Source organism: Helianthus annuus, chromosome 14 (genome assembly GCF_002127325.2).
Source record: "Helianthus annuus cultivar XRQ/B chromosome 14, HanXRQr2.0-SUNRISE, whole genome shotgun sequence".
In the NCBI taxonomy this organism is placed as follows: domain Eukaryota; kingdom Viridiplantae; phylum Streptophyta; class Magnoliopsida; order Asterales; family Asteraceae; genus Helianthus; species Helianthus annuus.
Genome location: NC_035446.2, coordinates 167,457,309 through 167,529,397, shown reverse-complemented (window position 1 = coordinate 167,529,397; position 72,089 = coordinate 167,457,309). Strand labels below are relative to the sequence as shown.

General features: G+C 33.9%; 2 protein-coding genes, 2 long non-coding RNA genes and 1 other non-coding gene across 10 annotated transcripts; 4 read left to right on the top strand and 1 right to left on the bottom strand.

The window, feature by feature from the left end:
* Window positions 1-16,272: 16,272 nt before the first annotated feature.
* Window positions 16,273-18,990, bottom strand: LOC110904899 (CTD nuclear envelope phosphatase 1 homolog). Its single transcript, XM_022150764.2, has 6 exons — window positions 18,515-18,990; window positions 17,652-17,780; window positions 17,424-17,544; window positions 17,256-17,337; window positions 16,956-17,109; window positions 16,273-16,858 (listed from the first exon to the last, which is right to left on the bottom strand). The coding sequence occupies exons 1-6, from the start codon at window positions 18,887-18,889 to the stop codon at window positions 16,724-16,726; spliced, it is 996 nt and encodes a 331-aa protein (XP_022006456.1). The 5' UTR covers window positions 18,890-18,990; the 3' UTR covers window positions 16,273-16,723.
* Window positions 18,991-28,629: 9,639 nt separating this feature from the next.
* Window positions 28,630-30,770, top strand: LOC110904898. 6 transcript variants are annotated; one of them, XR_004879859.1, is made up of 6 exons: window positions 28,630-29,069; window positions 29,210-29,254; window positions 29,486-29,595; window positions 29,682-30,066; window positions 30,154-30,243; window positions 30,317-30,770. It is a non-coding gene; the product is annotated as an uncharacterized LOC110904898 (long non-coding RNA). The 6 variants fall into 6 exon arrangements; XR_002572838.2 differs by having other exon boundaries at window positions 29,682-29,749; window positions 30,002-30,770; XR_002572839.2 differs by having other exon boundaries at window positions 29,682-29,749; window positions 29,961-30,770.
* LOC118487080 lies at window positions 30,180-30,254 on the top strand. Its single transcript, XR_004880246.1, has one exon. It is a non-coding gene; the product is annotated as a small nucleolar RNA snoR14 (small nucleolar RNA).
* A 16,732-nt stretch (window positions 30,771-47,502) lies between the features above and the next one.
* LOC110907825 lies at window positions 47,503-53,514 on the top strand. The gene is made up of 6 exons (XM_022152750.2): window positions 47,503-47,693; window positions 51,216-51,503; window positions 52,108-52,181; window positions 52,291-52,415; window positions 52,553-52,649; window positions 53,191-53,514. The coding sequence occupies exons 1-6, from the start codon at window positions 47,503-47,505 to the stop codon at window positions 53,223-53,225; spliced, it is 810 nt and encodes a 269-aa protein (XP_022008442.1). The 3' UTR covers window positions 53,226-53,514.
* Window positions 53,515-56,487: 2,973 nt separating this feature from the next.
* Window positions 56,488-58,109, top strand: LOC110906261. Its single transcript, XR_002573784.2, has 3 exons — window positions 56,488-56,639; window positions 57,201-57,284; window positions 57,922-58,109. It is a non-coding gene; the product is annotated as an uncharacterized LOC110906261 (long non-coding RNA).
* Window positions 58,110-72,089: the final 13,980 nt, after the last annotated feature.

The window sequence follows — 72,089 nt, the reverse complement described above, 5'->3', positions numbered from 1 at the left end:
ATACGAGGCTTTCACATTTCTACTAATCAGGCAAAGTTTGCACCCATACCAGCTGAGATGGCACCCTATAATGCCCCACAAACTATAGTCGAAAAAATTATATGTTCTCTGATGAGTGCACATGCTCATTTGACAATTGCAAACAATTAACACATTGAAAAAGCATGTTTGTTAGGTTACCAATTAGCTCATGACCTACTAGTATTTTACCAACGTATCCTTTGTCTTTATCCTAACGTCTCAATAATCAGTATAAACAAAAGCTAACATACTTCTAGTAGTCTATCATTTGTTGACGAAGAAGTAATTTTATACTTTAATCATAAACTCAAGAATATATGAAAACATAAACTTCAAAAAAAATTGAAATCAAAATTTGAACTTTTATTGAAATAAAACCCTAACATTAATAATTAACTATATATTCACCTAGATTTTTTATTTTCATCCTTATATTTTGGAGTTAGGTATGTCTAGAAACGTGTTTGGTTGAGAAAAGAAAGAAAGAAAGAATTTGAAATTTATTTTAAAATGAATTCTCTCAAGTCAGTAGAATTTAACTTTCAACATGTTAGTGATGGGACTTAAAACATTCTACTAATGGAGTATTTAAACATCATTAACATTACCTTTTCAAAACACCAAGATCCGGAAAACTCTGTCCTATAGTTCTCCAATCATCACAGAAGCCAACAACAATCCAACCCCTTATTCGTAGGGCTAGTATATCGTTTCAGACACGACATGATGATCTGAGAGGTTAAACACGAACACGACACGATAATTTATCGTGTTATTTTTTTCCCAAACACGAACCTGTTTATAACAGGTTAACACCATAAGCCACGAACCTTTTGATTGAGGGCCGTGAATGTGATTGTGAGATGCGGGCATGCGGCTAAGAGAGACGGAAAAAGGAAGAATATGAGATGTGATTTCGGTTTTTCAATAGTAATGTTGCGTGTGTCTGTATAACCCCCATCCCACATCCCATCCCACATCCCACATCCTAAGTGTCTGTCTGCCTGGGTGGGCATGCGCACCCCTTGAAAAAAAAATTTCGTGTATTTTTTAGCCAAAATACCTGACCGTGCCTTTTAAAAATATGCTTCAACCACTCATCCGCACCTCCCAGCAAGTAAATCGTAGGTCCGCCACTGTTAACATGTTAACAACTCTTTAATCTGTTTAGACACAAAATTTAACAGGTCTTATCGTGTTGACCTGTTTAAGACACGAAACTTGTTAACATCAAACACAAAACCTGTTATGGTCATGTCAGTTCGTGTCGTGTTATCATGTTCGTGTCTGAAATTGCCAGCCCGACTTATTCGTGGCACAATCCAAAATAAGAAAAACAATCAATAAGAAATCTTATTAACAAATATGTAAAAAACCAGCACTAATAGTGAAAGATCATTGCTTTAAACGACCTAAAACATATAAACTGGACTTTATTAAAGAATAACAGAACAAAAAGTCGTGCAAGAACAATGTTTGCAACCACAGGAGAAGAATAAACATATGTGTGTATAATGTGGAAAAAATGGATGGGCGTGAAAAAAATAATGTGTCCACAGTAGCATAGTCAAAGACGAGGAAAATTCATTACCAATATCACTACCACTACCAGTGTCACACCTACCACTTTGATCTCTTTCAATCATAATATATCTTAGTCTCAGGTGAAACTTTTTTTAACACACAAACGAAAAATGAAACCTTTAGACTAAATAAACAAAATGATCCAAACAACAAGTACTAAAATGGCATTTAACTCAGAAGAAAAAAATATATGAAGAATTGAACGTTTTTATGGTTTTCGGTGGATTTTAATTTTGCTAGGCCTCATTTCAATAATAATGCTTTGAATCTTTAGATTGTCGTATATGTTTATTTTCATAGGTGCTCATAATTTTATATATTTGAAAAAAAGTAAATAAAAAGAAAATCCAAAACAATATTATCACAATATCACAGGGTATAAAACCTAACATGCCATGTGACACTATCATATCAAGCATGTAGCACGCATGTGTCAGGGTGACTAGCACATGTCAAAGATTGTGTATACAAAGTGTTTGTTTTCACAAATCTTGATTCGGGTCGGTTAATACTTGACCCTATACTTTTTTTAAGGAATGCAAAAGCTAAGGTGTAGAATCATGCCTTTGTTTGAATTAAAAAGTGTCTTTTGTTGATTATATTATAAGCGATCCAGTAAGCAATATACATAGCACAAGACTTATCAACTAGCAATCAAGGTCATAGATGCTTTTAAAATGGGGACACCTATCAAAGCATATTTTCATAATAAGATAATGCTTGTTGAATTAAATACCACCCTATAATTATATCTGTCGTTGATATAGTAATTGGTAAGTTGTCATTTCCAACTCATTGTATTTGAAGAGAATTGGTACAATCTATTGTGATTGAATGTGTTAGCATACATTGATAGTTGCATTGCTAACAACTTGATGTGTATGTGTTAATATGCATAATGCACATGCAACGATTTGTGTTAATGTAGTTACAACGTAATATTACTAAGCTATTGGGACAGATAACCTTCTAATGATTTGTGATATGCAATGCAATAACGGTAATTTCTTTTCATGTTGTATATATGTATATGACACTCGAGTGACATTATATGTATACGCACAGACAATTACACCTATGATGACACTAAGATGCATTGAGATGATTTTAATTTTGAAGAGAAAAATAAACTTGTGTATCAACTTTATTGTTACACTCATAATGTGAAATAAGTTATAAGTTTATACGTGAAGTTGTTTGCGCAATTGGATTGATAAAGATAATGATTTACAAATGATCGTTCTATTGTAATAAGATAAAAGATGAGAACTCGTAAAAACCAATCATTGAATGTAACTTAATTTCACTAACTTGACTAGTAAAAGTTAATAGACATCTAGAGATAAAAAAACACGTATAAATTTTGTTTAAAAATAAAATGAAAAGGAAATATATAGACTTTTTAGATCGCAGTACTAAATGGCCAGTTTTTCTTTACCTATGTATGATATCACACAAATTTCTTCATATATGAATTAACTAGGTTATAACCCGTGGTACCCACGGGTCGCTCTATTTTAAGGATAAATAAACGTATTATTTTATTTATTTTTTTGCTGCGGGTTACAATAGAAAAGTAATAACAATATAACAAAATTCAAAAGATCATAATTATTCTTAATGGTGAGACAACTTATTAATACTAAATAGATCGTAGTACTAAATGGCCAGTTTTTCTTTACCTATGTATGATATCACACAAATTTCTTCATATATGAATTAAAACGTTAACATGTGAAGAAATATGATACATAGCATTAATTTGAGTTTGACTTATTTAGGTTGAAGTACAACTACATCCCAACCAAATTCTCCTAAATATTCTACACCCTGGACTATGTTGGTATCTGCTTTATAATATGTAATTGTGACAACTTTATGATAATATATAAAAATGAAACTAATCGGTGATGAATAATTAGCCAAAATCGTGTCATTCCAATGATGTGGCAAGATAGTGCATATAAGAGCATTCACGATGCAACCTTACTGGCAAGATCCGGATTTTTGGACTATGAGGTGGTGGACTACCTTGCGATGTGGGTGGAGTCCGGCCACTGGTCCGTGTGGAATTGTGGATTGATGTATGGAATGCCATGGATGGAAAGTCAACCTGGAAGGTTGGAGTGGCCCCCCACACATCTCATCTTCTCACACAAATGTTTATACATATATTAAATTATATTATTTTTGATATTTTTAATGGAGGTACGATGTTGTGAAGAATAATGGATTGAAATACGATGTGGCTGAGGCAAAGGTTTATAGAATATAGGATTATATATGAATGCTCTAAAATTTTGTAACTATTAAAACATATTTCAATATTGAAAATACATATTCGAGGCCAGACATGATCCTTTAGGATGAACCGGACTCCACTTGAACGGACATCTCAGATATGTCCGTTCCCCCATAACTCCGAGGACGAACCTCCATTCAAGTACAAAGACAAGTACGATTTTCTGAACCTTCGTCCTTATTTTCTCTCTCTACTTTCTCTCTCTACCAATACTTATCCTCACGCCGGAGGGTGGTCGCAGAGGGGCCCTCCCATCTCTGCGGCGAGCCTAACGGTTTTCTGTTTTGCAGGATCATTCTCCAGTTCATTTACAAGATCCAAAACCTCGATAACAGGCTCCGGCCTAGACTCGATTCTTTGGTTCTTCAATTGGCGCCATCCGTGGGTCATTAAAATTTCCCACCGAAGCAGGAAGCAGGAGTAGCGACTCTTCACTCTGAATCAACAATACACGTAGCTGAAGTACGATAAAGCGAAGGTAACATACAACCCCCACCCCTCCTTACAGAGGAGTGGGCTATACATCCACATTTTCCAGAACAAAAAATTGCCGTTGGGGCCCAGCTCCCTGAACGTACCAAAAAATGGTTATGGAAGCTTCTGTCTAGTTCCCTTGATGTATTTGCGTGGCAAACTTCTGACATGATCGGAGTCCCTCGGTGTTTGGCCGAACACAAGCTGAAAGTATCACATTCAGCGAAGCCAGTCGCTCAAAGAAAAAGAAACATGGCTCCAGCCCGTCACAAAGCCATCTCCGAAGACGTACGGAAACTACTAAGCGTTGGGATCATCAGGGAAGTGTGGTATCAAACATGGGTCTCCAATCCGGTGATGGTAACAAAGAAAGACAAAACTTGGAGAATGTGCGTTGATTTTTCTAATCTAAACAATGCATGTCCGAAGGATTGTTATCCTCTACCGGAGATTGATTTGAAAATTGATTCTCTGTCCAGCTTTCGCCTTAAATGCTTCTTAGATGCATATAAAGGTTACCACCAAATACAGATGGCTTTGGAAGATGAGGATAAGACAACGTTCATAACCAACGAAGGTCTTTTTTGTTATATCAAAATGCCGTTTGGATTAAAAAACTCCGGAGCGACGTACCAAAGGTTGATGGATAAAGCGTTCAAGGATCAGATCGGACGGAATTTAGAGATATACGTGGACGATCTGGTCATCAAAAAGCCAAGACAAAGATAATACGATCGATGACATACTCGAAACCTTTACTAGGCTTCGGAGTATCAACCTCAACCTTAATCCTAAAAAATGTTCTTTCGGCTTTGAAGAAGGGAAGTTTCTTGGCGTATGGATAACTCAATCCGGAATCCAGGCACATCCGGATAAGATTAAAGTGGTAATTTCCATGCAACCTCCTAAAACGGTCAAGGAAATTCAATCACTGAACGATAAGTTGGTAGCTCTCCAAACCGGAAAAACAAACCGGAAAGGGTCAGATAGAATGGACGACGGAGGCCGATTCAGCATTCCAGGAGCTAAAAATTTGTCTCGGGTCTTTACCCACTCTGACTGCTCTAATTACCGGAGAAACTATCACTGTTTATCTCTCCGCTTCACATTTTGCTATCAGTGCGGTACTTGTGGTACACCGAAATCAAGCACAAATACCGGTTTACTACGTAAGCCGTATTCTGAAAGATTATGAAACTCGATACCCGATGATAGAGAAATTGGCCCTTGCGTTGGTGCATGCATCTAGACGTCTCCGAAGGTATTTTCAAGCTTTCGATATAGAAGTGCAGACTGACCTCCAGATCCAGCAGATTCTCAGAAAGCCAGAAGTTTCCGGACGTCTTACCAAATGGACGATCGAGCTTAGCGCTTTCGATATTACCTACCGAACTAGAGGTCCGGTAATAGGACAAGCTGTGGCAGATTTTCTTACAGAGGTACCAACCGGAGAAAGCACCAAAGAAAAAACCGCTCTCCCAAAAGTATGAAACTTATATACAGACGGAGCCTCCAGTAAAGAAGGGTCAGGGGCCGGTTTAATCTTGATAGATCCGGAAGGAATAGAGTATACTTATGCCCTATGTTTTGAGTTTAAAACTTCAAACAATGAAGCAGAGTATGAAGCCCTTCTCACGGGACTCCAAACCGCAGCCAAGGCTGGTGCAACCTCCGTACTTGCTCATGTCGATTCATTACTAGTTGCCACTCAGGTCAACCGAGAGTACGAAGCACGGGAAGAAAAGATGATCCGGTATCTAAGCCAAGTTAACAGTTTAATCTTCTCGTTCGACTCTTGCAAGGTAGTTCACATACCACGAAGCAAGAACAAAAAGGCAGACGCTTTAAGAAAGCTTGCCTCTGTAGCATTTTGTCACTTATCCAAAGAAGTATTGGTCGAAACTCTGCAAGCTCCGGCCATCCAGCAGACGGAGTCCGTTATGTCAATCTCCGTGCAGGAAAGATCATGGATGACTCCCATCCTAGAATATTTAAAAGACGTCACGCTCCCAGAGGAAAAAGCTCAAGCTCGGAAGCTAAAAGTTAAGGCATTGCAGTACCAGGTTCACGATGGGAAACTCTATCGAAGGACCTTTCTAGGTCCGCTCCTAAAATGCTTAACCTCGGAGGAAGCCAACTATGTCATAAGAGAAATTCACTGGGGGATATGCGGCATTCACGCCGGGCCGAGGATGGTCGTAGCCAAAGCTATGAACGCCGGATATTTTTGGCCAGGCATGCACCAGAGCGCTGTCAATGAACTGCTAGCTTGTGAAGATTGTCAGCGGCATGCTCCCGTCAGTCACCGAGCTAAAAACAAACTTATCCCGGTAACTTCGGCCTGGCCATTTCAGAAATGGGGGATTGACATCGTCGGTCCCTTCCCAGTTTCCACCGGAGGAGTAAGATTCTTATTGGTGGCCATCGATTACTTCACGAAATGGATTGAAGCGAAACCCCTCCGGACTATCACTAGGGATCAAGTGCTGAGATTCGTCTGGGAGAACATAGTGTGTAGATACAGAATGTTGCTTTGCATTATCAGTAACAATGAGAAGCAGTTTGCAGAAAAACCATTCAAAACATGGTGTGAAAGAATGCACATTGAACAAAACTTCGCTTCAGCTGCCCATCCCCAGGCCAACGGGCAGGTAGAGAGAGCCAACCGCAGTATTGTGGAAGATATAAAAAAGCGTCTGGGAAGGAACGCGTTTCTTGGGCAGACGAACTTCCGCACGTCCTGTGGGCTCACTGGACGATGCCAAAAACAAGCACAAGGGAAACTCCTTTTAGTTTAACATACGGTACGGAGGCAGTTATCCCCGCCGAAGTTGGCATACCCCCCCCCCCCCCCCCCCGCATGCAGCAAAATCAAGAAGTGAATGAACAAGAACTCCGGCTGAATCTTGACCTAGCCGAAGAAAGAAGGGAACTAGCGGCCATCCGGGAAGCAAAATACAAAAAAGAGTTGGAAAAACACTACAACTCAAAAGTAAAAGAGGTCCGGTTCAAGGTCGGAGACTATGTCATGCGGAGCAATGAGGCAAGTCTAGCCGAGGGTACAGGGAAAATGGCTCCGAAATGGGAAGGCCCTTATCAAATTAAGACTGCTGGGAAAGACGGCGCTTACACACTCAGCAGGATGGACGGAACCCCTCGTCCCCCGTACCTGGAATGGAGCACACCTCAAGAAATGTTTCCTGTGAAAAACTTCATAATGTTTCGAAATAAATTTGTAATACGGAGGCTACGACCTCCGTCATCTTTACTTTACTTTCCATGTAATGCGGATGATTTTACCCGCACAAAACAATCTTCTATTTCCAAGAACTGCGGAGGGTTTTACCCGCAGATTATTTTAAATGTTTTTACCATGTGTTAACCGGAGAAATATACTCCGGGTAGATTAAATAGAATGCTAAAAATTTCTATCATTAACAAAGTTGCAACGCATAAGTAATCATCGGCCGAACCAGGGATACTAACCCTAAAAGACAGGAACGAACTGGCATCATTCGTATTCTATCCTTCATTTAAAAATTATCCTAAAAAGTAAAACAAATCGGATCCGTACCTTAAAAATAACGTTCTAAAGCAGGAAAATGTAAACACAAAAGCATGGACGCATGCACATCAAAGTGATTACGTCAAAATTAACCGAACTAATATAACCGGAAATTACAAAAACCATTCACATATTAAAAGGATAATTGTCACGAACACAAGTACGGTAAAGACATCATTACATGCGTACTGAAACAAAATAAGGTGCATATCCCAAGCAGCCGAATATGTCCACCTTCTAAAAACAACAGTTTGACAAGCTAAAACCTACCAAGGTGCATGCCCCATGAAGCCAGGCATGTCCACCTCATTCTTCCGGAGAAAAGGCGCCCGCAAAATAAAGGGCATCCTTGATCTTAGACAACGGTTCATTCACCAGCTTCGGAAGATCTTCAATCACCAGAAAAGTGAGAGAATCAAAGCAAGCAACTGCCGCATTTAGCTCTTCCGCCGCATTACGATTCAGCATCGGAACCTCTGCATAAGGAGTCTTTTTCTTCAAGGCATGAAGGTAGCCGTTATGAAGACCGGAGTTGACACCCACGGTGCTCATCGCGTTATTAACAGCGGCCACAACAGCGGTTATCTCCGGACCTTTATGAATATTCTTGGCAAGAAGCCTTGCTCCCTCCGAAAGCAGCCAAGTCTTGGTCGCCTGAAGATCCTCCACTTTAGCCTGTAAAGCTGCATTCTCCGCCTTTGCCTCTTCTTCATGCCCTTTCATTTCTTTGATCTGGGCTTTGAAGTCGGCCTCCCCTGGTTTAAGCATATCCCGCTCTGACCAAAGTGTTAGAAAGAAATAGTAAAACAAAAGAGTTATTAAGTCAAAAAAGGTACGTACTAGCCATCATGTTCGCATAAGCCAAACGTGCGTTCGTAAAAGACTCCTCCATTTTCGCCAAAACCGATTTGTGCTCTTCATCTTTCTGCTTCATGGATTCGGAAAAACTTTTTAACTTAGCCGATATCCTGTCGCGGTCTTCCGCCGGAGAGGCCGCCGTTACCTGGGATGATTGATTCTGGGTCGTCAGAGACTTAATCTTCTCCTATTGGGATTGGAGGTCTTGGGTAAGCTGAGCAATCTTCTTCTCCGTATCCAGAGCCTTCAGAACCTTGCGCTTCAAAGAGCGGGTCTCCTTTTCCAAATTTTCCCTTACCGACTCTGCCTCTACCCACCTCCGGTAGAGCTCCGTCACAAAAACGTTCGACTGAGCTTGATTAGTTAGAACCGCGGTACCTAGATCTTGGTTTTTCATTCTTCGGCTCCAGGCATGGTCTAGCGGAGTACTAATGTTAAAAAGAAGAGTCCTGGCAACCAGCTCATCCATTACCGAATCTTTATTCCGGATATCCCAATCCGGAACAAACTTCTCCTCGGTTGTTGCCGGGTCGATCTCCATATCGTCCGAAAACACATCTGCATATCGAAAAAAGGACATCTACTCAGGTCCGAACCAAGATGGAGGAAGAGAGGACACTTGGTCTTCCTCGTCATCAAGAAAACGGTTCGGACCCAAAGACGAGTCCAAAATCGTACCTGAGAAAGTCACCGCCTTCGGTCCATCATGAGTTTTCTCCTTCTCGTTGCTCCTAGTTTCAGGGATCTCCGTCTCCATACTCTCCACTTCACTAATAGGAAGAAAACCACCTGAAAAGGTAGGGGTTGGTTCAGATCGAGCTCGTGCAGCTTCTTCCCTAGAAAACTTGCCACCAGTAAGGTGTTCATCTAATTCAACCATCACATCCCCACCGGAGTGAGAGGAACCTTTTTTAATCTTCTTTATCCTCGGCATTGGAAGAGGGACAGAAGAACGGATCTGAGCAGATTCAGTTTTTCTCTTACGGACGAGAGCTTGTGGATCTACCTCATGCATAATGCCCTTACTTTTCAAAGAGCCAGAGGAAGGACGGTACTGAAGAGCTTCGTCTAAACTGCGTACTTCCGGGTCGCTGTCCACGTCATCTAGAATTGACTTTTTACCAGCCTGAGACCCGGAGGAACCAGCAACACCCTTTGTGGGCGTTGGAATAGAAGAGGTAGCTTCTGCAGCGGCCGGTTTTGGTGAGTCTGAAGGGATTACAGGCCAGATCTCCTGAGCCGAAGGAGCCACTTGCATCATTAGAGAGACCTCACCTTCACCTTGGTCATCCAGATCAAAATCAAGAACATCGAAGCTCGAAACCTTCAGAGCATCCCGGAGAGACATTATGACACCTGCATTTTTTAAAGAATAAAAAAGAAGTTAGTAAAATAGCAAAAAGAATGGTGCCGAAGGGGAGGTAAAGGGCCGGAACTTATGATCACGCTTTCTGCTAATAACCGGCCAATTCCTATCCCCTTGGCTCCAAGAAAAACAAAGTCAACCCAGTAAAAGAAAATGCTCATGAAGGGGACGGATTGGGGACTTATGCTCAATTAGGGCGCGAGCCAGATCTTTGTCGAAGACGAAGTCTTCGCCCAGATCGAAGGACATAGACTGGTCCTTAAAGCGCCACCTCATATCCTCCGGAAGACAACGATCGTCCAACCAGAAGAAATTATCCTTCCAGTTTTTCAAGCTGGATCGTTCGTCGGAGGAAGAGTAAGGTATGCCTTTCTATGCGCGAAAGTATACCAGTCTCCAGCAGTAATAAACTCATAGAAGTATCGGAAGACATTCAAGTCCGGTCTCCGATCTTGGGCTCTGCAAGAAATTTCAAAGTGACTCACACGACTCAGACCGAACGGGTTCACTTGACTAATATGAACTCGAAAAAACTGAAGTACCCTAATCAAAAACCTAGAGAAAGGGACCCGATAGTTCGCAAAACTACAGACACGGGTATAAAAGGGAAAATTTTCCCTGTCTAAAAGGGTATATAGTTTCGTCCTTATAAGGAAGGGTTGGATGAAGATCCAAAGGAATACGGTAATCTCGAACGAACTTATCCAACTGTCATTCGGTAAGAATACTCACGCTTTCCGACAGGTTGTCCTTACCAGGAGCCATAACAAGTAATCTATAAAAGAGACGCACCTTTGAAGAAGAAGTCGAAGAAACTAAGAGGGTAACAGACGAGGGAAGATAAGAAGAGTAAAAAGGTAAAAATAAAATGAAAAAAAAAGAGTTCTTATAGGGAAAGTAAGTCGGTTTGGGGTGTCAAATCAAAAACCGTCCCATCAAAGGACGATTACGGTTCCCAAAGCAGGGTTTCGCAACCGTTACACATAGGTGACTGACAGTCAAGTAGCTAAAAACACCCACGCCATGTTGGCACCATTCAGACCGCGCCACGACAGTCGACCAGAACCACTCCCATCACGACACGTCATTCAGATGAAATAACTCACATGAACATTTTGTCAAGTCCCTTACGGAACTTAACAAACTGGGGGACTTGAAGATACATATCCGAGGCCGGACATGATCCTTTAGGACGAACCGGACTCCACTTGAACGGACATCTCAGATATGTCTGTTCCCCCATAACTCCGAGGACGAACCTCCATCAAGTGCGTCTAGACGAATGCCGTCATCTCAGTTGACCATTATAAATACCCCATCAAGTACAAAACCAAGTACGATTTTCTGAACCTTCATCCTTATTTTCTCTCTCTACTTTCTCACTCTACCAATACTTATCCTCACGCCGGAGGGTGGTCGCAGAGGGGTCCTCCCATCTCTGCGGCGAGCCTAACAGTTTTCTGTTTTGCAGGATCATTCTCCAGTTCATTTACAAGATCCAAAACCTCGATAACAGGCTCCGGCCTAGACTCGATTCTTTGGTTCTTCAAATATAGACCTGTATTCATTGTTAAAGCATTCGGATTTATTATGTTTTTTTTTTCTGGAACGGCAAAATTTGGATCACTGACGGAACAGTGGAGTATCATTATGCCACCAGCGAAACCATTCGATCATATCCATCTCCACTAGACTATAATGCCTATACACTAGTTCAGGAGGAAAACCCAATAAAATATGGGAAAAACTCTCTTGTGGGAATCGAAGCCAGTACCTATTAATCACAAAGCCTTATCCCACCTCCAAGATACCACTGAGGTTTCACAAACCATGGGTATGTTGATTGATTATGTGTCAACAAACTTCCAATTCCTAAAAAATTCCAATTTTTTATTTACCACAACTATTCAATGGGTAGCCTAAATGATTGAAGCTTTTATTCACGCAATCTTTATATATTTAATCTCTAAATTCAATTATTTTATTCTATGTAGGCCGGTTTTTGTAGTAATCCAAAATGTCAAAGTATCCACGACCAGATGTTTATGGTTTAGGACGAGAGTATATACATTGGTTATATAAAACGTGGTTTTTAGATGCATCATTATAATTTGTACATTTTGTTCATGCATCATGTACGGGCAACTAGGACGCACATGTATGCTAGGCAAGTTATTATTATTAGTTTAAACTTTAAACGCACCATTATAACTAGTTTAAATCTACTGTTATAATTTGACAACGTAGACACACCGTTGTATATAATTTGGACGCACAAATAATCAATAATGCATTAACATCTAAAAAAGCGTCGATTGGAAGAAAAAAAGAACATAACAATACAATAATCATAATAAGTAAAATGAAATTCTTTATTTTATGGTAAACGTTTTTTTTAAAGAAAATGTAATGTAGCATGTAGAAGTTATCTTAGTTTAAAATATTGTTAGAGCTACATCTAAAAAAGAAACAGTCAACATTTACATATTATTTTTGGATCATTTTTTACTTTCTACATCTTCCTAGCACCTATTTTTATCATTGACAAAGTTTGATCAAAAAGTCACCTCTACACTATGATTTTTTTTATTTTGATGCTGATTATGTATGTATATTAATTTTTGTTGTTTCATGAAAGCCAATAAGTCAAGTTATTGAGTTTTGAAAATTGAATATAACTTTGGTTGCTGTAGCCTGTAAAAGATAAGAGGACTGTACCCGAATTCTCATTATGGGCCGGCCCAAAGATCTGGAAACGCAGAAAGGAGACCCAGGAGGATTTTTTTGTTGAGTGTACCTATGGCACACCAATGTGCCTATATGCACACCAAAAAGTGTTTTTTTTGTCCTATATACACACCCTGCAGTGTCGAGCTGTGGCCAAAACGTCACGTTTTGACAACATCTCGACACTGCAAGGTGTGCATATAGGACAAAAAACACTTTTTTAGGGGCTATCTACAGACCAAGTGTGTAGATAGTTTGAGTTTTTTTTTAACAGCAAATTTCTTTATTTTTGTCCTCTGTGAGAAATGAACTCAAGATCTCCCCCTTTTAAATTGTTTAAAGGTTTTTGTCTTTACCAATTGACCATCACCCTATTGATGGTTATCATTGAGCTTCTCCTTTCCTTATCATAGACATGCGTGCACTGACAACAACCAAGTAGATCAGCCAAGTGATTATCCCATTGGAGACCATGTACCTAGTGAAAACAACAACCTACTAAATCTAGTATAAATATAGGTGAGATCACCCTAGTAAGCTAAGTGAAGTCATTCATAACTGGCAAGCACCGGGAAGCACTAGACCAATAAGCTAGATCTTCCTACGAGGCATTGCACGTTTAGCCAAACCACTTCGCTCGTGCTTCTCCTTGCGCCTTGCATTAGAACAGTCTCTCTCTCTCTCTCTCTTAATCACAAAGACCAAGATGCCACTAGGCTATAAAGCCATGCGCATGTGAATTGATTATGTGTCAACAAACTTCCAATTCCTAAAAAAAATCCAAATTTTTATTTACCACAACTATTCAGTGGGTAGCCTAAATGATTGAAGGTTTTTTTCACTCAATCTTTATATATTTCACCTCTAAATTCAATTATTTTATTCTATATAGGCCGGTTTCTGTACTAATCCAAAATGTCGAAGTATCCACAACCAGATGTCTATGGTTTAGGACGAGAGTATATACATTGGTTAAATAAAACATGGTTTTTAGATGTATCGTTATAATGTGTTGAAAGTGATATTATAATTTGTACATTTTGTTCATGCATCAGATACGGGCAACTAGGACGCACATTGTATGTTAGGCAAGTTATTATTATTAGTTTAAACTTTAAACAGACCATTATAACTTACCCCCCCCCCCCCCCCCCTACCCTAATTTCATTAAGTGCAAATACTTGCTTTCTCACCCGCAGTATTTGTTTCTTCAGTTGCCTATCCGCAACTATTAGATAAACTTATTTTAAATTAAAAAGGAATATGTGAATATCTCATTTAACATACCTATAAAAGTTTATAATTAAGTTACAAGAATATAAACATCAGGTAGGATGAATATATTCTGAGATTCACCAAATAAACAAACAAATGTTATCTTCAACTTTAATCGTGTTTTCCTGATTCAAATATTCAAAGAATCATGAAAAGTTGAAAACGTGTATAATATAGATCTACATATGATGGAGAAAGTATAATGTACTTCAAGGCTTAACCTACATTAACATACATGAAAAAAAATATAACGTGCGTTATTATCATAGAACGTGCGTGATTATAGTCCCATGCGTGATTATGTGGTCTCATGCGTGATTATGTGGTCCCATGCGTGATTATGTGGTCCCATGCGTGATTATATGGTCCCATGCGTGATTATACCCCTGATCCAACGGTTACTATTGTCTCCTACGTGATGTATGATAAGGCTTTTTGTATGTTAACCTTACTCCATATGATGATCATGTTTGTTTTTGTTTTTGTTTTTTTTTTCATTCTATTTTAGTTTATCTTCAACCTTGACACATTCATTCTCTTTTAATTTATCTTCAACCTTGACACATTCAGTGGAAAAAAAAATGGGAAGTTGGGAACACTTGACGTTATGTGTTATAAGTGTGTTTGGATTTTAAATATAAGATTATTATTGGTTGAGTTGGATTAAATTCTATCTTTAATGGGTCTAACACAGATCTGAAACTATAAAAAAAATTACAAGTCATAATGGGCTGAAAGAAAAAGATGTGGGGCGTTGAATCATCTACTAGACTACTACTACTATTCTTCTTCTTCTAGAACCATGTTATGGTTTCTTTTGTACTAAGCTTGTTTCAACATGATCCAACACATGGTCGACAATCACAAGATGTTTCGAGTGGGTTTCTTTGCTTCACCACATCTCAATTTTGTTAGGGTGAAGGGAGTGGGGCGGCAAAGGTATCGGCAACACCGCCGCCATCCTTTTTTCCCGCGCGGCAAACTGGTGAACTTGGCAACTGGTCACCGATCGACAAAGAGGGAGGGGGACAAGACCGTTGTAGTGATGTGTGTGTGTATGTTTGACTTTTACACATATATATATTTTTTCCTTTCAAAAAAAAAATATATTTTTTTTAAATGAAAAAAAAAATTACTACTTTCAAGTGTTTAACCAATGCCAACACATTTTCACCAAAGTTTAAACTCTTTAGACGTGTTGACATGGCACCCTCTCATTGGTTGATTTTGAACTTTGCCACTTTCACCTGTTTAACCATTCCCTTCACCCTTAGGCATCTTTTAGAGCATTTCTTGGTGGAGGCCAAGAAGGCGAGAAACAACTGTGTAAGATCGTATAGACTTTCGAAACGTTCAATTGTTTCATCTGTATATTTTGGTATGAAACATACATAACACAAGCAATTAATAAGTAAGAAGTCAATATGTTTGATAAACTCTAAAGGTGTGTTTTACTTCAACTCCTTGCACTCAAACTCTAGTTTTGTTTTACTTCAACTCTTAGCACCCAATGAGGATGCAACATTAGAGCTATGACATGTTGACTAACGATATTCAGCTAAACCCAGTTAAGAGTGTAACAACAAATCTATAAACTGTATTTCTTCAACACACATTTGAGAATGGAATGTTTGAAATATATAGAAGTTAAGGGTGGATCCTTTAAGGTGCTTGAAGGTATGCAGGTGATGGGACTCTAAAGCCAACTCAATTAGAGCTCCAAACAGGCATTTTATCTAACTATGTATGTTTCTAATATTTACCAAAAAGATCTCTAAAAACTAAAACTCAATCTTAGTAAGGGTAGTGAATGTTGCATCATTCTTAAATAAGGTAGTTAAACATGTACAACTATTATGGCATGTAAACCAATACATATGCTTGTACTGGTGAGACGATGAACGGTGTGCTATCAATCTAATTTCTTACATATACACAATGATTATCAATCTATTGTTTATGTTCTTAAAAGGTTGAATTATGAAAACACCAACCACATCACATCAAACCGCCTCAGGCCTATCACATTAGTGGTACATTAAACTCACCGGGTGACATATATATAGATTAATACAATCCACAAAATATAACTCACAGGTAGAGACGAATGACAAGGCAATTATTTCTCGAGTAAAATCTAGTACCAGTATAGCTATTGGACTAACCTTACGTCCTTTATTGATCTACAATAGGTTTACAGAACTCAAACCATAATTAACGAGCCCTACAAGTTCATAACGTTGCAAACTATATATACCAACTTGCAACAAGAATACGAATTTGAACACGCGTTGCAAGTAAACAATAGCTAAAACAATCTTTGAATGAGTCTCCTCCTGTATACGAGATGATATAATATCTACACAAAATGCAGTGCTTTAAGTTATGCTGTCGTGGTACCCTTTTTAGGTGTCCCCGATGAAGAACTAAGGTAGCGTTTGGTTTGATAGCATGATGGAATGGGTATGGGTATCAACACCTTTCCTTTAAACCAAACATACTCAAAAACTCAAAGAAAGCCACACACTCAAACCAAACACCCCCTAAACTTCTACCGTGTAAAGCCAGAGGCAGGGATTCCATGTTTTTGAAACCATTCTGGCATGTGGAATCTTTCATATAACACGGGCCTAACGTCCCTCTGCTCAGAAAGGTGCTTCAAAAGGGGAAGTAGAACCTCGAGAAGCTGTATCATTGTTATTGTATTATATTTATATGCATGAACAAGTTTCCTTGTGAGTAAACAAGCACAAAAGAAATGAACTATTAAAAAAAGTATATACCTGATCATCATGTGGTTGTCCAGCAGAAAACGGTATGCACGGGATGCCGTTTACCGGCTGCAATAAGAAACTGAATGGATTGTTGTCAACAATGACAATTCTGCAAAAATCTTTTGAGACAAACGAAAGGTCCTTCACGTGTTCCCGATATTCCCTGTGCCACGAGATACGAACAGATTTAAGACGAGCTTTATACAATAAAACTGTCATATGAACAAAACCTATTTTATTTCTATAAGAACACTACGAGATATGTAAACAGAGTGACGTGAGGCTGTGAGTTAGATAGAAACTACTTACGTGGAAATTGTCGAGGGCCGATAAAGCCTTCGACTGATTCTGTTTTCAGCATCTATTCTATCAACAAGTGGTTTAGCATATCCTGCAGTTGTACAATATTAGCATATAAAAACATTGATGAAAATCAATAGCAAATATACAAGTAAAAAAGCATAGTGGTAAGTAAACCTTCAAGGCCTGCAGTAAATAGCACAAGATCAGCAAACTTGCTAAGTTGACTAAGAAATTCATGCAATCCAGGACGTTCAAATACCGTCACATAGTTCACCTTGGGTTTCCCATCAGATTCCTTCATACCCAAATTTCCGGTAGCGTATTGAATTAGTTATATATTTCAGTAAAATATATTAGAAAAAAAAAACATTGTAAGTTACTTATGCACATAAACTTGCTCACTTTGTCTGAAGATACACATTCTAACTCAAACCATGTCAATCCAGCCTGTGTAGCTTGTTTGCGAATACTGTCAGGCAAACTAGATGTCTCATAGGCACATACCAGCGTTTCATCCAAATCAAGAACCACCTGCAGCCATTAATGTACTCGTTTGATTCCAAATTTTAGATAATCTAAACTATATACATTCATTTATTTATGCTTTGACCATGAATAAGCTAAATTACACTTAAGCTCATCTTAAATCCCTTCATATTGCACCTAATCATCTTCAATTACACATAACCTAGCCTATACATATTATGTTATTTCTGGTTTAACTAACTATGGGTAAACTAACTTTCACTTGATCAGTTAATCACACCTGGATGATTACACACGATACGGTTCCACCTTTGAAAAATGAAACAACGAAACATGCTATACGTATCGTTCATCCTGAACTGTACATATCTATCTTCTCTGGTTTAGCACCAACTCTGCTATCTTTTATCAGTAACAAATGACAAAAACTATTATAAATTTTGACACAAAAATTCCACATCCAATCATAATATGTATCATCTTAATTCTTCCTCACCTGCACTTAATTCTGAATATTAATATTAATTACTACAAACTATACCATACAATGACAGAATTAAATGCAAAAATACGTAATCACATCAATCCAATCAAATAGCAACACAATTCAAACAAACAATAAAACCTTCACAGTGACAGTTTTTCACTTTTTCCATAACAAAATCAACAATAATAATAATAAAAATAACAAAAACAATAACAATAACGAACAATATTCACCGTGATAACTAACTAACTAACTAACCGAATCTCCAAAATCAAAATTAAACAAAACGTACCGTAAGCTTTTCCAAACGATCATAATCCGCCGGAATATGAACGGAAGCGGTAGCGAGATTTGGCGGTTCCGTTGAAGAATCAGGAAATTCGACGACAGGCAAAGGCTTAAACGACGCCGTGGAAGAATAATTGATCAACACGGAAGGAGTACCTTTAACGATCTGAACGAAGATCTGGAAGAAAAAGGTCAACCAGTTCAACAGTGTTCGCCATACTTGAAACGACGTCGTCGGAGCGTAAACTTCAGTGGATGCTTGTCCAATCTCCGCCATAACTGTCCACAGGAACAACACACAGATGCAGTAACTGATTAATCGCTTCCGATTGAATGGTGTGTGTGTATGTATAGGTTTGTTTTGTGCATTTGTATGCATATAGAAATGGAATAAGGATGGAGATGTGGTCAAGGTGATGAAGGCGAATGAGAATGGGGAGAGTGCGGGTCACGCGCTAGTGTTTGAGAGTGGGGAAATGAGGGAAGGTGACGTGGAGATGGAGATTAGATCGGGGGTTCACTGTTCAGGGATAGAATTGTCTTTTCCGTTTGTTTTTAGTGTTTGTCGGTTTATTGGGTTCGTTTTTAAATTTTAACGCATGAAGATCAGATCTGGCGCACATGGTTTTATAGTTTAGACCATGGAGTGTGGAAGTCGTCCCCTTCCCGTCTCTTCTCGTCATCCTTGTCCCACACCGCCCCCTCCCCCTTGTTGCGGTGCAAACGGCATCACCAGGCCGTTGGAGACGAGCCATTTGATTGGTTTGTTCTCTCTCTCCTTTATTATATATTGGTTTTTATTTATAAGTTTGGTAGTCTTCCACACCCTTGGGTATTCCCAAAGGGATGGTCCTCCACCTAATGTGACGTGGCGTCTACGTGACGGATAGTCCCAAAGGGAACCCAAACCACACCCCATGGTCTTACTAGCATCTTTGCGATCAGACTTTGAAATCAATAGGTCTTGGGTTCGATTTACACAAGGGGACATAGCCGGCTCCATAGGCTTGCCAATCCAGGCACCGGCTGTAAGACCCTCAATTTGTATATAACAATTTGATATAAGTTTCGTATGTAATGGTGTATATACGATATACACATACATTTAAAAATACGAGTTTCATAAAACATCTTGAAATTTAAAACATTTCAACATAATATCGTCGTTTAATCGTGTAACGACGAAACGTAATGCGGAAGCTTAAATTTGATCGTGCCCGGTGCTTCAAGGTATACCTACATTTCATAAGTCATGAAATGCGTTTGTTAAATAGAGTTTATAACATGTCTAATTGAGACCGTAAGACAAATCAATCAAAATAAACATGTTTTGCCAGTTTCGTGGCCTGTCGCGGGGCGCGACAAGATTCGTCTTAGGTCTCGCGGGTCGCGAGAGCCCGTGGCGGGGCGCGACAGCCCCTTTTTCACAGAAAATTGATAGTTGGGAGCTGCATACTCCCAGCTCTACCATTTTTCACAAAAACACTCATAACTTCTTCAATTTTTATCCGTTTTACTTCAAACTTGTTTCTAATTATTCGTAAAACATAAGCCTTCATATTTAACCCAAAATCTTTAACTCGGGATCATAACTTTTATGAATTACGCAGCCATTACCCAAGTTATGCGCATAATTCATTTTGACCCGTTAAGAGAATTTAAGCATTTAAGCTTAAATCTCGCTCCTTCTTTCTCACCTCCTATTTCCACACTAAGGCTTCTTTTATCTTCCACCACAACTGTATTTGTGGTGGATTTGTTATAGTAAAATCATATATCCCAAATTTTACCCCTTCGGTTTGACAATTTACGAAAAGGACTCGTTAAGAGGCATTAGACCAAAAAGGCTAATACCTTTCACTTTTACACATATCAAAAGAATTTACACAATCGAAAAAACTTATTTTCAAACTACCCTTAAGGGTCGTTTGTCCGGTTTATCATTCAAGGGCGTTTTGGTCAACTTTAGCCCATTCTTTTACGACGAAGGTCTTCCGATAGAATCTTTGACCAATATCGCACATTTTGGCCATAATCTTATCTACAATCATTATGTTTCTCAGAACTCAATGACTACAATTTAGATTATTAGATTTACTTACCTTAGGTAAACAAATATTCATTCTTGACTTCGTTTAACTCTCGTAGAACCTTAAGTTCTTAATGAGAGTTTGACCTATTACACATACCTGTCTCGGGTCAAAGTATTGACCCGTTTTAATACCTTGCCTTAATAAATTGCTAATTAATAGCAACACAAATTCCATAAGCTATTCACCCCTGTGAGCATAAGACTCGACAAACAAATATTAGTCGTTATTGTCAAATGGTGTTAACATCACCATTTGACCCGTTTGGCCTAAATGACCAACATTTTGTATTTATAACAGAATGGTATTTATTACCATTATCTCATTTGACCCATTACGAATTTTCACCATATGGTCATATTTCAAATATTACTTTAACGTATTCATAACTCATAAAATAAATAGGTATTCTAAAAAAGGGTGTAAGCTTTACTTACTCGCATCCAAATATGTTTTTCCTTCGTACTTGATCCGTTTGACCCGCTTCTTCCCCAAGCTTCCACCTAGCTTGTCAAGCGTCAAACTATCATTTATAATTCGTAAGATGGTTAGGGGTGTTCAAAAAACTCGTGGCTCGCAGCTCGCTCGAAACTCGCTCGAAAAAAGATCGAAGAAAGCTCGGCTCGAAATTGGCTCGGTTGTAAACGAGCCAGCTCGGCTCGGCTCGATTTGTAAACGAGCCGAGCTCGAGCTTGGCCTGGCTCAGCTCGTGAGCTCGTGAGCTGGCTCGATAAGGTTTACATCTTTCACTTTTTGTCCCACATCGCTTAGAAAACAAAAAGTAAGGGAGTATCTCCCCTATAAAAGTAGGTAAAGACAATGGAGAAAGTGAATTAACTATTTATAATTGCATATTTAGCCATATGGTTAAATTAAATGACAATTATGGCCCTTAGGCTATGAAGAAATTCATTTTTAAGGGCTTTTTAAGTAATAAATTTTGTAGTTCTTTGTTAGTTCGAGCTAGATCGAGCCGAGCCGAGCTAGCTCGAATTCTAATCGAGCCGAGCTCGAGCCTCAAATCTCAGCTCGTTTTGAAATTCGAGCTCGAGTCGAGCCAGCTCGAGTCGAGTTCGAGCCGAGCTCGAGCTGAGTCTAACTCGGCTCGACTCGGCTCGTTTACAGCCCTAAAGATGGTTAGATTAATCATCGTCTAACACGATTATCCCACCTTACGCATTTTCTATCAAAATTATCATTTAACCTTATTATAGGTCAGTTTGACATTTAAAAGTCAATCGCCTACTTACTTATGGGGAGTCTAGTGTTTGTTTTTGATGGATTGAAAGATCAGAATTGTATGTGTGAGATTTGTGTAGCAAAAAATGATTAGAGAAACTGCCGTATGATTGAGATTATGGGGAGTCTAGGGTTTGCATTGTTTTATTATAATTTCAATATTAACCCTAAACACCCTTAACTATACAACTTTTACACAAAGCACATAACATCTTGCAGCTTGCTGTTAAAGCATATAATTCACGTATTTATCATGCAACATATAAGTTTCATATAAACCGTCCATTTATATTAGTTATTCGTGCTAGTCACCAACGTTCGAGAATTAACTTGTATGTGTGTTCTGGTAATTCCTCGAATTACCAATGTAGACTCATTTAATTAACCCTAGTTAAACGCAGTGCTATGAATGTATGTCTAACTAACCGTGGTTAGGTTAAAGTATTAACCTGAAATTATGGGTTATCACATTTTTACTCACTTTTATTACTTTGTGTGCGTTACTTACTGAAAAAAAGTCATGGTGTGAATACATACATCTCAACCCAATGGAAATCACCCCGCAACTTAACTAATGTCCTCATTTTATTTCTTTTATTATACAGGTTTTTTAAAAACTGGACCAATTTATATTTATGTATAAAATATATCAACAATGACTCAATGAGTGTCTAATTTATTTCTTTGGTTAATATATTCTACAAACACTTCTAAAAATAAAAAGTGTATAAAGACACAATGAATCGCACGAGATGACATGTCGAGCAAAATATAAAACGATGTTGAAAAATATAACACAATGTCGAAGAAGAAAGACACAATGACGCAAATATAAAAAAACACAATAATAATAAAAGACATAATGATAATAAACAAAAATTCTAAAATTTATAACCTATAAATCCAAAAGTGAAAACCTAAAATCTCACATAATGCCGTTTAAATGAGGTCAATCAGAGCCTGTTTGATACCGTTTGTACAACTTCTTATTTAGGAGGGTTTGTATTTGATCCTGATACAATCGGTTTTGAAATAACCGAAGAATCTGGTCAGTATAATCTATTTAAATTGTGATCACTTATCTTTTTATGATCATCTATAAAAATTAAGCGGGAAAATCCAATAAGAATCACTCTATAACGTGACAAGTGTTTCCCGTTTGATTTATTTTAGTATTATTATTATTTTATTTTATTTTTTGAACGGACAAATCACTTTATATATAAATATAAAGAGCCAGCAAGAAGCTGAGATACAAGAACAAACAAGAGAACAAAAACAACAAGAAGAAACAGTTAAGTTATGTCTACTACATCAAATAAAAGCCAATTTTCCCATTTCGGTTTCTTGCATCTCGAGCGATAATTTATCCAAAGAAAAGAGTCTTCTTTAATGAGCTCCACCGTCTTCATAATCGGTATGAAGTATCCCTCGAGCACCTTAGAATTTCTTGCACTCCAGATTCTCCAACCTGTAGCTATGACAATTGTGTTAACTAAACGTTTCCAGATTTTTCCACTTGGGCACTCCTTAACATAATTCATAAAGTCAGCCATCGACTCACAATCGTTTGGGAAGCGAATACGGACCCAAGCCAACACATTCCACTATATACTCCTCGACCACAAACAATTAATAAAGATATGATCCGGACTCTACACTTCCAGACCACAACGAGGGCAGCTAATATCGGGAAGCACCACACCCCTGCGATCTAGACATTCCCTCGCAACAATCTTACTTAAAAGGGTTCTCCAAAGCAGGAAATTACCTTTAGGCGGAGCCCAGCTATTCCATTCATACTCCAGATCGTTTGCTGAATCAGCCAGCTTGGCACTTTCTATGTTTTTCGAACCTGTTGAACCGAAAACTGCTCCTCCGATTCATTCCGCCACCGCCAATTACCGTTTTCTTCCACCAGATACTAATGAATATTTATACCTACCTTTTCGAGCTCCGACTCCATATTCCCGATGTTCTTCCACAATCCAGGGATCGATTTTTTTATATAGTATAGAAGATTAGATTTTCACATCATTTAAAAGTTTATGTTCGTATAAAAAGTTACAGGGTGTGGAGTGAAATGCCACTTATTCTTTGATGATTGCAAAATAAACGAATGTCAGAAAAGAAGGATATTACTAAATAATTATTAGATAATGATGAGTAAGCAATATTGCGAAAAAAGAAAAAAAAATAAGATGGAATTGTCATTTATCTCGAAATAACTCGGAACAAATTTTATATGTTCTTAATCAATGTGAAATACAATTTACTATTTTATTTTTGTAAAACATTTACAAAAAATATTTATTAAAGTTTAAATTACATGAAAAATTGAAAACCATGACCCCTAAATATTTAATAATACTCAAAAGGGGGTTGCGGCGCAGCTTTTTGCCCGTTTACCTGCCACTTGTTTGTAATTTGTTACTTTGTCATTTTAATGAAAATTTCATTTCAGTTAAAAAAAATAAAAAAAAAATTAAAGAGTAATTTTCAAATAGTATGTTAGTACTTCATTTTTATTTTTTTAAATTTCGTATTTGATTTCTAAGGGTGTCGGCAGCACCTTCGGTAACCCCATGCGGGGAGTTGTTTACCGTGCGGGAAGGGTGCCGCCAACAGAAGTTTACCGCGCGGGAAGGGTGTAGCTCAGCGTATGTTCACCGATTGAGAGAGAGGAGAGAGGGGGTGATTGGTTGGTAATGTGGGTCCATTATTTTTTCACCAATCATATTTTTTTTTCTTTTTTTTATAAAAAATAATTGTGTGAGTGGAGTGATACCATCAAATTGAGGGTGTGAGGGGAGTTAAGAGGAGAGTTGACATAGCAAGTACTGATTGAGTGTGTGTAAGAGAGGGGACTCCCCTTCTAGGGGAGTGCCCTGCTCACCCTAACAGTTTACTCAACCATCACACTTTTGGTCAATGTAATCGAACTTTTGGTCAATGCAATCGAACGCTAGCTTTATTATTCATATCATTCTCTAAATAAAAAGGTAAAAAAAATCAATTACTCATCCACGCCCTCAACTCTTCCGTCACAATCACCAGTCAACATGATGTTTGGAAATTAGAGCTAATCCTAATTTGAAGTTTTATATTAGTTTAAAAAAATAGAAGATATATATGAAATTAAAATAAGAAATACACATACTCTTATTGAATTCTATATGACATCTAATGACAAAAAACAAGTAAGATTAGCATCTTTAACATATAATTATAATTAACTAAAGTATACTACAAACTATTATTTAAACTATGACACATCTTCATCAAATCCACCAACTTCCATATTTAAAAGAGTTGGTAGGAAACCTTTGGATTCTTAAAAAGAACCCAAGATATATTTAAGAAAACATAATGATAATATGTTGATGAATAGTAACATACTTTTATGTTTTATAGTTTTACGTGTGTGTTTTTTCCTTTTTAACTTTAAGGTTTTTTTTTTTCATTTTTGTTTAAAGAAGTTTTCTTCTTATTTTTCTATAATTTTGTCATAGAAAGTTAAAAAAGGTTAGTTTTTTATTAGTTTTTGTTTTACGTCTTTTTCTGAATTTGATCATATTCGTCTATTTGCTACCTGGCACAGTGTTTGGTGATCACATTTGATCCCTTAGTTTTTTTGTTCGGTTGCTATTTAGCACGGTTTTATGCTCCCGCCCCGCATGCTGGGGGCTTAAGACTAATTAGATAATAAATCGTACTTCAGGGGCTAATTTGTCTTTTCCGGAAATAGAAGGGTAAGAAGACGACTCAGGCTGTTTGTTACACGCGCCCAATCATTTACTACTACTATTTTTGTGCTATAGTTGTTCAGTCAACGTTTACTTCCAATATTTTCACATTTTGTCCCTCAACTTACAAGAAAAGCCTAACTGACATTTAAAACTTCACGTAATCAGTACCAACCAAACAGTTGTACACACTCTACCAAAGTTCACGGGGAATCTAATACAAAAGGCAGAAGTAGATTGAGACCAACTGACAACCCATTGTCACTTAATTCCAACCGTCTATTTTCGTCTAAAATCTTATTTTCACACCCCTACATCCAGTGGCGGATCTAGGATTCATGCCAAGCCGTAACGTTTTATAAATAAGCTGTAACGAAATCGAAAAAACATCAAATTTTTCCAAAATTTACACTAAAAACGTCAAATTTTTCCAAACCAAGCCGTAGCGGAGGTTACCCCCCGGTTAAGGCTAGGTCCGCCCCTGCCTACATCTATATGATCTATATAGAGTTATACAGGTCGTATAACTGAATGTTGCACACAAAAAAATGACAAGGAATGTTTTTTTTGTCTCCATGTATACGAGCCGTGTAACATTATACGACCGATATAGAATGTTATACGACCTCATATTTTTTCCATCTATACGAGCCGTATAACATATAATATAATCATAAATGAGTTGGAAATTTCTTATTGGTTTTTAAAATTTTCATCCGGTGTTTTAATCTACACGCCCAACCAAAAAATGCAAAAAACGCCCAAGGGGGCGGTGCACGGGTGTTGTCGGGGTGTTTTTGAGGCAATTCACGCCCAAATAATGCCCCACTACGGGTGGTCTTATTGATATGTTCACAATCATTAGATTCGTATATTGATATGTTTACTATCATCAAAGTGCTAGTTATAAGTTATAACCCATAAAAACACAATAGACTCTAGAGAGGGTCTAAATTGTGGGCCGGTAATTAAAACATATTTGGGCCAAACACAAGTATCTTTTGTTGTGGGCCAGAAAGTTAAACAAAACCATCATATTTTTTTTATTTAATATATAAAACGAAAATGTTTTTTTCTATCATTTCTAGAAAATATACTCGAATAAAACACACCGGATATTAAATCTAGATGCATGAGCCAAACAAGAAGAGTCAAGAGTTGGATGTGTTGATTGCATATTTGCATATAAAAACTTAATAACACAAGATATCTCAAAAAAAAAAAAAAATTAATTACACCAGTTGCGTCTACATTAATACAGTGATATACAAGTTAAAAATATCCTATGATTTGTAATGTGAACACTAGTAAGTCTAATGTTGTGTTTGTGTTATCGATATCTTGCGTCAACCCAGCCTCTACGAATGTTGTTTCCCGACTTTTCATTTCCAATAAATCCAATATTTGTCCATGCTCACATCCTCTAAAGGCAAATAATTAGTAATGTATGCTCTTTATAGTGATGTTTACTTGCTCACATGGTTCATGTTATGAACCGGACCCGGACCCTGGCCCAGCCAGCCCAACTAAGGCAGCCCAACAAAAGAAATAGGAATGTCGTAGGATATAATGAAACGGAGCAGAGCAAATAGGGCATGACGATTATGACTATCAGTGTGCATCTTCTTCTTCTCATCTTTACTCTATGTTTCTGATTCCCATCCCCTTTCTCTAGGCTTATCTTGTTTCTTACTTGTAATCATTTACAAAAAAATTACTAGAAATCAAACAGATTATATTCTCATTTATATCGCTGTTTAGTTGTGAAATATCTATTCACTACAGTTCATTTTTTTTAAATGAATTTTTTTCCCATTTCATTTATATAAATATAACCAGAAAACTTGTTAAGTTACATCAAAACAGAAGGCAGACGGGCAACAAGCTGCGCCGCCAACCCTTTCTGAATTGCAAACCCCAACCTCCCGAACACAAACCCCTGCCCCCTTGGGGTCGAACAATTGATGTGGATAACCTGTTGAACCCTCGTCAAGAAGTTGATGGCTTCTGGTGCTAGGGAGCCAAAAGTATCAAAGGCAAAAGGGATAAAGACATGTTGGTTCTCTGCGCAAGCTTTAGCGTGCTTATCCACTTTCTTTGATTCTGCCTTTCTTGCTGCTAGTCCAGCTACAAACCCGTTTTCCCTTAAACCAACCAAAGGGGAAACCCCCGTGAGGTCTACAGTTCATTATCATCTATACTATATTATAATGCATGAGTGAGGGGTATTTTAAGATACCCAAAAAATAAGAACTTTTCCCTTCTTTATTTATAAAAAGACCCCTAAAATGAGGGTAGTTTGGTCTTTTAAATACTATTTATTTTTTAGCCCCTAAACTTATTACACTTAAATCCCTGAGGTTTTAACAAAATTATAGATAATTAGTTACAATTCACCCATCCACAACAAACTTATATTTTTTTATGCATTCTTGACATATCTTATAAACTATACTGTTTAAAAAAAATCCAAAGATATCATGATGACCTACACATTTTTGTCGACGTTTCGGTAGTTGTTTTGTTCAATATCGACGCATCATTAAAAAGTACAAGTCGATAATGCTTTAATGCACAAGTAATTAAAGAAGAAAATAACAACTAATCTATACTATATTGTAATGTATGCGGGATGAGCATTTTTAGATACACAAAGTATATGAACTTTTTGCCTCTTAATTTATGAATAAAGCTCTAAAATGAAGGTAAATTTGTCTTTTAAACACTAATTATCTTTTAGCCCCTCATCTTATTACATTTAAAATACCTAATTTTAACAAAATTATGGATAATTAGGTTCTACTTACACTTTCCCCTCTACTATATTTCTTTTATGTATTCTTTTCATATCTTTTAAACTATGACGTTATACAAATATCGGAAGGTATCGATATGCTTATTTTTGTCGACGTTTGGGTATTTGTCTTAATCAATATTGACGTGCGAATTAAAATATAAAAATATATAATATAATGCGTTACTTAAAACATCAAAATTTAATTTAAACATAGCTTTGAATCCTCACGTTTCAAACACTTCGAAATTCCCAATTCAAAATTCAAACACACCCTTATCTTTGTTGGATCCTCCCGCTTCAAACACATCTTTGAAAACCCTAATCCCAATTCAAAATTCAAACACGCCCTTCTCTTTCTTGGTTCTCTATCTCAAATTCAGATAATCGAATGTCATTCTGTCTTACCCTCTCTCGTTACTCTTCATTGATCGCAGGAGTTTGTGGTGCAAGATTTCACATCGCCTTCTCTGTTTGACATGGAAGGGTTCTTATCATATTTTCTAATAGATACCCAAATGGGTGGAGAATCACTTTTCGCTCCCTCATCACCATCCCCACCTCTCCCTCTACTGGAAATTTAGGGTTTTATTTTTCAACTTTAGTTCACCCAAAACCCTAAAACCTCCAATGTGCTATGATTCATCAGGGAAATCTCAGCCGATGGTTTCTCCTTACATTGTACTAAAGGTTTAATTTGCTTAATTTTTGTTTCTGCTTTTCGCGTGTGGATAAAATGAATTTAGTGGTGATTTCGAAGCTTAAAGTGGGTTTAGTTTTCGTTATTGTTGTTAATATCTCCTGTTTGGGTTTCTTCCTTTAATATGCAGGTTGGCTTGGCTTCACACATTGTTAGGGTTGTGTCGACTTTGAAGGTACTCTTCTATAACAAGAACTTATTGCCCAAATATATATGTATTGTATATATTTTTAGAGTCACATAAAGGGGAGATGGACTAATCTGATGTTTTTTTTTTATTTGTGAGATTGCTTAAACATGCGACAAATTACTAGCTTCATAGTTATGTATTTTTATATTCTTGTCAGGGTTCAATGTAGTGTTTTACTACAGGAGCTTATTTAATCTTACTTCATATGAATTGCAGGCTCAAGAATTCATTGATGAGACAGGTATTGATGCTCTGGCAATGTTTATCGGTAATGTTCATGGAAGTACTTTGCAAGCGGGCTAAAGCTTCTGCTTGATTTGCTAAAGGTCAGTAGAGGATTTATCATCACATTCACACTGAAGTTACTTTTTGTAACTCTTGTTTTTTTTTTTTTTTTTTTGCTTTTGACTAGATCCTCTATGAATTGGCTTGAAAGAATGGAATCATGGAGCCTCTAGATTGCCTAAAGAACTTGTCCAGGTATGCGTCTATAATACAAGAGATCCATCTGAAATTCTTTCCATATGTCTTGTTCTGTGGCCCCCTCTATGTGTGTTTGATGGTTTATAGCATTATTTACACAATTAAATCACGAAAAAGAAAATATATGGTTTGCTCACCATTGTTTTAGTCAAATCTGTTTTCAGTTTGATCCAACGGATTCCAACCATACGTTATACTTGTGATGTAGGTTCTTAAAATGTAATATTTGTTTGCATTTGTGTATATTAGTGTAGCAACTACCACATATGGCTCTCAATTTGCAGCATATTAAGTTGGTCAACACATCTATCAAGGTGCTCAGTGTGTTTCAAATTATAAACCGGTGACCCGGGAAGGACTTTGTAATTCCTTCTGATGTGAACTTGGTAGTTGTACAACAGGTACATCAGATGAGAAAGAAGATCAATTGAGTGACAATAGAATTCAATGGTTTGTCGATCCACTGACAAATTCTCATTGAATCCTGACAGGTTCTGATCACTTAACTTTTACTTATTTCATTCATTACTATTTGAAATCGATTTGTGTTTTTCGTTATGGCAGGTTGTCACTCTTTGGTGCAAGATTGGATCGATTTGTGCTTTTAGCTTATGAGATCTGCTTCTTTTGCATGGATTCACTCAAGGATCCAAAAAGAGAAAAGGTGTCAATGCCATTATTCTCACTGCTCTATGGTGTTTGTGGTGTATGCGAAACGATGTCCTTTCCGAATGTGGTAGAAGAAGTCAAAGCAATGATAGAGATTGTTCATCATTTTCAACGTAGGCTGATTTGGTGAATTGTTTTCTGTTCTTGTTGGTGTTGCTATTTTGCTAGATAATTTTGGTAGCTGTAATGTTTTTTTAAATACCTTGCTTTGCTGGGGTTTTAATAAGATTTGTCGGATCCAAGGGACTTTAGGAGCTGGGTTTATATACTAGAGGTGTGAAAGCGTTGTGTTTTGTGAGGTGAGCAATGTGGGATTCTCAACTTTTGGAATGAAAATTAAATATTAGTATTTGGGAGTAACAGATATATAATGCAACTTTTTAGAGGTTTTAAGTTAAGATCTTCTTATGGTCTCCTAATTTAAAGTGATTTTTGCTTACCAGCTCAGCTAGATTGAAGATGGCGTTAGGGTTCTGAACATAGATATTTGTAGTAATTTAATCCAAGATTAAAAGAAATTTCCATCTCCAAAGAAAGCATATTTGATATTTTCAACTATAAAACAATCATGACCTTGGATGAAAAGCTATAAAACAATTATGAACAAGATGAACAACATTTAATTAAAGTGCCATTTTGGTCCCTGAGGTTTATTAATTTTTGCTACTTTAGTGCAAAACTAAAATTTTTTGCATTTGGGTCCTTGTGGTTTCAGTTTTATTGCCATTTTGGTTTAAAAATAAATCATACCATATTTGTCTTATAAAATTATACAATTTTGTTATTTTCCTCAAGGGCAAATCAGGTTATATTTTTCTTATAAAATCTGGTATTTATTTATAAAAAAGAAATGACTATTTTGCCCCTGAGTAAAAAGACAAAATAGCATGATTTTATATTTTTATAAGACAAATATCACCTGATTTCATTTTTGGACCAAAATGGCAATAAAACTGAAACCACAGGGACCCAGATGCAAAAGGTTTAAGTTTTGGACTAAAGTGGTAAAAGTGACCAAACCATAGGGACTAAAATGACAGTTTAATCTAAATTTTTATTTTTAACTAAATCAATATCCAATTTCAATTTTTATAATATACGTTTTAATCTATTTAATTATCTTACAATTAATCCATTTAATTATCTAACAATTTGTTTTTCCTATGATATTATTTTATGAATATGTTGTGTCTAATTATTTTTTCGTAACATTCTAATACAATTATTTTGAAAACAGTGTGTTGTTTTTCTTGAGTACTTCGACTCAGGTCAGCATTTTTAGCTAAGGTAACTTCTTTTCACCCAAGTTAAATTTTCATTTACAATCAAAAACTATATCGACCCAATGTTCATAACCGTTTAACCAATATCGGAATAATCGAAATCGATCGGTTATTGATATACCTTAACCGAAAATTTTGGTTTTGGTTATGGCTCAAAACCAAACCACACCGTACACATCCCCAAAATCACCTACCTAAGTGTTAGTGTTCCCCGCCGCATCGCGCGGGCACCCTACTAGTATATAATCGAATATCAAGATCTAAGAATATTGTAAAGAAGTTGTAATACTGTGAGTTTAATTGTAAACACTGGAAGATCGGTATCACCTTAGTGAGACAATTTGACTATCATTAGCATGACCGGAATTGACGATGAATATTTTAGTAGTGAGACGTTATAACAGTGATATGTATTTGCTTAGAAAAATGATAACAGTGTTAAAAGTTAAAACTCTCGATTGCAAATCGATGAGGTAAGATCCCCATCGGTTAAATAATATATACTTAAACCACTTTAAATTTGATGTTATCTTTAATTAAACATTCATACTAGAGTTTATCTTTTCTAAAATAGTTGGAAAAGTTTGTTTTGAGACAGTGGGCCTTTACATCTGGGCTTCTTAAACCATATATGTTTTCTTCCAAAAACTGCATAATAGTTTAATTAATGGATTGGGCCTGTTATTTGTTTTTTTTTTTTCCTTTCAAGAAGTTGTGTTTGTTTTGATTGATTGATGGATAGCATGACTTACTGTTTAAGCATAAACAAACCTTTAGAACTTTTGACTTATCAAATAAGAATCCATCATCATATCATGCTGTAGTGCAAATTATTGAATAGATGCGTTTTAAGGCAAAAGAAAACGATGGCAACGGTTGTCAACTTCCCTTCAAAAAGCGCGTTCTTAAAAGGTCATATTAAAAGAAGAGCCTAGTAGACCCTCCAAAGGCCAACTACAACCTAACATTTTTTTTTTCGAAATACTTTTAAGACCGTAAACCTAAATCCCGTCATCATAGTATCAAAACTTTTAAAAAGCAACCAACTTTAAAACTCGTGTTTAATACACGTATACTTTAACGATTTCATAAATATTCAAGAATCGTGTTAAACTCATGTTTCATACACACATCGCATGATGAAATAAATATACATAAACCTTTTTTCAAAACTAATATTTGGGATGCTTTAGATTACAAAGGTGAAAAGTAAGATCTTGATTGAACAATGGACCAAACCTTACACACAATATTTCACTTGTAAAAGGCATATATGCCCATAACATGGCCATTTAGCCTTGGTTAAGACCAAATATGCCACTTTTAGATTGTGCCCATTTTATAAAGTTTGTATGAAACCACTTTTGCTTTGAAATAAAAATAAAAATAAAAAAAAGAAGTAGGTTCCCCAACTAGGCTAAACATGGGTACCTATATATGGTTAAGTCCAAGGGTGAGTTGGCCACTAACTTTGTGTTAAGTCTTCCATTATTGAGCCTTTACTTGAGAAAGCAAAAGAAAATAACTTTTTCCACAGTGATTGGAGAAACTCCCACCAAGGAATAGACATTCCCACTTTCACACCAACACACCATGATTTGATGTCACTCCCTTCGCTACAATCATTTTTAATTTATTTTTTAGAATTTAAAGAATTTTGTTTTCTTTTAAACGACATTGGTAAAAATGATAAATTTAAAGGTGATAACTAATAACTCCAGAAAATCATGGGTATGTAATATCTAACTCCTATAAGGCTATAAGAATCGATAGAAAGTTTTAGCAAACTCATCGTGTTCATATTTTTAAATTCAATATATTGATGGAAAAAAACCAACATAATCAAGTTATTTTTCTATTTTCCATAAATATGATATTAATATGTTTTCAAGCTGTTTTCAATTATATTCAATACTAGGTTAGAACCCCGTGTATTACACGGGTTGAATAAATGTAATTTTATATACTAAATTAAAACAATTATTCTTTAAAAATCTCGTTTATTACACTGGTTGAACAAATGTAATTTTATATATTAAATAATAAAAAATTATATCTCTAAGAACCTCATGTATTGTACTGAATAAATGTAATTTTATATACCAAATAATAAAAACCTGTGTATTGTACGAGTTGAATAAATCTAATTATATATACTAAATAATAAAAAAAGTTATATCTTTAAAAACACTGTGTATTACACGGGTTAAATAAATGTAATTTTGTAACCTTGTATATTACACGGGTTGGATAAATGTAATTTTATAAACTAAATAATAAAAAAAATTATATCTTTATAAACCCCGTGTATTATACGGGATGAATAAATCTAATTATATATACTAAATCATCATCATCATCATACTCAGTAAATCTCACAAATAGTAAAGCTAAGGTATGGTCTGAGGAGAGTAAGATGTAGATGCTGCTTTCAGTAAGATCCCCGCTCGATAGTAGTTTTGCATCAAGCTTTGGACATAAGGCACATAACACTCAGCAATCGGGACAAAGACCGATTAGGCATGTTCCCTTTTGTCTTTTTGCTATCAACGCCACCACATGATGATGATGATGCATGATTAACCGTCCGCCGCTTTTAACGTTATTTTCACAAATTTAGTGAAATAACGTTAAAATTAGTGCAATTTCACTTTTGCCCTCCGAGCGTCCACACATATATACATTATTAAAAGTTAGATTAGATTATATATGAAATTAAATGTATAACAAAAAGTCTTTATGAATTTCACGTAGAATTAATTGGAATCCTTTATTAAAAGTAGGTTAGATTATATATGGGCTTATACGTGTGAGCAAATGTGATTATTGAATGGTTGAATTTTGAAGGTTTTAAAATGTGAATTTGATTATGATAGATTATATTTTAGTTTTAAAACTTCTAGAATGATTGAATCAAATAAAAGGATTATGATTTCCTATAAACAAAAATAACTGAGTTTTTTTTTTTTTCTGATCATTTTGAACATGAGCAAATATAACGATAACATCTTAATAAAAAAATAACTAATTACAAATGTGAAACCCAATAATTTTACTTCTGTTCCATTTGAACGGAAAAGATAAGTACAAACTAAATTTAAAAAAAATGCAATATGAAAATAAGAGATAGAATAATCGATATTTTTTTTTTTCATAAAATAAGAGATAAGGGTAAACTAAATAAAAAAGTGTCAATTTGGTAAATAATAATATTAAGTATGAAAAGGTAGGAAATTACAAATGTAAACATCTTCAATGAATGACACGTGTTCAAAATCAGGTTTCTTTTATTATATAGTATAGATATAGATTGTTTGAACATGACAAAATAGTGCTTTAGGTTTTAATATTTTATTTATTGATTCTTTAAGTACCGGATAATATTCTATAAAGTTGATGATAAACAATATGTTAGCATTAGATTGGGGGGTGAGATCATCAGTATTCATCACCATTGAAATCGAAAGGACTAATTAGTAGTCATGGGGTAAGAGGATACATGGTGGTTCAAGTTTTTTTGGGAGTTTTCTGTTATGTTTCTTTGGGGAGTTTTCTGTTATGTGAACGTTATGTAAGCATGGTCATTTTTAACTAAAAAGGAATGTAATAGTTCAAGCCCTTCAATCGTTACCTAATTATTATTTCTTTTAAAAAATAAGCCAGTAGTAGAGATAGAGAGATAGCGGGTAATGGTTGCTAGTATGGGTTTTGGTGAAATTGTTCCGTGATAATCACATTGGGAAGGAATTTTACCGCATTAATGTCCAGGAGTGGTGGTGTACATGGCCGTTAAATGGTGTGCAGGGCCGGCTCCATAGGCTTGGTAACCTAGGCACAGGCCTATGCCATCAAAAAATTAGGGCCTCCGAATTTTTAGAAAGTTTTTTATATAATTATATGTATTAGACCCAAATAAATACATTTATTTAAAAACTAAACAGGTTTTTCATTGAAGGAGTCCAAAATAAATATTGTTTGGCAAAAAAAAGACCAAGTTTCAAAGCTCATTTCGCCTTGATTTCCAACTATTACAACACAACCACCATCAACCTAATCATCATTATTTAGCGGCCTAAAGTCCCAAAATACAGCCGCTATCATCGTTCCCATTTCCCATAGCAACTTGCTTTCAATTTCTAGGCTATCGGCTATCACTAGCCGAAAGAAAGTAAGGGTAATCACCCATGGCGTCGGGATTGGAGGGGTGTTTGTCGGCGAAATTAGGGTATATATTTTGTTTCGTTTGTGTCGGTTTTTAGTTTAGAATTAGCTACTATTGATAGTTTTGTAAATTGCAGGTCTCGGTTGCTGAAAACGATGATAAAACGCAGTAAATATGCTAAGTAAGAAGAAGCAACGAGATCCGGACGAGATGCAGCCGAACGGGAACTGAAACAACGAAGAGCAGCTGAGAAAGGTCTCGCCGTGTCACGCCACCAAAAGAATGTAAAGCCTTCGCGTGACGCGATGGCATTAAATAACAATAAAATAGTTTTGTAGCGCCGTGCTACGCGATGGAAATTGGAGATCCCCTTCGCGTGACGCAAAGGGGTTGTTTTCGCAGTAGGATACGGGGTTGGAGCTGGATTCATTAATGCAAACCTATATAAACATCATTAACAAGAACTCTAACCGAAGTTACGAATTTGCAACATCTTGGACGAAAACTTGGACGATCTTGGAGCGTTTTCGGAGACTTTGAAGCGTCGGTTAAAGGTTGGAAGCTCGAGGAAACATCTGGGTCACGATTTAATCATTCGATTCACTTGTTCTTTACTTTCGATTATCAATCATGTTTTGTTTCTTGGAAAATACTCTGTTTTGTGTTTGATTTACAATATGTCAGGCTAAAACCTTTAAACTGCCTAGATTAGATGAATGGATTGTTAAAGTTTTGATTTTTTTATGTTTGATTATTTATGGATTGTTTATGAAAGCAGTCAACTTGATAATCGGTTCGATGTTTATGCATGCTTAGTTCTGTTTAATTGTCTTTTATTGCTTCATGTGATTCTTGGTGGGTGTCTTTCACATAATAGGTTCATGCTAGATTATATTTTTATATTGTGATCTTTTGGGTTAATTGGCCAATATACCTTAGAAGCGGTAATTGATAATTGAGTAGGTCTAGGGGTTCTACTAATCTGCTGAGAGGTGCGAGGTTATTGTTAGGTCTAAGATGATAAGTTGCTAGGTAGGGTCTTCGTGAGGAGTCTGAACTAGTTTTCCCTATCGACCGTTGTCTAGCAAGTCGAGTTGAGAACCCAAGTTTACCCTAGGTTTATAACCCGTGAGAGAGTAGATCGAATTAGAGTACTTTCATAAAACCACTTAGATAACCAACCCATGAGGGAGTCTAGACCAACCGTTGTCCATAACAGCCTTTAGAGCTCCACAGGTGTCTTCCTGAGAAGGGTCGGGGGTCCTGCTCAGTGTCTCGATAGGTTTAACATTAGAAGATCCCGGTTCCATAGTAACAAACATCCTAATAAATCATAACTAGTACAATCGAGGATTCCAGTCTAGGTAGTCTTTCACCATCATCTGAGTAAATCCAGGTTAATTCGTGTCTAGCTAACTTAGTAAATTAATTCGCAATTTTAGGATATTTAGAAACCCCCACCCCCAAACATAAAAACAGTTAGTGTCGTGTCAGTCTAGATAGTTTAGTTAACGTGGTTAAATTGAGTCATGTGGGTTCGATTTTCGGACTTACTTAGCTTTACTAGAGTCGATCGGTCCGCTTGCCGGTCAGCAGTTTAGTCAAGTTTAGAGAGTTTAGAGTATTACTTAGTGTCTAAATTAGGTTAATTTAGGTTGTTTTTATTAAGCTACTTTTAGCACATCAGTGAATGAGGGTTTTAACGACCTATTACGCATTGAGGGTTTTAACGACCTATTACGCATTACCTAAGAGCTATAAAAGGGTTAAATGAATAACTACTTATCATCAAGTCCGCCTACGAACCAGAAATATAGGCAAAGTTTAGAGGTGTTTTCATATTTTTATTAACAAAAAAAAAAAACATCAAACTTCTTGTGGTGATCTTAAGATTGTTTTAACCAAGAAAAGCCTTCAAAAACTTCTTCTTGTCTATTTTAAAAGAGTAAATTGCTAAAATAGTCCCTAACGTTTGTTCACATTTGCTAGATCCATCCAAAAAAAGATTTTTTCTCATATGAACCACTGAGGTTTCAAAAAAGTTGCTAAATCCATCCAAACTTCAAGGACGATTTTAGCAATTTAATAGAACAAACTTTTTTTGGATGGATTTAGCAAATGTGAACAAACGTGAGGGACGATTTTAGCAATTTACTCTATTTTTTTTTATTTTCATCTTTTTATTATATCTCTTAATTAACATAAAATCTATTTAATTTCATCTTTTTATTAAATTTCTTATTTAACATAAAATCTACTAGTTTTTTTTTTTTTTTTGAACGACGAATTTCTACAACAGACGATAGATTTGCACCTGCTTTTGCAGGCCCTCCACCCCACTCTGGCCAAGACTACGTTGTCTTAACCGGGCTCACGCTTCGCATCAGAGTTTGGTTTGGCGCTCCCCGACAAAATTTCCAGCCTACTGCCATATGCGAGTAGTTGCACCCTCCACAAGAGCCGAAAACTCTCTAGAGTAAATGCACTGTAATAGAAAACTCGGGTGTATTCCGCGGTTTCGAACCTTTGGCCAGGCCTTCACCCAGTATTTTTTTGTTCATTTATAAAATAAAATACACGTTCTTGTTAAACAGGTAACAAATTAAACCCGAAAACATTTTGTCGTATAATTAATTTTATTAAAGGATTAGTAATGAGTAAAATGTTTACATTTTAAAAGACTTGGTTAGATGATTATAAATATAAAACCGTATTCATAATTGTAAAATATAAATGATTAAGCTTTATTATGAAGTGGGTGAAGGCCTGGTCACAGGTTCGAAACCCGCAGAGCACACTCAAGTTTTCTATTACAGTGCATTTACTCCAGAGAGTTTTCGGCTCTTGTGGAGGGTGCAACTACTCGCATATGGCAGTAGGCTGGAAATTTTGTCGGGGAGCGCCAAGCCAAACTCTGATGCCAAGCATGAGCCCGGTTAAGACAACATAGTCTTGGCCAGATTGGGGTGGAGGGCCTGCAAAAGCAGGTGCGAATCTATCGCCTGTTGCAGAAATTTGTCGTTCAAAGAAAAAAAACTAGTAGATTTTATGTTAAATAAGAAATTTAATAAAAAGATGAAAATAAATAGATTTTATGTTAATTAAGAGATATAATAAAAAGATGAAAATAAAAAATAGAGTAAATTGCTAAAATCGTCCCTGACGTTTGTTCACATTTGCTAAATCCATCCAAAGAAAGTTTGTTTTATTAAATTGCTAAAATCGTCCCTGAAGTTTGGATGGATTTAGCAACTTTTTTGAAACCTCAGTGGTTCATATGAGAAAAAATCTTGTTTTGGATGGATCTAGCAAATGTGAACAAACGTTAGGGACTATTTTAGCAATTTACTCATTTTAAAATGATGCCACGAAATATTTTAATTCTGAACTTTTGTTTGCTTTTTCAATTCACATTTATGTCACGTGTCACTTATGTGACATCAAAATTATTTTTCCAATTTCATTAGAAGGGCATAGTTATAAATGTATATCAAGATTTATTTAATTTATTCAAGTAAATTTCAAACACCTCAACTATTATAAAAAATAAAAAGTACGTTACTTTTTATCAATTATATTAAACTAGGTTATAACCCCGTGTATTACACGGGGTTGAATAAATACATTTTATATACTAAACAATAAAACAATATATCTTTAAAATCCTCATTTATGTACGGGTTGAATAAATATAATTGTATACATTAAATAAAAAAAAAGTTATATCTATAAGAACCATATTGTACGTGTTAAATAATGTAATTTTATATACCAAATAAAAAAGTTATATTTTTAAAACCACGTGTATTACACGGGTTGAATAAATGTAATATTGTTTACCAAATAATAAAATAATACATCTTTAAAAAAACCTCATTTATAACACGGGTTGAATAAATGTAATTTTATATACCAAATAATAAAAAAATTACATCTTTAAAAATAAGCGCATTACACGGTTTGAATAAATGTAATTTTCTGTACTAATTAATAGAAAAATATATACCCTTAAAAAACCTTGTGTATTGTACGAATTGAATAAATCTAATTTTATATATCAAATAATAAAAAGTTATATCTTAAAAAATCTCATGTATTACATGGGTCGAGTAAAATGTAATTTTGTATATTGAAAATAAAAATATTTAATATATTAATACAAAGTTTGGTTTTCGTGATAAAAATAGATTATTCTGTTGTTGTAAAATTTGTTAACGAAGTCTCAATAAATTTAACCCTTTATTTAAAACTCCATAAATGTATAAATGATAAATAATATTAGTTAATTTTATTTTAAGTTTCGTAAAATCCATTTGATACCAAACTAAACAAAACGTTCAAATATAATTAATTCAAATAAATAATATTATAAATGAGAAGGAGATTAAACTAAATAATAGATGTAATTTTTTATTATTTGGTAGATTTATTCAACCCGATTATACACGGGTTTTTTAAAGATACGACGTTTTTAGTATTTAGTATACAAAATTACATTTATTTAATCTGTGTAATACACATATTTTTTAAAGATAACTTTTTTTATCATTTGATATATAAAATTATATTTATTTAACCTGTACAATATACGGGGTTCATAAAGATATAACTTTTTATTATTTAACCCTTTATTTAAAACTCCGTAAATGTATAATTGATAAATAATATTAGTTAATTTTATTTTAAGTTTCGTAAAATCCATTTGATACCAAACTAAACAAAACGTTTAAATATAATTAATTTAAATAAATAATATTATAAATGAGAAGGAGATTAAACTAAATAATAATTATCCATAAGATATTAAACTAAGGGCATGTTTGGCTAAGCTTTTTGAAACAACTTATTGACTTATTGGCTTTTTGAAAAGTCATAAGCTCTAAAATGATGTTTGGTAATGAGGTTGTATGTGAGTGGAAAAGTGACTTTTCCAAAAAGTCACTCCATACTGACTTTTCCAAAAAGCCAATAAGTCGATAAGTTATTTTCAAAACGCTTAGCCAAACATGCCCTAATAATATTTAGTAGGAGGATTATCTATAAAAAAACACACGTGTCCCTAAATAAAATTTTTATTATTAATTAGGATACCTTAACTAATATTTGTCCCATTAATACGATTAGGAGGGTTTCCAATCGTATAGGTTAATAAATTTATTTTAAAATTACCCCTAGGTTATATGGTGGGGTACTTTAATAATAATTTTTATTATTTGGTATATAATTAATTCAAATTATAATTATAGATGGCCTAAGATGATAATAAGTGTTCTTAAAATGGTTTCTTTTATTATATGATATAGATATAGATATAGATTATTTTAGCTAGAAATTGTTAAGTCCATAAAGTATGCGGATTATATATATCTTCACCGAAAGTTTGGAAGCTTTTCAAGAAGTGTTGTAAAATTGAAATCGTTTTTGAAATCAAATAGGTGGGGTACTTTAATAATAATTTTTATTATTTGGTATATAATTAATTCAAATTATAATTATCTATAAGAGATAGCCTAATATAATGTCAAGTGTCCTTAAAGTGGTTTCTTTTATCATATAGTATAGATAAGAGAAACAAATTTGAAACAGAGCTTGAATAGAAATTTATATTCTATATTATATAATAAAAGAAACCTGTTTTGGGACACTTGTCATTCTTTCATTTAATTGATTAAAATTATTAATAATACTAATAATAATAATATTTAATCTAATTTAATACAAATAATAATAATATTTAATCTAATCTAATACTAATTCTTTTTATTAATTCAATAACCTATTGTTAAACTAAAACTTCAATAGAATCTTAAATCCAAGCTAAACAAGTTTCGAAATTCATAATAATATTAATATGTTAGACTAAATAAATTATTGATATATATATACTAGGTTATAACCCCGTGTATTACACGGGTTAAGTAAATAAAAATCAAATAGTTAATAACGAAGATTTAACAATTATAAAACGATATTTTTAAAACGCTTTTCTGATATCCAAACAAAATTTTGTGTCATGTACCCAATTTTTGTAAAATGCACGAAGAAGGGGTGTATCGATGAGGGAGTTGCAGGTGGTGAGGGTGAGGGTGGGGTGGGGCCACTTGAGTTAACTTTATCTTTTAATATCTATATCTATACTATATAATAAAAGAAACCAATTAAAGGACACTTGTCATTATTTTAGACCATCATTAATTGTAGATAATTATTATTTAATTAAAATCATATAAATCTTATCAACTCTAAATTATTAGCATAAATTTGATTTTAATTTATAAATAAAGAGTAAAAGTTGTATTTTAATTTAGAGAAATAAATAATAAGATATTTTATTAAACTTTATCCGTAATTTCTTAAATGTATGAAACATATTAAATTTAATAAATTAAATAAAATAATAATTATATACAATTAATGATGGTCTAGAATAATGACAAGTGTCGATATATTGGTTTCTTTTATTATATAGTATATATATATATATATATATAATATTATTGATATATATAACTAAAATTATTATCAATAATATAAATAATAGGTTTAGAATCAAATACAAAGATTCAAAAAATAAGAAGTCGTACAAAGGGTATCAAATAGACTCTGATTGACCTCATTCAACCGACATTAGAGCCGTCTTATCGAACTCTACAACGTTAATTAATATGTATATTGTTAAACTAAAACTTCAATAGAATCTTAAATCCTAGCTAAACAAGTTTCGAAATTCATAATAATATTAATATGTTAGACTAAATATATTATTGATATATATAACTAAAATTATTATCAATAATATTAATAATAGGTTTAGAATCAAATACAAAGATTCAAAAAATAAGAAGTCGTACAAAGGGTATCAAATAGACTCTGATTGACCTCATTCAACCGACATTAGAGCCGTCTTACCGAACTCTACAACGTTAATTAATATGTACGAGTTGATGGGTTACATTTATATTAACTCATTTATGTCAGTATGGTATGTAAATGTCTTTGTCTTTGTTTTGTATTTACAGGAAATATCTATACTATATAGTTTCCGTGTACTACATGGTTTAAGGATATAAATTTATAAATTATTTAAATTTATACTCTCTACAAAAATTTACATAAGTGAATTTTTTACTATAGATGACGCAACAGTTGGTCATGTGTAAAAACCGATTCTTTTAGAAACAAACTAACTTTACACAAAAATTGTCCTATACTTTTATTTATCGTTATGGCAAAACATAGGGCGAGATGAAATTGTCTTCTTTTCAATTTAAACGGAATCCTTCTATTGGTGGTATTAAACGAAATCTAGTGATAAACGTTTAAGTGCCAATATTACTTCCGGATAACATGAGTGGTTTGGCAAGCCTAAAAATATAACTTCATTTAGGACATCCGGTGAGTATAAACTTGCATCAAAATTATCATGAAGATATTTTGTCCTTAAACCCCTTTATTACACGGGTCTAATAACAATAAAAGCATTTTCAAAGCATGGAAGTAAACCGGTTTTCAAATATCGGATTAACCTATTCTTTACCATATTTATCATTATAATATAAAATTGTAATTTATTTAATAGATGTTTAACATATAGTAAAAAATATTTTTTAAAGAGTAAGAAGACGTTGTCACATTGACATTATTTGAAATTGTTTATTATAAGTAGAGTTGTTACTAATAACTAACTATATATTTTAGATAAGTTAAAAGTAAATAATCATTATCTAAGTAAACAATAAAATATTTGTTAGTATTAATTTGTTAAGGATTTTTTATTGTTTTGTATTATTAATTAATTAATTAATTAATTAACAATATTATTAGAAAATTAAATAAGAGAATGTCATGTGACATTAAGTAGGTTCTTGGTTTAGTATGAGAATGCCATGTGGCATTAATCATACTTTTTTATTAGTATTAGATTTATGTCAATATGGTATGTAAATGTCTTTGTCTTTGTTTTGTATTTACAGAAAATATCTATACTATATAGTTTAAATTGTTCAACCCGTGTAACACACGGGGAACTAACCTAGTATAACATATATTAGGTTAGAATCCCATTATTACACGGGTTGAATAAATGTAATTTTATATATTAAACAATAGAAAGTTATATCTTTATGAACCCTATATATTGTACGGTTAAAATAAATGTAATTTTATATATCAAATAATAAAAAAAGTTATATCTTTAAAAGCCATGTGTATTACATAGATTAAATAAATGTAATTTTGTATACTAAATACTAAAAACGTCGTATCTTTAAAAAACCCATGTATAATCGGGTTGAATAAATCTACCAAATAATAAAAAAATTACATCATTAAAAACACCGTATGTTACACATGTTGAATAGATCTAAAAAAGAGTTATATCTTTAAAAACCATGTGTATTACACATATTAAATAAATGTAATTTTGTATATTAAATACTAAAAATGTCGTATCTTTAAAAAACCCGTGTATAGTCGGGTTGAAAAATCTACCAAATAATAAAAAAAAATTGTATCCTTAAAAACCCCGTGTTGAATAAATCAAATTTAAATAGCAAATGATAAAAAATTATATCTTTAAAAACTTCGTGTATTACATAGGTTATTTAAATGTAACTTTGTATAGTAAATAATTAAGTTATATTTTTAAAACCCTACATTTTACACGAGTTGAATAAATATAATTTTGTATACCAAATAATAAAAAAGTTATAATTTTAATAAATTAGGATAACATTTAATATTAATTTATTATTTATATATTTAATATAAGATAAGTAGAAAAGAGAGGTATTTGTTTTAAAAATATATTAAATTAACAATTTAGATTTGAGGATAATATTTTATTAAAGTATGATAAGATTTAATATTAATTTATTATTTATTTAGTTAATATAAGATAAGTATAAATTTAAGGATACCTTCAATGAATAACACGTGTACAAAAGATAGTTCTTTTTGTTATAGATAAATAGATAGATTTTGTATAAAACGAAAATTAAGTGATATAAGTGCAACACATTTGGAAATAGTCCGATTTGATCTATTGCTATTATATATATATAAACTTTAAAACATACATTTGATTTAATTAATTAATATAAATTATTACATACATCTGTGCCAAGTCATATTATTATTATAATTAAGGATACATTCAATAAATGACATGTGTCCAAAAGATGGTTTCTTTTATTATAGTAAATAGATATCACATCAAAATTCAAATTTTTTATTTGATAAATAACTAACCTGTTATGTTACGTGTCACAATTTTATCAGTTTAAATCTTTTTCCTGTTTCTCTTGTTCCACTCATTCAATTTTATTTCTTAATATAAAATATAATTTCAGTCATATATTATCTTAAGGTATCGTTTTATAGTTTTTAAATCTTCATTACTAACCATTTAATATTTCTTTTATTCAACCAGTGTAATACACAGGTTGTTAGCCTACTTATATGTACTATATTTTAATAAATATAAGGATAACAATAAGATAATTTTATAAATTTTTAAGACTTTAAGTCTTTACAAGTTTAAAACATATTGTTGACTTTTAAATCAATTTTTCCATGGTTTTTAAACGGACATAACTTATTCGCACGTTAATATGTTTTTGTAAATCAACAAAAAATAGGCATTTTTTCTTTAATTTAAGTATAGCATTATTATAATTTCTTTTTTAATTTTGGAAAATATTAACAAGTTACATGGTTATCAGTATTTGTGTTCCTTAGTGCAACACACAAACATCCCTCTTTATTATTAAAAGAAGAATACTCTTGAGTATAAATTCTCTATATTTAAGTTATTATTTAAATAAATGTATAATATAAAATTTTAACCTATTTTTACCGGTATTATTTTTTTTCAAACGTTTACTTGAATAAGTGGGATGTCAAAAGAAAAGATATGAGAGTGAAGTCAAGTCTGATTCGCTTTTAGATGACAAAAGTTGTTTTATTACAAGACGATTCAACTACATGGTAAAAATCAATATAAACCGAAAGAGACACATGATAAATTATCATGAGATTTAAAGTTTGATCGGAAATTCAAAGAATCGAATCATGGGGATGGAAATGGAATTTGGTACCTGCTGGTCCCCAACTTGCCCAACCTCTTCATTTCTTAGTGTTTCACTTTCTATAATGTTTGTAACACATGTGTAGGCACTAAAATTAATAGTCTTGTTTTGATTTATGTACATTTTTAAATACAAATTTATTTAATGAAAAAAGAAATGTGAGAAAGTTAGTAAATGAAAAAAAAAACAACTTTAACACCAAATTTATTTAATATTTTTCAATTTTTTAAAATTTAACCCATACACTGTACAATTACAATTGTATACATATAATTACAACTATGATAAATAGAGATATTGTTTTTTTAAGTATTCATTTTATTCCTTGTAATAGTATTTTATATCTTAAAGATCAGTTTCAGCTACAATAAATTTTTTAGCTTTATGTTTTGGTCACTACTTTAAGACACATCCTCTCTTGCCTTCACTCACCTTGTTCTACCTATTGGAGCGAATATGAACTTATGCGTTTTGGAAGCCTATTGAAAACAAATTTTCGGCTAAGCTTAGTTCTTGGAAAGCTAGTAACTTATCTTTTGGTGGTAGGCTCCTGGCTCTCGTTGATCAATTTGGTTTTATGTAGTCTTCTTCTTTATTATCTTTCCATGTTCAAAGCCCATTCGAAAGTCACAAAGAACTTGGATAAGACTAGGAGTAGGTTACTTTGGGGTGGTAATGAGAGAGATCGGAAGATGCATTGGGTTTCATGGGAGGTTGTTACTAAGGTGTTGTTTGTTTTTTAATAGGTAAAATGTATGCAGTCTGCGGACCACATCTGCAGATATCTGTATAAGAAGAGGTGGACTAAACCTCTGCAGTCTGCAAGAAGAAGGTTGTTTGTTTTTTAACGTATGTCGACTTCTATATAAACTAGTGGTGGTGTACGGACGGTGGTGGTGGGTGGTGGACATGGACGGTGGGTGGTGGTGAAGGTGGTGGTAGACGGTGGTGGTGGGTGGTGGACGTGGACGGTGGGTGGTGGACGGTGGTGGTGTTTAACCCTCTACAGACCTTAGAAGATCTTAGAAGTGGTTGGGCAGATGGTAATGTCTGCGCGTGGTTTTTTTAATGAAACGTCTTCAGAAATACAAACAGTCTACAGATGGTAATGTCTGCGCGTGGTTTTTTTAATGCAACGTCGTCGGAAATACAAACAGTCTACAGATGGTAATGTTTGCGCGTCGCAGACAGAACAGCCTGCGCAGATTTTTTTTTTTAGAAAAACAAACACCACATAAACCTAAGGAGCTAGGAGGATTGGGGGTGTCTAACCTCAAGATTCAAAATCTCACTTTATTAAGTGGTAGTGGAGGTTCGTTAAAGAAGACAATACATTATGGACCAAGTGTATTAATGCTATTCATAACAGTAAATTTCCAGTGGTAAACAAATTAGCAAAGAATTCTTTTGTGGGGTTGAGGTTTAGGATCACCCAGGGAAGACTTTATGAACTTTGGGGTGGTGATCTCTAGCTTGTTCAGAAGAAAACTGGGGGATGGTTCTAGAACTTTTTTTTTATAGACAACTGGTTAGGAAGGGTTTGTACTAATGACCTTGATTCCAATTATGTTCGACCCGGAAGCGGATAGAAACATACTTCTGGAAAATAGGGCTACCCTGAACAATAATGGCAACATAACCTTCAACTTGAAATGGAAAAAGAAGCATTTAGGCTTGGTTGCAGATTCAGACCTTGCTGATCTTATGGAATTGGTGAATTGTGGTGGGTTTGAGCTTGGGTATGGACGAATGGGTCTGGGGGACTGACCCCTCGGGTAGTTTTGCTATGAAGGAGGTTAGAAAGTTGTTGCATGGTCAAACTCGGGTGATTCGCCAGACGAAAAACTTTGGATAGATCAAGTGGTTGCCGATCAAAGTCATTTGCTTCAACTCATTTGCTTCAACTGAGGGTAGTGCTGGACAGAATTCTAGTTTACACTAAATGAATTAGAAGATGGTTTATGTTGGCTTAGGGAGGTGTTATTTGTGCAGAACAGAAAATGAAACTACGAATCATTTCTTCATTAACTGTGCTTTCTTGAAAGAAATATGGGCGCTGATCTCTTAATAGTGCAACATCAATTTCTACACTGTTACCAATGCGCAAGACTTGTCTCAGCAAAAATGGATGTGTTTAGAGGCTCTAAAGACAGATTCAAGCTGGGTTGGTTATTCATTTATGCTACGATCAGGCACATTTGGAGGGCCAGAAATAGCATTGCTTTTGATAAACGACGTATTCATATTGAAGAGATGATTAGTGACATATCAACTCAACTGTTCTCTTGGATCATCAGCTGAAGTGGCGTTGGTCTCCTATGGAATGTTTTTCTTATTCTGTTGTTGGGAGTCAAATATCTGTTTTGTCCCCTTGTTTTTTGTATTTTTTTTAGTTTTCCTTTGTTATATTCCTTGTATTCTCAGTTGCGCGTTAGATTTGTATAGAATATATTTTTGCTATTGTTGTTCAAAAAAAAGTTAAACCAGATTTATTTTATGTTTTGACGCCAACTTTTTTTTCCACTAAAGTTTGTTAATTTGCAAAAAGATCATATATGTTATGATAAAATCATTTTTTATATACAACTCTTTTTACTTTTAATTCCAAAACATTGGTTCTTTTTCGCTTTTCATTTGATTTTTTATTCGAATACGTTAATCTTTTCTTTGTGCGTACGAAGGTTTTGTTTTACTATCTAAAAGTTACGAATGTTATCAACGACGTTCATACTTCAATTTCTTATATACAATTACGTGTGTTGACGTTTCGCGAAGACATTATTTTTTTGCATGTACGACATCTAAAGTTACGAAGGTTATCAACGACGTACAATTTTTGTTTTTCTTATATAATGTTACGCGTGCTGACATTTCGATTTTCTTTTTCTTGGTTTGCGCTATTTCTTTATCTTTCTGTACCGAGTGCAGTTACCATATTGATATCGTAACTAAGCGAACCAATACAAACAAGATTGTTATTTTTTTAGTAATTTGATTTGTCTCTGATAACTTGTGTTTAGTTACTTTAAAGAAAAAATAATGATTATGACGTTGTGTTTAGTTTTTCCTCGCTCAACATTTCAGAAGACTTTTTGTTGAAACCGAGATTTTATTCGAAGTTGTGTTTTTTTTTTTTTTTTTTTTTTTTTTTTTTTGCATCGTAAGCTATATCGGCTGAAGTTGTAAGGAGTCAAACAGATGCCAACATCGATACTGGTATTGGTCTTATTGCACCTGGTAAGAGTATTTGTTTTTATGTTTTTCGATTGATACAAAAACAAATTGTGACTTTAATTTTCGGTTCTCTTTCAGATGCTATACGAACACTAGTACATAAGTAACCATTAGACGAGGTTCAATTTTGTTTTTAGACGCGGTAATGCACATAACCCCGTCTAAATATACACACACAATCTCATCACATCATGATACTAACGAAATATCCTTTAAACACTAATAAAATTCGTGTCTTTTGATATGAACCCCGACTTAAAATATGCTTACATAGCTTTAGACGGTGTTTACAAACCCTAACTTAAAATATAATTGAACACTAATAAAATTCGCGTCTTTTGATACGAACCCCGACTTAAAATACGCTTACATAGCTTTAGACAGTGTTTACAAACCCTGACTTAAAATATAATTATAAAACCCCTTTTAAGTATGATACAATGGAGATATATATATTATTTGAATTTTCTAAGTATGATATGGATAGAGATAAAAGGCATGCTTCCTACACTACTAGAAAAAATACCTTTAATGACACAAGAACAATGACACACATTAAATTTATGACACACAAACGCTTGTGTCATAGAAAAAATGTCATCATTGGTAAAATTTGAATGTTTTATGACACTTATTCTTGTGTGTCATTGTTTAAATGTCATTTTCAAAAAAATAAAACACATTAAAATATGTGTGTCATGATTTTGTGTCATCTTTTAACTTTTAATAGTTAAACAAAACGTATGTGTCATCGTTGTGTGTCATCAATATGTGTGTCATTGTTGTGTGTCATCGTTTAATTTTTAATTAATTTAATCACCAATCTATCATGGCGCCATCTAAAAACTTATCAAAAAGTTTTATCCCCCAAAATTCCTTCTCAAAAACCCAAACCCTACGCTTCATCATCCCAAATCCCTCTCAAAATTCTACACACCAAATTCCCAATTCCCTCTCAAAAACCCAAATCTTCAGCCGCTTCATCATCCCAAATCCAAACAAGTTTCTTGCTCATCATCTCCTTCCAGGTAAAAAACCTCATCCAATAATCTATTAACAAAGCATCTTAAATTCTAGGGTTTATGTAACCGATAATCTGCTGAACATCTTCTTTCAGGTTTGAAATTTAGTTATACTTCATGAAATATCAATGTTATTTTAGACTGCGGGGTATGGGGCGGGAGTTTGGGGGTGGGTAGGGGGAAAACGCCCAAGCCACCATCCCGGGTGGGCTTGGGTTTGGGCGTGGCCCTTGGGGCTTGGGTTTCAAGCCGGGCGTGGGGCGGTATGGCCATCCTAGTTGGCTGAATCTCATTGGCTCACCCGCCACGTCATAGCGATCCATCCCAAAAGTTTTGAATTTTTAAATTCAAACTGTTGGCTTGGCCAAGCGGTCACCCCAACCGATCACCCCAACCCCAACATCCCCTATAAATAACCCCAAACCCCAACCATGTGGTCCACCCCAAACCCCAACCATGTGGTCCATCCCAAACCCCACCGTGGTCCATCCCAAACATTCGCTATCCCCCCGCTGCCCCAACCGGTCACCCCAACCCCAACATCCCACGAACCCGCTATGGCATCCTGGACCCATGAAGAAGAACTTGCCCTAGTCACAAGCGTCGTTGACGCTATGAAGGGGCGGCCACCGGGCCAAACAAAATATTGGCCGGAAGCTTTTGCGGCCTACCGACTAAACGTCGGTAACGACCGCCACAACGTCAACGCGTGCCAACATAAATGGCGTGAGCTACGTCCCAAGCTCGAGCGTTTCAAGGCTTACTACGAAGCCGTTCCCGGGGGCGAGTTAAGCCACGAGGACCGGGTGGCGGTGGCGAACATAGAGTTTCGCGGCAAGGAAAAAAAGGCGTTCGACAAGATCGACCTTTTTGAAATTTATTTAACGCTTTAGGTTTCTTATTTTGTAATTTTTAGGTTTATGTAATTTTATAAATATTAATGAAGTTGTATGTTTTTTTATAAATGTTTGTGTGATTTTTTTTAAATTTTTTGTATTAATGAAGTTGGATCCGTGTGTTTGTGGCTGGGTTAATACTGGCCGTTGATATTGAGTGTGATCAATGGCTAAGGTTTTATCAGAAAAGGTGGGGTTTTTCCCTCTCCCCATGGTCACTTTTGCTCAATCTCCCCCAAATTCACATTTACAGCAAACACTACCAACCTCCAAAATCACACTACGAGCTCCAATCTCACCACCGTACGAAACCCCACCGGACAAATCTCCACCGAACGACCACCGTACGACAACCAGACGAAGCTTTTGTTCCCACCATCGAACGAACCCCCTTAAGGTTAGTTTACTTTTTCATCTAGTTTTTTAGCTACTGGAACTAGGTTGAAGTGTTTGATTTGTGTATTTGAAAGAAATATTAAGTTGCAGGTGAATAGGAAGTTGAAAAGACATACTAATTGTTAGTCATGATAAAATAAACTAATTGTTCGTCTGGATTTTCATGTGTAGTTAGATTTTTTACTTTTTATTTTTTGCAATTTCATTTCAGATCTTTGATTTTATTAAATCCTCTTCCCCTAGATCCTTTTTAGATTTCGATTTTTGGTTTAGGGCTGTTAATTGGGGCGTCATACAAATCATGAAAATGGAATGTTTAAAAGTTGTATATTTTGGCTTCTAGAGTTGTTGATGATGGTACAGGCTGATGGTCAAGACCCGTGCGTGCAAAGTTGGTATTGTAATGCCTGATGCAAGCTAGAGTTGGAAACCGAGAATCTAATTAGCCATACATGAGTTTCCCCGTCATGAGAAAGCAACAAATTTGTCATTTCGACAAAAACAACTATATTTTCATTGATTAATACCCCATCTTTCTTCTACCAATCCTATCTTTATTCATTCTCCAAGATTTCATCTCTTTTCAATCTTTAACATATCAACAGATTAAAGGGTGTTTGTTATATTACACTAACTCAATATGATATTGAAGATGTTCAAGAACACTGCAATAATCTATGTAAGTATATATATTGCTCTTCTTCTTTATAGTTTATACATTAACACACTCACTTCACTTCTTGATTGATCTCATTTTATGTAATTATGTTTGTTTGAATATGTTAAAGTTTCCCAGCAAGAGATAGTTTCTTTGTATAAAAGATTTTGTCAACTCGACCGCAATGCCAAGGGATTCATTTCTGCTGATGAGTTTCTTTCGGTACCCGAATTTGCAATGAATCCTCTGTCTCAGGTATGTTTTTTTTTTATTTTTTTAATTTTTTTAATTTTAATAGATATACTGGGATGCCTAGAGAGTATTTCATGATCATAATGATATGCTTGTTTTTGCTTTATGTTTTTTTTTTAAATTTTTTTTACTTATTATAGAGATTGCTTAAGATGGTGGATGGTTTGAACTTTAAGGACTTTGTGATATTCTTGTCAGCTTTTAATCCTAAAGCAAGCATGCCCCAGAAGATTGAACGTAAGTGTCACACCTTATTTTGATCAAGGCTAGCTAAAGCATCTTGTTTTTTGATTATATTTTAAGAGAAAATGATCAAAATGACCCATTTCGACCGATGAATTTAACAAAATGGACACCTTTTTTTCAGAAAAATATAATTTGACTTTTCGTTTAGCTTAAAATTCTTCATGAATATGGTTTACCTTCGATATTAACTAACTTTTGTAAACACATAATCTCAGTTATATTCAAGGTATACGACTCAGATTATAACGGTAAGGTGACTTTCAAAGACATAATGGACCTGGGGAATTTTATTAGATTAAAAACTTGGCTTGTATAAAAATGGACCAGGGGAATTTTATTAGATTAAAAACTTGCGTCATTTTCACATAAATGATTATGATGTTTTGTGTGCAGATTATAAACTTCCCCGTACCATTTAACTACTAGTTACATTTTAAGCTTTGGTTATGTATAGATTCATAACTAACTTGCTTTTTTACTACTTCCCAAACAGAAATTTCACTTAGTCATTTTTCGTTTGTCTTGTTGATAGTTGATGCCGTGTTCATTATATATCATGAAATGTGAAAAGAGATTGAAGAGGAACATGCAAGAAAAAAAAGAGTTGAGCTTAAAGCTATGTTAAAGATATTGACGGCCACCGACGAAACTTGGTGCAGACACGAAGTAGGCTACGAATGAAGAAATAGAAAAGACAAGGAAGGAGATGCCTTTTTTTAAAGGGCAAGGTGTTTCTTGGTTTAATTGTAGTTTTTTTTATGGATAGTAATATAGTTTTGAATAGATAAGTAATGACTGTTATTTTACCCGTGTAAACTTTCGGGTTGAATGTGTATTGGGTCGATTTGAGTATGTTCGGCTTATTATGTTGAGTATATATATGAATTGATTGTTTGAAATTTGGACTGCAGTTTTTTTATTTTTTACTACAAATTATTATTTTTATTTGTTTAAAATTTAATTGCATATTTTTTTACATAATTGCTTATAAGTCGCGGTTCCTCTAACACCGACTAAAAGCTGATATAAAATTATAAAGTGATTTTAAGTCACGGTTTAAAACACTGACTAAAACCATTTTCCAAAAAGTAGTAACAATTTGAAGTCGCGGTGGTGTATTTTAAGACGGGGTTTATCAAACCGCGTCTGATAAACAATACATTTTTAGCCACGGCATTTTAAGTCGGGGTTCAAAACCGCGACTAAAAACTATTTTAACCGCGTCTAATGGTCACTTTTGTACTAGTGGAAGTACCGATAGCATACCGTCAAATTGTCCCGTATAATAAACCCAACCAAACCGATACCGATCGAATTCCTACGCATAATACGCAAGGAATTTCACTAGTTTAAACTAGAAGATGTTTACATTTCAATTCTTTTCATATGTTATTTCTTTATTCATGAATGTATCATAATCATATTCTTGAACTCCATATATAAATGTGTCTTTTTCAATTATTTTAAAGTGGGTACATTATAAGCCCTAGCCCCCCTTTCTTCCTTCAGATATTTGTTTTTTTCAATAATTTGTATATTTGTTTTTTTAATAATTTGTGTCAATGGTGAACAAGACCATTTTGGGTTATAGCTTTATTTTACTTTTAAATATAAAAATGTAGTACGTTACTCCGTAAAAATATTTAGCTTTGAACATATATGTATAATAAAGCAACAACTCAATAATTTTTTACACTTAATTAATTATTTCACCTGTACATAATATTTTTATTTAACTAAATTATTTTTTTTGATGAAAATTAATAAACAAATCATTTATTAAGTAACTTTTAAAAATAGTTTATTTACAACCAATTGTTTACTTAAACTAACAACATTTAAAATTACTTCAGTTTTTAGTATTTTAGGTATACTAAAAATTACACAGGAAATGTTAATTACATTGTATTTGTGGAATGCTTTTGAAATTATACTGACAATAAATATGACGGTTTTAAAATTTGGACGTGTACCTTGAAAAAATAATTATAATATTATTTTACAAAATCATAAATGTAATTTTTTTAAGTTTGCAGTGATAAAATAATTTTGATAGTTTATACTCTGTTGTAACCTTTGACTTGATATAAGTTCAATAAAACATCGTTATACTAATAAAATGTTTAAAATAAAAAACTATAAATAATTATACTAATAAAATGTTTAAAATATGAAAAACAATAAATAAGTAAACTGAGCGAATAAAATAAAATATTTTTATAAAACTAATCTATTCAAGAACTTATATTTTTTCTAAAGTAATTAAATGATTATATAATAAAGTCTTAGATAGTTTAAAAAAATTAAAAAGAATAAAAGAGAAAAAAACAAAACAAAAGAAAAGAACAATAAAGTAAAGACATAAAAGGGAAAGCAAAGGAAAACAACGATGAACATTATACCTCCTATTATTTAACAGTAAAAGCAAGAGAGTTATTTTACAAATTTTAAATAGTGAAAATGACAAAATCTGTAATAATCATAAAATGTAAAGAATGTTTAGTTTAATTATTGAAGGTAAAGCACGAAATTGTAATTTTTAGTATACCTAAGAAACAAAAGTGTAATTTAATTACTTTATGATACGTAAGCATACGAGTGGACGCTACTCCGCATGTTACGTCGAGATGTGATAAAATTAACTATTATGTCCAAAAAAAACTATAAAGCATTGTAAACACTTAAATATGGGTACAACTTTATTAATACCAAGTATAGCAAAAACATATTGAATGATGAAAATGTGTTTGGTTTACTTTTATGATATACATATATGTTTGGCAAATGGTCTAAAACTCTAATGTACAATAACTTAACGATATAATTAATCCCCAATTACAACAGTTTTGTAATAATTCTAACGTAACAATGAAGCATGACTTCATCTCTATTCAATTATAGTTTTTTTTTTTCTACTGAATTAAAAGTATAACACAAAAAAAAAAAAAAAAAAAAAAAAAAAAAACCATTAAAAGGGCATCTTATTAGCAGGGTCGTTCCAACGTTTTTGGAGGTCCCAAGCGAACTACAAAGCCGGGGTCCTATTGAGATTGAAATTTGAGACATTGATTAACCATAACGATGATTTTTCCTAATGTTGGCCCTAATTTCGCACAATCCGCGATCAATTTCCCATTGGATACTCAAAAGACGGCGCAAGTAATGACGGTTGGTGTGTTGCGGCGCTGCTTTTGGATTCTAGAATGAGGCGTGCGTGGAGAGTGTGGACTCCTGACTAAAATCCTAAATCAAGGGCCTAGAAACGGTGTTTGAACATGCTAAAAACAAGTCTAATATATGTAAAGAAAGAAAAATAGAGGCTCTTGTTTTTGATGGCCTTAGTCCTTAGCGTAAATTGATAAGTCTAACGGGCCGGCCCTAGTTATTAGTCATTGAATTCACACCGTAAACCACAAAGGAAAAAATTCATTGATTGTCTATTGTCTAAATTTCTAATTCTATTTCTATAACTACACGAACAAGCAAGAAAATTTGGGGAATTTTCTTTTTGATTGTTTTCAGAAAATTTGATTGTTGTCAAGAAAACAACGTAAAACACAACATATATTCGACAAACTATGTAACACTCCAAAAACGGGTTTAGTAATTTAAACCCGGTTACTATTAAGAAACGGGTAAGGTACCGTTAATGATAAAAGTTAACCTGTAAATGAAGATTAACTAGGAATAATTAACCTAGTTGATTATTGGTATCGTTAGTAGTAAATGAAGAGTTGTAGCCTTATTTAATTAAAACGAAACATGAGGGACCAAAGTGGGATAACTTGAAAGTTGTTTTATTAAATGAAAATAACACACACACACACACACACACTTGGTGTGTGTTCTGTACGTGATCAGGGGAAGGCTCTAGAGAGCCAAACCCTAGTTCATCATATATCATCCAATTGAAGGATGAATCAAGGCTCGAATTCAAGAAGGAACATTAATTAACGATCACCCAAGCTAGGGGATCATAAGGTATGTTGAATTTTGATGTTTAATGAAGTTGAGAAATCTTGATGAACATCACAAGTAGTGATTTATGTATGAATCGTAGAGGTTATGGCCAAATTGGCAATGTATGCTTGCTTAGGAACGAACCCTAAGTGAAGATTTTGAGTAAATTGCTATAAATTAAGTGTTTTGATGAATTACTACACCTAGCTAAGTGGGTTTATGTTTAATCCATGAAAGGGTATGAAATTGATTGTGAATATGTGTAGTATGTGATGTGTACATGTATATAGATTGAGTATGGTATATAATTTGTATGATGATTACTTGTATTGATGAATGAAAGTGATAATTAGGAAGAAAAGCATGAAATACTTGTACATCATGCTTAGAAAGTAGTACGCACACCAAGTGTTTGATGAAATGTCTAAAAGACAATAATAAGTGAAATTGCATGCAAGTAATGAGTAAACATATATAGTTCATGTAAAGATTATGTAGAGATGATGTTGAGTATTCTTTATGCTTGTTGGAATGGATTAAGCATATATATGAGAACGTGAATGTAATGACATGAATGTATAGGAATCATGTCAAGATGGTTGAGAGCGTGGAAGGCTAACTGGCTAAGAAGACTCAAGTAAGCGAACGCAAATACGGGCGCGCAAGGTAAGTGTATTCCGAACTTACCCTTTAGTTTCTAAAATGTATTGTAGTATGATGATTATCGTGAGTCATGTAAGAAGGTATGAATCAATGGAAGTATTAAGGTAAGTTTGGCGAAAAGAGTCGAAAAGTGGTTAAGGGAAAAGTTTCTAACAAGTGCGGGTAAGAGGGAACTTACAATTTGGTATCATGTATTAAGAGAAGATAAGTAGTTACAAATGTGAATATGGGTTTGATTGTATGTAAGTAGTTGAAACTAGTAGGAGAGTATGACTATGAACGCGTAAGATGTAGATTGTAAGTATGTGCGTACGGATAGAGAAGTATGTATGAATGAATTGGTATTTAGCTAAATGCATGGACGAAGGAGGTTTGCTTATGTGTATACGTGAACCTATATATATGAATGAAGTCTAACGATGCTAGTCGATTTTCTATTAAGAGTGTAATGGAAGTGCAGGAATACTAATTATGGAAGTAAAGATTCGGTATTGAAGTCCGATGAATGTGTTCGAATGGACGGGTTAATGGATTTATATAAGTGAGATCAAGAGATGTTGACGCTCGAATACACATGTTTTAAAATTTTATGTATGATGTCACCGGTTGCTAACAATGTGTTTGTATGTGGTGACTGCAGGTTATACAGGTTTATGGATTTCTCATCATTGAGTGTATGCGGTCGAAGATCGAGTTAAGACATGGATTGTACGTGTGGGTGCATGGTCACGTAATTTAGTATAAGTATGTCAGGTCTTAATTAAATATATAGAAAGGATTAAAGTATTTAAGGTGAAAGAATGAATATAACGAAAGAAATTTTAAATATACATTTTCTGTTGCGTTAAATTTGGTTAAAACGTGTTAGGGCGTTACAAACTAACCCAAAATGGACAACATACAAAGTGATCTAATTATAAATCAGCAAATCAAACATAAAAATAATCGTAGAAAAAAACCGTACAGAAACACATAATTATGGTTATATGAGGATCAAATGCAAATTTTACCCTAACTGTGATTCAAGTTGAGAGAATGAACCAAATTACCCTAATTTTGATTCAAGAAGGGTTAAAATGATAAACATGGAATGCGGTGGTCAATTGAACAAGGTGTAAATAGAGAACAAATAATCAACAACATATGGATGAAAAGAGTATCAAACGTAAATTTTACCCAAGCCATCATTCAAGTTGAGCGTTTGTGATTCAAGTTAAGAGATTAAACTGTAAATTTTACTGTAATTGCGATTCAAGAAGGAAAAAATGATAAATCATGTAATGGTTGAATCGAATGGCAATCAAAAGAGACGAACCTTTAATGTCAAAGCTGAATAGCGAATGGTTTTGGATGAAGGAGTTAAAGGCCTGATTGGTAAGATTTAGCGATTGGGATGTAGATTGTAGGAATAAGGAAGCGGTTTAGAAATAAAAAAAAGGTTACATAATGCGGTGTATTTTATTCTAATTCTAAGTATTTTATTCTTATTATCACTCTAAGTAATAGGTGGGGTAGGATAGGTTGGTTTTTGTATAAGTATATAATATGATCAATGAATAATATTCAACAAAAACAAATAACACATACAAATACTAGCAATTATATTATGAGTTAGGGTCAAATAAAAAGTGCAAAACAAAAGAGAAGAGTGAGAAGGATTTTAGTCCATTTATCTTATATATGAATGATTGAGATTAGTTTTAGAGGAAAAATTAGTAGAAGGCATAAAGGGAATATCCTACATTTGTTGACTTTCTTTTCTTCGCATGCAATGCACATGTCAATCCCCTTGTCATTTCAAAACATCTATAATTTTTTCATACGATATTTTAAAAAAAAATCACCATAATAACGATCATTTTTTATCTTTAATATGAGTACGATATTGCTATATAGAAACTAAAGTAAAAAAATTACATTTTTACTGGGTTTTTTATGCATTATGTTAAAAGTTTCACTCATTGTGTTTTTCATCTAGGTTTTGGTCATCACATTTTTTACTAGAGTTTCTGTACATTGTGTTATTATTAGAACGTATAACACATTGTTATTTTGGGTTTTTGTCTATTATGTTTTAATCTGTTGTTTATTATGTTTTTAATATATTGTCTATTGTGTTTTACTTTGTTATTCATTGTGTCATTTATCTGGTGTCAATTGTGTTTATAGTCTACTTTCTATTGCATTTTTAGTTTGATGCTCGTCTTTAAATTATGTCCATTGTGCTTTACTCAACTAAGTTTTCAATTTCATTTGAAAAGTATAACAATAGGGACTCATATTAAAGACAAAAAGATGCTCGATTTTATGGTATAATTTATTTTTAAAACAAATGACGTATAAAAAGTTACGGACATTTAAAAAATGGGAGGGAGCATGTCACTTGCATTATTAGCATGTGAAATGCACGTGCATATAATTTTTTTCTTTGACGAAATTACTCTTCTTACTTGATTCGTAATTAGATACTTGTCATGATAGCTTATCCTTCTCATTTATTTTACCTTTTTAGAATAACTTAACCCTTTATATTAATTCTTTAATCCTTAACCTTTTCTATTCAATTCATAACTATTTGTTTATATCAAAAAATAATATTCTTGATATTCAACTAGAACTGTGAAAAGATTTCGAACATGAAAAATTCCAAGAAAAAGTTGGTTCAACGGATGTTTTAAGCAAAGTTCAATTTTGGAGGAAATGAAGATTACCTTGCAAATTTTAAGTTTTCTTGGGTGACATATTGGCCAAATTCAATATTTTTTTACAATCTTTTTTGAAAAGGCCAACTTGATGAATATCATATGTCGTTTTCAGTTGTTTTAAAGTGGGTACATCATGAATCCTAGCCCTAGCATACCTTTAGATATTTGTTTTCTTTTATAATGGGTGTCAATGATGAATAAAGACTATTTTGGGCATAACTTTAATTTATACCTAGATAAAAAATAGAGGAAATTACAAACTATCTCTTTTACTATGTAATATATCGTAATTTCCTAAGAGAAGAAAGTTGTATGATATCATGGTTACGTATTTCACTTTAAAATATATTCTCCTGACAAAAATTCATGTTTTATGTGAAACTCTGTAGCATGCCATTTTTCTTGGGTGATACTATACACACCCCCCCTAATTCCTGATTACACCCCCCCTTATAAAAATATCACATCCATCAATCATTTGGTTTTTGTTTTTAGTCTTTCTTTGTCTTTTTGTTGTCTTTTTTATTTTATTTTATTGTCTTTTTTATATGTTGTTATTATTATTATTATTATTATTATTATTTACTATTAGTAATGAATTATTATTATTATTATTATTATTATTATTATTATTTACTATTAGTAATGAATTATTATTATTATTATTATTATTATTATTAAAATTGATAAAAAGAAACGTGGTTTTAATGCAGGTCAATCTATTCCTTTAGATTCGGTCGATGAATTTTGGAGGAAACTCGAGTTACCAGTATATTGTGAGGATATTACTTGTGACGTCGAGTTGGAAAGTTTTAAACAAGCCTTCGATAATCGATCCATGCCTGGAAAGAAAAGTTTACTACAAAAGTTAAAAGCATTAACCAATCCAAGTATACCTTTTCTTGAAGAGCCTGATGTTAAAAAAAATACTCGTGGACGACCAACTACAAAATCCAAACAACAAACAATACCAAACCCTGCAATTCCTAAACCGCCCCTTCAACGAAGCTACTCTCAGAAGCCTCCAAGGCACAGTTCATTTACGAACTATCAAGAGCAGGATTACACTCAAGAGCCTGCAAGGCATAGTTCATTTACGAACTATCAAGAGCAGGATTACACTCAAGAGCCTGCAATGCATAGTTCATTTACGAATTATCAAGAGCAGGATTACACTCAAGAGCCTTGGAGACATAGTTCATTCGGGTATCTAGAGACTGATGATTATGTTGGTTACATCAGTCCAGACGTGAACTATCAAGTGCCTGGTGAAACAAGTCCGTTCACAAATCAAGATATTTACGGAAAAAAACCATTCAAGGACTATCCTGGTGAACCAAGTCCGTTCATGACACAAGATACAGACGGACAAGGTTTTTTTACCAACCTTTTAAACACACCGGGATATGATTTAATGGGGTTGAACCAAGATATTGTCGGACAAAGTTCTTTCGCCAACTCTACAAGTGCGCCAGGCTATGACTTCATGGGGTTGAACCAAGATTAAGCATCACAGGTGATACACAACTATATTCATCTAATTCCAAAAATCTTCCATGCGTATGTTACACGCATACATAACGTGTTAGGTGATGGAAATTGTGGGTTTCGGGCGACAGCTTCTGCTCTCGGGTACGGTGAAGATGAATGGTTATTTATCCGGAGATCACTGATGGAAAAGCTACTCGAGTTTAGAAATAAGTACACTAAGGCTTTCTTAGGCTCATTCAAAGATGTGTTCACGTCCTTGGCTTGGTCAGGATCGGGGTTTGCACCTGAAAAACACTGGATGATTATGCCAGAGGCAGGATTCTTGATTGCGAACAAGTTTAATGTGATCGTTCATTTTTTATCTCAAGAAAAAAGAAACAGTTCTACTTGTTTTTCGCTTTGGAGAGGCCCTCACGAGTTCCCAGAAAAAAAAATAATTACAATTGCACACGTGAATGGTAACCATTTTATAATGGTAGAATTGCAAGGAGAGTATCCAATTGCCAGCACAAACAACCTATGGAAATTAATGAGAGAAAATGATGCAGCTGGCTGGGAGAATATATTTGAATCACGTCAAAATATGTATAAGTCTTGGATAGCACAACCTGCTACATTTGGGGGAAGTATAGATTAAACCTCGGTATGTAAATTATTAAATGATAATAATTTTGTAAAAAAGTACTTATTTTTATATAGCTTTTGTTACAGCTATAAATATAATTTGATAAATTATAACAATAAAAACTAATAATAAATACTATATCATAAAAACAATAATAATAATAATAATAATAATAATAATAATAATAATAATAATAACTAATTAATAAACAAATACAAACAAATACTAAATAACTAATAATTAAATAAGTGAATAAAAAAAGACAACAAAAAGACAAAACAGGCTAAAAACAAAAACTAAATGATTGATGGATGTGATGTTTTTAATAGGGGGGTGTAATCAGGAATTAGGGGGGGTGGAAATAGAATGAGCCTTTTTCTTTCATGAATCCTCAACAAAACATATTTATGCAGAAAATATCAATACGTACGTGAACCAGACTTGCTAGTGTTACCATTTATTCACGCAGAGGCGGATCTAGGCCACTTTTGTGGGTTTCTATGAATCCATTCGATTTGGAAAAAATGGAAAAAAAAAATTAGTGAGAACCTTCTATGATTTGTAAAAAAATAGCGAAAATTAGTAAGAATCTAACGAAAGAAACCTAGTGAAAAAAAATTCTTAAATCCGCCATTGTATTCACGTATATGAACTTAAGACACATCTATGAAACAATAGTTGATCTTGTAATTTTTAGTATTATTGTTTAGTGTATGAGCTTAAAACACATCTATAAATCAATGTCATAACTTATTGACCAATGACAATTTATCAGAATGGCAATTTATCAGAGTTACGGCAATCAAAGCATATCAAAGCTCTTTAAAATTACAAGATCAATTATTGTTTCATATGTTATGTTAGATCAGTATATCAAAAGTTTGAGTTTTTCATTAGTCAATGTGTTTATGAACTTATATGGTTAAAGGTAAACCATCGGAATAAACTCGATCAAGTTTACAAAAATTGACTTGAAATATCAAAATACACAAATACATTTCTAACAATTCCATTTGTATAATTTAAGTTTGCTAATAACTTCAAATAGAACTATTTATTTATTTTTATATAATATATTAATATACTTGGGGTAAGATCAAATAAAAAGTTTTGCCTAAGTAATATAAGAAGTAATCTTAACCATTCATTTTTCAAATCAATGGTTAAGATGAAAGTATAGGAGAAAGGATGAGTGCAAGGGTATCTTGGGAAAATCATATTTATGGACTTTCCCTCTCCACATGCAAGGCACATGCATATTTCACCCCCATTTTTTAAACATTCATAACTTTTTTATACGACATTATTTTTTCATAAAAATTTCACCGTAAAATCGAGCGTATTTTTATCTTTAATTTGAGTAACATATTGCTATATAAAATATGAAGACAAAAAAACCCACTAAAATGTGTTTTATTTCTATGTTGTATAACATTTTTTTATGCTGGATTTTTGTATTATATTTTTGTGTTAAATTTTTTTGTGCTGATTTTTTTTGTCTACAATTTTTTTTCTCAATTTTTTGTGCTGGATTTTTTTGTACTACATTTTTTTGCTAAATTTTTTCGTGCTATATTTTTTTTACTAGATTTTTTTGTGCTATATTTTTTGTACTACATTTTTTGTGCTATATTTTTTTGTACTTGATTTTTTGTGCTAGATTTTTTTGTACTTGATTTTTTTGTTGTATTTTTAAAAAATAAAAGGGGTGTCACATGTCATTTTCACTCCTATTTATAAGCACCAAAATGTCCTTCATTCCTACTTAGACTATTGTTATTATCACAATTTTTCTTAGACTATTTAGGCAAAATCCATTTTTTAGTGAATAATTCCTTAGTATATTTAGTTTTGATGTGGATAACCACATGTAAAATTGGTTCTAGGTAATGACGTAGTTATTACCTAATACTACTTATTCTAAACCTATGAAAAGAACTATAATCAAATCTCACACCTAATTAGGAACCGAATACATGCTCTATTACCCCATCCAAAATGTTTTAGATTTTGTTATTCCTGTAGGTTTTAAAATGAATTAATATTTTTTGTTTATTTATTTTAGAAATGGAATCTAGAGAAGAAAGCACAAAGCTCGGGAAGTCAATATTCGCTTTGTAAAGTCCCATTTAGCCATTTAGGTTGAATCCTAAGGGTGTAGGGAGTGGTTAAATACTTTGAGTGGCAAACTAAAAAATCAACCAATGAGAGTGTGTTATGTCAAAGTGGTAAACTATGCTCAAAATGTTGGCAAGGGTTTAGACACTTGGTGAAGTGGTAAACTATTTTTTTTTTAAAAAGAAAAAAGGTGTGATTGGTTGAGATTGGATTGGACTCCACCCCACAATACCCTCTCTCTCACATCTCTCCCTCTTCCCGAATCGGCATACACTCGCCGATTTTCCAACCATTTCGGCAAATGATGTTCGGCAAACTATGTTGGCATTGGTTTGCCACTTCGGTAAAGTGGTTTTACCGAAACCACACCGTATGCCCTAAAGCCAGTGGTCTAATGGGTAAGAGTGGCGGACTCAGAAATTTTTCCATAGGGTGCAGAACATTTTTAAAAATTTTAGGCCCCTAGGTATATAAGTAAAAAAAAAAATCGGTTCGTATCGGATCGGGTCATGTAAAACAAACGAACATCAAACGAAATTTATATAATCATCAAAAACATGTCAAACCTTGTTACAAACATAATTAAAACGTCGACGCCCTACAAGTTTTCATTTTTTGAAATCTATCCAAAACATCATCTAAAACTAATCTCTTAAGCAATTCTTTCTCTATATAACATAAGTTCATCGCTCCATAACATAATGTTTCAAATTTAATTTTAATTTTCAACTATTTAAGCCCTAAAAGTCATAACGTAAGTTGTAATCACCCTAAAAATATATAAACAACATAATCAACCTAAAAATATATAAACAACATAATCACCCTAAAAATCATCTAAACAACCATAAACAACGTCAAAACATACAAAATTTCAAACCTATTTAACAACTTTATTACCCTTTTTTCTCCAATAATATCAACCAAAATCATCAAAATAACAAAGAAACTTACCCGTGTTCGGATTCCGGTTAGATTTGGTGTCGAACGACGGTGGTATGGTGGCTGATTACGGTGGTCGCTAGCTGCTGGACTGTTGTCGCTGGGTGATGTTGTTCGTTGGCAGTGCAGGGACGCAAGAGAGAGAGAGAGAGAGCGGGAGAGAATTTCTAAAGGTTTTGGGCTTTAATTATTTTATTATAGTTTGAAATATTGTTGGGTTTGGTTAATAGGCTAAAACTTAGTGGGCTAGCTAGTTAGCAATTATAAGTGGGTAAAGGTATGGGTATTTGGGTTTAGTAATTTAGGTATTAAAAGTTATATAATTTAGGTAGTATTTTTTTTTAAAATAGAAGTTTACTAAAAAAATTAAAATATAAATTGATAACACTTTTAACCTAAGGGGTGCGGATGAAAAATTTCAAGGGTGCGGTCAAAAAATTCCAAGGGGTGCGGTCGAAAAATTCCAAGGGGCGCGGACGAAAAATTCCAAGGGGTGCGGACGGGATTTTCGACGGAACTTAGCACTAAATTTTTTTTCCCCGGGGGTGCGCCCGCCCACCTTGGGCTGGGCTTGGGTCCGCCCATGATGGGTAATATTACGTGTACACGGATTCCTTTAGAAAAATATATTCATGGTCAATATGGGTACTTCACTTGATAGAGGTAGTTAGGGGACGTTTGATTCGCGCCACGCGGAATGATTTGAAATTAGAATTTGTATAGAAATTAGAATTCGAAGAAATTGGATTTGGAATTTAAACATTCCAATTGTAATTAGAAATTGTTGGAATTGGAATCTCAATTTCATTTTTGTTGTGTTTGGTTGTCATCGGAGTGAGACGAAATAGATTGCTCATCACACATAACACTATTTACGACAATATTTAAGTTCAAAACCAAGTTCATTAATAATCATAAATTGTCAAATACATTGAAGGAAATTCAAATACAACAATCAAAAGACAAGTACAACAAGTTCAACATAACAAAAATATTCAAATCTAGTATTTCTTGTGCGTTTCTATGTCGTCCCTTCTAGATTCGTCATAAACATCATCATTAACCTGTAACATGTTAAAAATATGGTTCAACGCAAAAGCATTGGTGAGTACACAAGTTTGTAAATATATAGCATAAGTATTAAAGAATTTACTCGAATCCACATGGCAATTGTATAAACTAGCATACAATACTAAATGTCAAACCCAAGTGTTCACAAGAATTATAAGTGTCCCTCGCCACAAAAGTAACGAGACTAATTATGAATAAAAAGGCTTAACAAGACCCCGACGGGCGGCGTGCTACTCCTATAACGCTATATATGTTAAGTTTGGGCTAGCTAAGTTAATGATAAAAAGAATGTATGAATCTAGCATGAACCTAAGTATATCAAGTAGTATGTATTACGAATTGAGAATATAAAGTATATTTGTGTGTGTTTGTGCATTTTGTACGTTAACATGTTACAACCTAAAGTGTTTAAAAAGGAAATGGGTTAAGTGTACTCACGGTTTTGCAAGCTACCACTTGTTAATCCGTGAAGAGTTGTTGGTTTGGAGATTGGAACACCGAGTTCTCCTACACGAGGAAACATAGGTGTGCGAGTATTCGGATGATAATGGGATTCAGATTCGGAATTTAAATTACACAAAAGTATGTATAGAAAGTAATCATCTAGACTTAAACACTCGTTTTTGACACTATGAATCCCGTATGGGTTGATGTGATTTCATGTAACGCCCGGCTATTTTGTACTTTCCATTTATAGGAGGTTTCGTTCGTAGTTCTATTTTTGGAAACCTTGTATTCTTGTAATCATTTCCTTTCCTTGTAATCTTTATCAAATCGAGACTTGGATCATTAATGAAACTGGTATTTTATTACGTATATGTCATACGCACTCTAATTATGCTCGTATGTTCAACTTCGTGAAACAATTGATGTTTAATCATCACTCTTGGAAACTATGTGTGAAACTTGTAATTAAACTAAAACTTATGCCTTGAACGCGTTCTGAACGAGGATGATACTTGGTTATGACGTTTATACGCTTAAATATACGTTGGTTGTGATCATCATGCTTAACTACACCTTATACTATGCTTATTTATACAACGGTTAATCATCTAATATGTGACATATACTTGTCACTTACAAACATGTTACATACTTGTACATTACACTTTTTACCTAGTTAAATCATGTTTTATTTCATATTTCACCTTGTTACAAGTTAGGGGAAACATTGTTGCATATTATTACACAACTTAACTAACAAAATTACTCATTATAATGTTTTAAAAAAATAAAAAAATAAAGAAATATGCCAGCCCCAATTCAGCAAAATTCAGCCCCATATAGTTGGGTTTTGTGGGCTAGTTTCTAGGTGTAACCCCTTCTAAACACTTCCAAAGCCCAACCCATTGAAACCCTAATCCTTCCCCTTATAAATACCACTTATAACCAGCCTCCCTACCACTTTTGCAACACTAAAAACTCTCAAAACATCCTCCAAACCGTAGCTGAAAGCAAAGGTTCGAGCAGATTGACACCCCTTCACGAAAATGAGCATAACTCACTCAATTCTTATCCGATTCACTTGATTCTTTTTCCTACTTGCTTGGATAATCATGGGGTTCGATTCCTAGACTTCTCCTTGGAGAAATCAGACCTGGAAATGCCCCGAAATAGTCCATAAACTTTCTGTTTGTTTTTATGTTCATAAAAAACTTGTTTAAACCTATGTAACTTGTGTTCAACACATCTCATACCTATGTCCTAATGCTTACCACTTATCCCATGGTTGGTTAAGCTTAAAAACAAGGTTGAGACATTTAAAATCAGAGGATTAAACCTCATAAACTTGGTGTTTTGTCTAGGGTTTCAACCCACAAATCATGTCAAACATAGCCTTTGATACATGAGTGATTATGGAACAAATTGGGTTGTCCCAAACATACAATCCTCACGTGATTTGATGATTTCTATTAGTTAGTTTACTTTACATACTTGTAATGACATTAGTTCATGACCCTCCTTGGTTGTTTTTACATCAAGTGTAGTGGTGAACATCAAAGGGGTACCTAAATGGAAGCCTTGTCGTCCTACCCCATCCATGACACCTATGACTCAACTTGAGGTACCTAAATGAAGGATAAAATCTTCTACCTCTTACTTGAATGCTTAAACATCCGAATCCAATAATATATATATTCTACAAACTAAATAATGCCTATGTATACTCAAATCTTTGATAATCATCTAAGGACCTAAACCTTGCTATGATTCTTATGAGTGTTCAACTCATGAAATCATTATAACCCTCGTGGTTACCAAGTGTCATGCAAGTGTTATATGGGAAGATGAGTATTTTGATATAATATTTTATAACATTTTCATGTCACTTTAATTCCGAATCTTCCGAATTCCCCAAACTCATACGCTTTGTTTCCTTGTGTAGAGAAACAAGGTGCTCCAAATAGCTAATTCAACCACCAACTTGCTCCCGGATTCTCAAGTCACAACTTGTAAACCGTGAGTATACTCGTATTCCCCCTTTTTTACTTTTACCACTTTTGGGGTGTAACATGTTATCTATCAACAAACTTACATGTGAACATTTTGCTTAAACACATGAACATTCCTATAACATGCTTGTATACGTGATGGCTTGATGCTTTAAACTTGGATTTATCTTATGTGTTGAATTTATCATTAACTTCGTACGAGCCAAATCGTGACATATGTAGCGCTATAGGATTAACGACCCGCCCCTTTATCTCGGTAATGTCATGAGCATATTGCGTTTCCTTGGTTTGATATGTTAGACACATACCATGTTTAAATGTTTATCTTGAATCACATGCTTGCTATGAGGAATTGTTCACAACTTATCTTTTGCTATGTATGTATCAAACTTATATACTCGCCTTTGCTTTTGCATTGAATTGTATTTTTAAACATGTTACAGGTTGATGATGACGATGCTATGAAAAGAAGTAGCGTTGATGCCTAGATACACATATAGACGTTTAGGTTTAATATGTTGTATCAATTTTGCTTATGTTGCTATGTATTACTTTTGGAACTTGTTGTCATTTGAGTTTATGTAATGTTGACTATTTGAAGTTATGAAATGAAATTGGGATTATTTAAATATTGTCACAAATAGTGTTATGATGTCTCTAGCAATCTTCACACTTCGTCTCATCCCGATGTTTCTACCATTGGTTGGGGTGTGACATTTCATGAGTTAAGATACCCATTAGAATCGTAACGAGAATTTTAAGTCTTAGATAATATAACTTACTACCATAACAAATAATCACTTGATTATTATCAAGGGTTCAGTTATGTATTTATATTTAATATATATTTTATAGTATCAGTAAGTCCAACATGTGTATCATAGAATTTCATAAAAGTCATGCATGTTGGTAGGATGATAACCTTCCTTTAACCTCTTTCGTAAGATTCACCAATGCACAAGTTGTCACAAGGGCAACTCGGATGGTCATGAATGAAATGGAAATGATATGTACAAACTAATCAAAGGACAAATCATCAAGTGAGGTGGTGGATTGAAAGTAGGATAGCCAAAACTTCCAAGTAATCACACTCCTACCAAGCACAAGTCTTGATACATGAGCAAGCTTGTGTGGTTCAACACTTGTGGGTCAAAACCCTTACAAAATAGAAAGCTTAGAGTGAATAAACCCCTCTGAATTTGTGTAAAACAACCTTGGTTAGGTTCACTAATCATGGACTTGATTAGGAGCACAAGAACACGAGTTTGTTTGAAGAAAACATAAGTATAAAGAAAGTTTATTCCAACAGAAAGTTTCTTACACTTTTGACCTCAAATATAGTGATGTTACATCTTGGTTTTCCATGGAAAACCTATGGAAACACTCGTAGAAGTGTTCCAAGTGTTAAGAAGAAAGAAAATAGTAGAAAAGTGAAGTAAAAGTGAGCTAGAACTCACTTATAAGAGATGGAACTTTCTGATGTTGTTTGCTGAATTGGAGCTGAGTTTAGAGAGGTTTTTGAGAGTATTTAAGCGTTGTAAAGAATCACAAGAACAATCCTTGTGGCATACATTTTTTTATATTTTTTTGGCCCTTAATGAGAAACTACTGCTTTGCTTACACAATTCTCGAACGTAACATATTTATCCAAAAGCAAAATTTAGTTAGATTTTTCAGTTAACATTCAATTTTTTTTGTATTTTTCCTCCCTTTTAATGAAGGGCAAAATAGTCAGATTTTTTTAATTTGATATAATAAAACGTTAAAAGACCATTTTGCCCTTGATTAAGAGGGAGGAAAAAGACAAAAAACCGGATGTTAATTAAAAAATATGACCAGATTTTGCTTTTGAATGAAAATGACAACAAAAGTGAAACCACAGGGACCCAGATACAAAAGGTTTAAGTTTTTGGAATAAAGTGCCAAAAGTGACCAAAGCTCAGAGACCATTTTGGCCGTTTATTCAATGTTAAAATCAAGTGACTTAATTAGAACATATTACAGACGCCACTTAGGTTATAGCCTAGTGGTCAAGAGAAATTATCTCTTGTGGGAAGACTAAGATTTAATCCTTGAGAGATGTAAGTATTTAAGGGGAAAAATTAGCTGTTAAAAAAACGGATTACAGAAATAAAACATGATTACTATCCACTGATTATTGTTTTTAAGTTTAACTTTAATCACAACTAGTTATAAAAGCATAGTTATTATATGATAAAAAATTTACATGATTATTCATTTATTTCAGTATAATTATATTAAAAAAATTCATTTATTTCAGTATAATTATATTAAAAAAATATAGCGATATAAACAATACTAAAAGTTGAAGTTGTACGTCTTTATTACATAATTCTTTTTTCAATGTATAATGTACTTAGTATCGAAAAAGATTTGCTCAATTGATTTATCAATCACATTCGATGTGTCATCATCGATTCTTTAGGCACCGAAAATAAGACTTCTGGTCAGCATGTTACCACGTTTTCACTAAATAAGGTCTTCACAATTAATTTACTGTATATACTAGCTTAGAATCTCGTGTATTACACGTTTAAAATTGGTAAAACTTAATTTTATTTTTATAATTTTAAATATATGTGATTATAAAAAGTAAAAGAAGAAAATAAGAATCACAATTCTTAAATTTATAAAAAAATAACAAAATAACGGTCATTTAAAATTTTATTAAAAAATGATAAAGTTTAAACAATGAAAAGGTACGAGGTTGATGAAAAAAAATAAGGGATGTAATAAATGTAATATTGAAAATAAAATTGGGTAAAGATGCGCGCATTGGAAAAAAAGAAGCAGTATTGTGACACGCGTATCGGAAAAAAAGAAGATAAAAAAGACAACCCCCCCTGATTATATCGCGCGCCACGTGTTCGACCAGAATCCGTTCTCACACTTTTAGGCGTTTTCTCCATATATGTTATAAAGGTAATTTTTTGGCGTACATGGCGTTTTTAACAATTCATTATAATTTATTAATAATTCTTCTGTGTATGGGATTACATTAGAGATGTACCCATCGCTTTATTCATCACTTTCTTCAGATTCATCATCATCTTTATTGCATTGGCGTATAACGCCATTATCTCCTCCCGTCGTTGTTGCAACCTATACTTAAATATCATGACAACATTGGATCTTGCATCGTTCGAAGGCACTAAATCACAAAGTTGTTCAAGAAGATGTAGTCTCTATGTCTTCAACATTTCGTCCATCAACAATGTATATTCCACCCCGTGTCGATAAGTCACTTTAACCGTTCTTGCTTGTTCATTCAAACCCCAACTGGTAATTGTTGGTAAACCAGTATCGTTAATATCATCATCATTATCATCTGCTGGAAATTTTGTCTTCAATTTTCTTATTACCTTTCGAGTCCTTTCAC

What these genes read in the sequence shown, in the direction of transcription:
- LOC110904899 (XM_022150764.2), bottom strand. Translation starts at nt 18,889, where the DNA reads ATGCATACAAATGCACAAAACAAACCTATACATACACACACACCATTC. An exon ending in ATCGTTTGGAAAAGCTTACG is followed by an intron (nt 17,781 to 18,514) that starts GTACGTTTTGTT and finishes TAATGGCTGCAG; the next exon opens with GTGGTTCTTGATTTGGATGA. An exon ending in CGGCCCTCGACAATTTCCAC is followed by an intron (nt 17,110 to 17,255) that starts GTAAGTAGTTTC and finishes CTCGTGGCACAG; the next exon opens with GGAATATCGGGAACACGTGA.
- LOC110907825 (XM_022152750.2), top strand. Translation starts at nt 47,503, where the DNA reads ATGACCTTGATTCCAATTATGTTCGACCCGGAAGCGGATAGAAACATA. An exon ending in AGAACACTGCAATAATCTAT is followed by an intron (nt 52,182 to 52,290) that starts GTAAGTATATAT and finishes AATATGTTAAAG; the next exon opens with TTTCCCAGCAAGAGATAGTT. An exon ending in CATGCCCCAGAAGATTGAAC is followed by an intron (nt 52,650 to 53,190) that starts GTAAGTGTCACA and finishes TCTTGTTGATAG; the next exon opens with TTGATGCCGTGTTCATTATA.